Below are 58,477 nucleotides of genomic sequence, written 5' to 3' on the forward strand. Positions count from 1 at the left end.
TTGGGCTTAAAAGAATCTCTAGTATAAACCACAAAAAATACCTTCAATGAATTGCATAGATGCACATAACATTATTTTAGAAGACTTTACAAAATTGGAAGCAGAATTAGATAATAGAGAAGTTCCAACTCCAACTAAAACCCCAAAATCGCACATCTTTAAGTGTGGAGCCCTCATTTGTCGGTATTGTAAGGGCAAACCAATGCATACAAGCTAGCTATATCTACCAAACTTCAACCAACTCCTTTCACATACTCAAGTGAATATCATCATAATATAATAAGATAAATCAACCATACAATTGTATTTTATATTACGTTTATCTATAATTGAATTATTCTCTTAAACAAACTCAGATGAAAATTGTTCAGAAATATCATATTATCGATAGAACCTTTAAATTAATAATTTTAGTTTGAACTCGCGACATCTAATTTATTCAACAGAGAAAATTATACAGGTGATTTGAAAATAGATTATTCATCCACATTTTATTATTCTCTATGCATTTCCATTATGTCTAGATAACGTTACAATATAGTAATATTCATAGAACCAAATTAAAATAAAATAACATAAAACAAACGAACAAAAAAAAAGTGGGCAAAGTTAACGCCAAGCAGAAGCAACGGTGAGTGTTCTTCCCATCCAACCAAAGCAAATCCCACCGTTCTCTTCTTTCACAGTGAGTGCCGTGTTAACTCGGTGGTTACTACCTCCAGCGAGACGCGATTTTATTGACTCAGCAACGTTTTGACTCATTGGTATCAACATAAACCCCGCCATACTCATACGCGCCCGCCATTTTCCGAATACCTCGAACCGTTCAACACGGTCTCTTCCTTCACAAGCCACCGAGTTGCTTATCTTCCGACTCAGTCCTTCTTCGATCCTCACTCGATCCGGGTTATCCTTCCCTATAACAGTTTCAACCGAGTCATACAAAGCAGAATAGTAAGACCAGGACTCAGCTACTCGAGCCAAAAACGGCGCCGTATTACAGTTCATTTCTTGCTCCACAACAGTTACCACGCGCGGGGAGAGTTTCTTCACGCGCCGCAGAAGCTCGTCGCGGGGATTCTCAGTTGAAACGCTTTCGTCTGGAATCCGATTCAGCTTAAACGCGAAATTCACAACGAGAATTTCCTCCGAGTCACAACCTAACAACTCGCGACTTAGCTCAGTTACCTGCCTCTGAGAAACCGAAACAAGACGAAACTCGAAACCGATTCTAAACATCTCCGCTTGACGAGTCAGCATCTCTCCGACGGCCTTAACCATCTCATCACCGCCGTTGTCCACCACCGCGATTAACTTAACCATAAAACCTGGCGCCAGAGTGATGTCACGCGCCTTGAGCGCGTGCAGGAGGTTCACATACTGTTTTCCCTGTCCAATTTCGAAATCCACCACACAGAAGCCTCTTCCGTTTTCTTCAAATGCAGATTCCAAAATCGCTAGATTCGCAGCCATGTAACTCACCTTGAAACAAACCGAATTTTCCAGAAACAACTGAATCGACTCTGCATGTTCTCTCCCGAAAAGCTCAACCACATGGGAATGATTTTCAACCGGATTGATCCTCGATTTCAGAGCGGAAGCCATGCAATTGGTTAGCCGTTGATCCGAATTTCCATTGGGATTCGAATTGAAACCTAAGCGCAGTGTTAAGATCTCTAAAGCGATTTCGTTTTTACCTTCCGAAATTGCAGATGCGGCTTCGATTAGGGTTTGTTTGGAACAAACAGATGCATGCGAAGAAGCTGCTGTGGAAGTTGATGACGTGGTGGATGTGGTTGGAGAGGATGAAGAAGGTTTCTGGGCTGGAATAGGCCCACACAGGAGCCCATCGGGGCCACCGGGCCCACTTAGTAGGTTCTGGTAAGTCTCTGTCCATTCACTTGTTGTAATAACCGAAGCATCGCCTTCTTCACATTCATCATCATCTTCAAGAAGCTGTTTTTCTAATTCTTGAAGAATCTTTTGATCCTCGTTGAGCTTTTTCTCCGGTTCGGGGGTGGTTTGAACCCGGTTTACCACTTGGCTTAAATTGGAGTTTCGGTAGTGGAAATTCGGGTTAATTGGTTGTGGTTGATGTTGTGGTTGTGGTTGTGGTTGAGGGCGAAGTTGGTGAAGTAACGGAACACCTAAACGCGGCGTTTGGAAGTTATTATTGAAAGATGAAGGGCTTTGTAATTCAGGGACAGAGAAAGACAAAGGGTTATTGTTATGAAACTGGAAACCGGTTCTTGGTTTAACGGAGCGAAGTAAAAGATTTGAAAGAACATGGTTGTGATTGTTGTTGTTCATGTTAAGGTTGTTGTTGTTGTTGAGGTTAAGGTTGTGATTGTAGGTTTGGTTTTGTTGGGTTTGGAATTCAGCTAAGGTGCGTTTTCCGACGATGCGATGTTGAGGGATCTGTGAGGAAGGATCTAGAAAAATTGGAGGAAGTGGTTGTTGTTGATGGTGTTGTTGTTGGAGATGGTGTTGGGTTCGGTAAAGAGAGGGATGATTGAGGTTGTTGATGGAGAGAGAAGGGGTTGTTGTGATAAGGTTGTGGATGGTGTTTATTGGTCGGCCGGGGTAATACTCCGACGATCCACCACCACCGGGATTGAAACCTGATGATGACATTCTTTTTTTCTTTTCTCTCCGGTGATGAAGAAAATAAGGAAAAAGAAACAGTGTTAAAAGGTTGTGTTTTCGGAGAAACACATGAGACACATTAGAGAATGAGGAGAGAAGGTGATGGTGGGTCTTTATGGTTGAATTGATTCGGGTGAATATAAGGAGAGGAAAGCTATGGTTTTTTCTTTCTCATTTATTATTTTGGATTTTTTTTCTTTTCAAATATATGCTATTCTTTATTGTAATTAATATAAATTAAAATGCATTGAATCAAAAGTTAGATCAAATTTTTTTTTTTTACCGAAGATGAAATGTTTTTACCTTTTTCTTAATTCTTTGTTTTTTGTTTTAGTTTTTATAAAATATGTTTATGTTTAAATTGAGATCTATAATATACATTTTAATATTTCAAAGAAATATAAATAAATAAATAGTGTTGGATTAAAATTTTGATATTTATAAATATAATTTATAACATTTAAGATATTGGTAAAATAATCAAAAGATGTAAGTTTGAATAAAAAATTTGAAAATAACTTGAAAAATATTTTTTTAACAAATATTATTATTATTTATGTATTTATTTTTAATTAATGAATTATTATCATTATTATATTCAAATTTAATATACTTTAATATATTTAATATATGAGACTTTTGTTCCTGGATCATAAATTATATATTTTGAATACGAAAATATCTATATTGAAATTGAAATCACAGTTCTCCTGAAATCAATGGATTAACTCTTTAAAATGGATCAAGTCTCAGTCATGAGAACTGACCAATCTTAAATTTTAAAAAAAAGTCATTCTGAAATATTTCTTCTCCATTGCAAATCAATCCGCCCCATGTAGATTTACTTCTGAAATCAATGGACTAATGTTTCAATCATGCTGACCAATTAAAATCAGAAACATTCCTTCTGCATTACACATATATCTGAAATGAATGACCAAAGTCACTGTCATGAAGAGTGGCCAATTAGAAGATAAGTCAATCATAAACCTTCCTTCTAAATTGCAAATCAATCCACGCCACATGTTGATTTACTTCTGAAATCAGTGACCTAATTCACGAGGATTGAAAAACCCTATAATTTAGAAGATAAATCAATCAGGAACATTCCTTCTGCATTGCAAATCACACCGCTACATGTTGATTTACTTCTGAAATCAATGGACCAAGTCTCAGTCATGAGGATTGACCAATCCTATAGAAGATAAGTCAATCAGAAACAATCTGCATTGCAAATCAAACCGCCAACATGTTGATTTAATTCTGAAATCAATGGACCAGGTGTCAGTCATGAGTATTGACCAATCCTATAAAAAGATAAGTCAATCAGAGACATTCCTTCTGTATTATCCATCAACCCACCAATCAAAAACATACTTTTGCATTTCAAATCACCCCCCATAGATTGATCTACTGATCAAGTCTGACTTATGAGAACTGACCAATCCTAAAAAAATTCAATCAGAAATTATATTCTTCATTCCAATTCAACCCGACACTGGTTGTCTCCTTCTAAAATTATTGACATAATAAAAAAATTCTTTTTAATAAATATTAAAATAAATTATTTAATTCATCTATACAATATTTTTTTAATTTATATTTATTTATTAATTTTTATTCCACTTAGTTATTCTATTAATTATAAATAAAAAATCAAATTAACAAAATTTTATTTTATCATTAAAGTTCATTAATTAATTAAATTATTAAAACTAGGCGCAACTCAAATATAACATTATAAGATAAAATTATGCTTTTTCACATTAAAAAATGTGAACTTATTTTTATAAATATTTGTGATGATGACACTATGACACATGCAAAGTTTTATTTTCAAGATTAAATTTGTGGCACAAATTTATTTTATAAGTTTTTTTCTTATGGATTAGAATATTATCCCATCTTTTTCTTTTTATTTTATTTTACTTAAGCAATTTTATTGTTAATAAAAATTGTTCTTTTTACTGCTACTGTACAAAGAAAATATTTTACTTATCTTTTTACATTGATATGTGTGTTTATGTGTTAGTAAACCAGTTTAAAATTTTGTATTGTTTTAATTTTCATTAATGTTGTCGTTGTCGTTAGTATTAATATTTGTGGGTTTTGAAATGTGAGTGTGGAATGTTTCGATTCAGAGTTTGTACGCATTAAGATCACACCGTCGGTTCATTTAAGATTCTCGGTTTCGACCAGATTCAGCTCCATCGGACGGTCTGTATCGAACCGCATCAAAGCCGAAACTGACTCTTCCTCTGTCGTGTTATTTAATAACGAACTTCAATTTTCGGCAATCCAACGAGTGAACCATGCAATCACGCTACCTCCAAGCGCGTGTAATCACGCATAAAGTGCGTGTTTGGTTCCGTTTTCAATGTTCTTGTGAAACTTCTCAAAAACAAATGTAAATTGGAAGAAAAAAGGATAATGTACTTGATAAGATGGAGATTGCGTTAATTTATCAGTTTTGGATTTTTTCTATTTTTTATTTTTTAAAGATGGAGTATTGCTATGGTTTGGGTTTTATATAATTGACTTTTTTTTAAAATGACTAGATCTTAATGCTAAATTAATTAACTGCAATGTAATTAAATTTATATTTACCATATATAAAATTTATTTAATTTTTTTTAAATATAAGTATTTTAATTTATTATTAAAATTGGGCATTCTGCAAATACAATCATAAAAAAAGTTGAACATCTCACAGTACAAACAAAACTACTATGTGATTTTTTTAACTATGAGTAAATATACTTGTCAAAAAAAAAACTATGAGTAAATATAATTTATCTATTATCAATATTGCCATAAAAAAGTATGTATTATTATTTATTTATGTATCAAAAGGTTAAAAAAATTAGAATAAATTTTTTAAGTGTATCTTTGGATCTATTTACGCGTATTAAGGCTATTTCACTATGAAAAAAAGTCTCAAAATGTAATTTTTAAGTCAGACGCGCGTCAGACAATCTCTATCACAAAAATAAAATGTCTTAAATTGTTTTAGACGGTGTATTGATTATTAAAATAGTCAATTGTATAACATTTATAAATTTTGCATAAATTAAAAACAAATATTTTTTATTGAAAATTAAATTTTATTTAAAAATATTTTTATTAATTGTAATTAATATAATAATCAATTGAATTAAAATATAATAAATAAGTGTTTTTTTGTTGGTCAAGTGTTAACATTATTATTAAATTAAATATGTTAAAATATTAAATAAGACAACTAAAATGTAATAAACAAAAATATATTAATAAAATAGTTAATAAATGTTATATTGATTTTAAAGAGATAAATCATTTAAAACAAAATAAATATTTTAAACAGATACTTATTATGAAAAGGAAGAAATATTAAAGATAAAAAAAATATTTACAAAATTTTAAATAAAAAATAATAGTTTTATAGATATTAAAATTAAAAACATTATATTTTTGCTAGAGCTAACATTATATTTAAGTCTATGGACGACACTGTTCATGTACGTACGTGCATTAACCAACTTCATTACTGCATTAACCAACTTCATTACTGCATTAACCAAGTTTAATAACTGCTAAAAATTATTTTTAATACTTTGATGTTGCATTAACCAACTTCATTAATGCATTAACCAAGTTTTTACACCTCTTTAACCAAATGTGGTGATTGTTAAAAATTATTTTTAATAACTAGATGTTGCATTAACCAACTTCATTAACCAACTTCATTAATGTATTAACCAAGTTTTTACACTATATTAACCAAATTTGAGTAATGTTATTCTTACACCCATGAACAGTACTTTACCGTAGTCATCAAATTTGGTTAATGCAATGTAAAAACTTGGTTAATGCGGTAATGAAGTTGGTTAATGTAATATCTAGGTATTAAAAATAATTTTCAGCCGTCATCAACTTGGTTAATGCAGTGTAAAAACTTGGTTAATGTAGTAATGAAGTTGGTTAATGCACGTTCGTACATGAACAATGTCGTCCTTAATTTTAAAAATAAAAATAAAAATTATTATTTTATTTTTAAAAAGTACTGTTCACCGTATAAATACGGTGAACAGTATTTGATGTAAGTATTGGGTGTAAGAAAATATTAGTATTATATATGTATCAAAGGTTAAAATACTATTAGAACAAATTTTTGAAGTGCATGTTTGAATTTATTCATGAATTTCAAGACTATGTCACTGTAAATAAAAAGTCTCTATTTCTAAGCCAAAATGCGCATCAGATAAATTTCTACCTTAAAAACAAAATGCATTAAATTATTTTAGACGGTGCATTGATTGCTAAAATAATCAATTATTACTATTAATAAATTTTGCATATATTAAAAGAAAATATTTTTTAATGAAAATTAAATTTTATCAGCAAAATATTTTTATTAATTACAATTAATATAATAATCAATTGAATTAAAATATAATAAGTGTTTTTTTATTGATTAAGTGTTCAACAATATTATTTAATTAAATATATTGAAATATTAAATAAGACAACAAAAATGTAATATATAAAAATATATTAATAAAAAAAATTAAATGCTATATTGATTTTTAAAGAGATAAATCATTTAAAACAAAATAAATATCGTAAACAGATACTTAATATAAAACCGAAGAAATATTAAAGATGAAAAAAAGAGAAAAGGGGGTATGCACATACAGTAAATTTTAAAATACTGAAATAATTTGACATTTTAAAATATTCTGATTAAATATCTGTGTAATACTTCTTTACATTGACAACACTACCGTTAAACTCAATTTTATAATTAAAAATAATAGTTTTAGATATTAAAATTAAAACGTTATATTTTTGCTAGAGCTAACGTTATATTTAAATCCTATAAAATAGAAAAGCGTTGACAAAACACGTGTGAAGTATCATCTAATTTAATCTGACATATTCATTGAATCTATAAAATTGATGTAAACCACACAAAATGTACAAATCAAAATTGTTCAACTATACATAACTCGATGACCATATTTACTCTTTTGGTACTTAAATAAAGTTGCCTCAATTCATTTTGAACTAAACTAGTTAGTATAATATATTATTGACATGTGGTGAGACTAATTTATTCTTTCAAAACTTGTTTTAAATAAAGATTGATCTCATTTATAAATATATTTAAATCATACATTATTTGACATAGAATTCTTAATAATAGTACATTATGAGTTTTTTAATGACAAAATAATACAAATAGGTAGAAAATCAATAGAGTAAACAAGGTTATGAGATAGCACAAGATGTACTAAACTGACCACCAAATAAGCAAGAAAAGCGATACAAAAATTAAGGTCAAATAAGCACCAAAAAACGCAAAGCCCATGAGAACACCATATGAAAATAATTCAAGCACCTAAAAACCTCGACCTAAAGGGTGCAGGCTAGATCTCTGTCCACTAGATTCACCATTAACATATTAGAATCTACTAAAACAAGTACCAAAAATCATGAATCAAAACCAACTCTAGAACAAGACAAAGCACTTGATCCTCTATTGGTTAATATAAATGATAGAGTTTTGAAGCTACTTAGAAAAATTACACGAGCTCACCTGTAATTTATCTAAAAATTATTTTTATGCAAAAAAAAAAAACTATTCCTCCATCTATTTCACATTTGTTGAAACACAAAAAAGTGTCATAAGTACGAATTATCCAAATAGATCAGAGAACAACATGTCAAATCATATCAAAATCACCCATAAATTTAGTTCTACCATATAAAGAGAGAAAAATCTAAAGATGAGCCTACGATCACAAGGAAAAAAGAAGGTTCAATGAAACACAAGAAAGAAGGATTTTAATTGGATTTCTATAATTTAATCTTTTTGAACTCCCAAACTTCAAACAATACTCATGCCCAAAGTAAACAACAATAATAAAAGATACACGTATTTTTATCCTGATTCATCATTAATTAAGTTAGTCCAGTCCACCCTCCAGAGTGGTTTTGCCTGATCAATAAGGAATTATTCCAATAATCAATTCCATGATTACAACCACAAAGATAATCCATCTAAGTCTTCTCAAGGATCCTGACTAAACACTTAGTCCCTCAAGAAAATCAACCTCAATAACATTTGTTATTGACATGCCAAAGATTTTGACCAAACTGAAGGTTAAGGAAACACAAGAAAAAGAGATTTGAATTTGGTTTCTAGAATGAGAATCTTTTGCTACCCAAAATAACAAGAAGAGCACTTGGAATGAAAATAATGAACACCAATATTTTTATCCTGATTCGCTGTTAACAAAGTTACCTCCAGTCCACCCAACAAGGTGATTTCTCCTTCTCACAATGACTTAATACAGTATAACCAAACTGATTACAACCACAAAGACCTATTATCAATGTCTTCTTGAGAAATTTTGACTATACCCTAGTCTCTCAAGGAAATACAACTCAAAGTTTAAGATACAAAGTGTGTCACAAAAATGCTTCTAAGAAAACAAATTACACAAATGAATTACAAAGTGTACACACACAATATTTTCTATGAAAGTGTGTGAAAAAAGTTTCTAATGTGTATGCTTTTCTTTTTCTCATAGTTTTCACAGTATTGCAGTGTTCAAGTTAAATTTCTCTCTATTTTTCATTCTTCCAAGTATTATTTATGTAGGCAATGAAAAGATGCATTGGAGGATAAAGATGGAATTTCATAAATGTAGTTGTATCCTTGCATAACATTTTATGATAATGGGAGACAAAATGGTACAATGGTACAATCCTTTTCCCATAAATCAGGAATATTGATCTTGTACTGTGTACTATTTTCTCACGTAAAATCTTTTGATCTTATCCTCTAATATTTAGAAGCTTCAGAAAGAGAGTTAATGAAGCATGCATAAAATGATCAAATTATGTATGAGAGAGTCTTCAAAACTTGGTCTTCAGAGTCTTGTTCCAGATTCTAGTAACGCGGTTCTTCATAGTTATTGAGCGCAAGACTTCAGAGCATGATAACATCAGAGGCTTCTCTTGTCAGAGTCATAAACCAAAGTTTTCTGGATGGGTGATGATCAGAAGTGTTAAGTAGAATGATCTAGAGCTTGATTATCTTTCTAGGAAGCACCTTGTATATCTCCTTTAAGTCAGAGTAAGTCAAGTTCAGAGTCTGATGATGTCACGAGTCACTTTCTTAGAGTTGGAACTTGTTTGCTAGGAGCTGCACACTTAACAAACCATTAGGGTACAAAATTATTCTTTATGAAACTATGTATTGTTATCATCAAAACTAAAGGTCAGATGCATAATCAAATCTTGTTCTTACACAAATTTGGTCCCTTAAGGAAATTAACCTAAAAATCACATGTTATTTACATCTCAAGTATTATGACCCCGGTTGACCCCTTAAGGAAATTAACCTCAATAAGACATGTTATTTACATCTCAAGGATTCTGACCCAGACTGGTCCCTTAAGGAAATAACCAACCAGTTAATATTACAAGGTTTGTGTGTATACGAGATTTATTCTTCATAAAGTGAATTACATAGAGTTTTAAGCATAACCAATAACACTTTAAGAGATATGAAATAAAATCTTTGAGTGTTCCTCTTTGTTATCATTAAAGATATTCATAGCACTTGATCTTCTTTCTTGCCGAGAATCCTTTTCTATCTTCGTTATCACTATATTGATTTTCATCTTTAGTTTCATATGTATCTTCATTGTTTGGCTTCATTGATCTTCTTCATTTCTTATTATCTTTTGCATGTAAGTGTTTTCTTAATGTTCAGATGCGCATATGCATTTTCAGTATCCTTTTTCTCACTAACTCATTGTTGCACAAAGTTACTCCTTTTCATGTGTGACTCTTCTACTAAGCAACTTCGCTCTCAATTTTTATCTTACTCTCTCTTGTGTATGTATATTTCCTACATGTTATCACTCTCTTATTCAATCTTCTAATTTATCTTTAAATAGATAAAGAAAAGGGTTAAATACCTTTTACCCCCTGAAATACTGGCGTGTTTGTGCTTACCCCCCTTTAAGAAAAAAATTGGCGCAGAACTCAACAAATAAAGATTCTAGCGCCAAAGACCCTGATCTATTTTTTTAGCTAATATTCTTAGAATCTGGACTACGTGGAAATTATATGTTTGCTGACTGTGTAGTTTATTGACACATAGTATTTGATTATAAAAGCCATTGTTGATATATGATTTTATTTTTCTCACTTCACCCCCTTGAAAAGCTAGGATTTTGTTGTAGTCAAAATAGCAACCTAGAGATGACGAAGAGAGATTCCACCATGATGAAGAAGAAATTGAAGAAATCAAAGCCTTCGAAACAATCCAAGAAATCTAAGCAAGCGAACGAAGCTACTGAAGCAAGTCAATCGAAGCATTTAGTTCAACCAGAAATGCATGCAGACGAAGTTGAGGCGTCTGAAGCTCAATAGGTTTGTTATTTTTTACCGTATGTGTCGAACTCAGTAACGGTTGATGAAGAGTAGGTTATAGTTGTTTTCCTTTTTAATTTCAGAATAAGAAACAATGTAGTGTTCCACCATGGAGGGGAATTTGTGAGCTTGAATGATGGGGTTATGATTTACAGGGGAGGTGTCACAAATTTAGTCACTAATATCCACATTTCTAAGTTTACAATGGTTAGCGTTCATAGGATGTTGACTGGGTGGGGCTACAAGGAAGGGACATTGAGAAGTTGTGTGAGCAACTTCATCATCCCAAATAAACAAGTCACAGCAATTCCCCATCTACAAAAACGATCAAATTAATGGCATAATAGATGTTTCCCATAAATAGATGTAATTTTGGAAATTCTTACCCCAGCATTTCCAAAACTTCCTATTTCTGTTTTTTACAGTATTCGCGACCCACGTCTTCATTGGACGGCGACAACCACACTTGGAAACGCTTGAAATCTCGTACAAATTGCTACTTCCACCACTATTACTTGGACCCATGTGTCGCAGAAGCAATAGAAGAAGAACCAAACCTGACAATATGATGCAAGAATTAAGGGCTGACAGAAAAGGAAGTTTTGGGATGAGGGAATTGTCGCTTGAACGAGGAAGAAGAATATTATGTCACCCTAAATGTTAAGGGATTGAAAAAGAGTCATATAACTATAACCCTGGATTTTCTAGGGAGTGAAATGAGAAATCTCAAATCCTATGTGTCAATATACTACACAGTCAGCAAACATATAATTTCTATGCATGCCAGATTCTAAGAATATTAGATAAAAAATGGATCAGGGTCTCTGGCGCTGGAGTCTTTATTTGTTGAGGTCTGCGCCAATTTTTTTTCTTAAGGGGGTAAACACAAACACGCTGGTATGGCAGGGGGTAAAATGTATTTAACTCTAAAAAAATAGATCCACAGGAGAAAAGGAGATTGAGTATCCATACAGTAGACTGTTGTTGGAGAAGTTAGCTAGAACAAGAGTTGAGTGGCGGTAACAACAATATGATGAAACGTGTGAATAGTAACAATACAGTGTACAATCCTTATTTCATATTTGTAGGGTAGTGGATAGGATGTTGTACTGTAGTTACGTGATGATGTACTCTAATAAGATTTTCACACATACTCCCTTTACATCTAACTTCATGATTCAAAGGCTTCTAAAGAATTAGATAAAGCTTGATCAGATTTCATAATTATTGTCTTCTTCATCACACTTAACTACTTAATTCAGAGGCTTCTGATAGGTTATGATGAAGCTTGATCAGAGTTAGTCTTTGATCTTTGAGATATTAGAGTCGTAGAGAGTTAGAGTCCCTTACAAATGTCTTATAGATTCTGAATTTGATTTGTTGCTTCTTTGAAATCTTCTTTTAGACGTTATTACTTTGAAATAGAGGCTTCTGATAAATATTAATAAAGCTTGTTCAGAGTTTAAAGTCATTCTCTTGCATCAAATACTGCTTCCTTTTGATGACGCCAATCTTTGGACTGTGCCAGTCTTCAGATTCTGTTGATCTCCATATTCAACATGTGCTTAACTTTAGCGTTTGGTGCATTTCAAATTAACTTTTTCAGAGTCAGAATTGCTTTCTTTTAGATCAGCATATTGAACAATCATTAGAGAACAAACTTGTTCTTCATACAAAAGAATTTGTTATCATCAAAACTTCAAGGATTAGTTGACGAACCAAACTTATTCCAACAATCTCCCTCTTATTGATGATGACAATACCATGTATTTTTATCAACAATTTTCCTTAGATAAACGTACAATAGTTAAAAATGTCATAGTTAGGTTTGTAAGCTCCCCAAGAGAATAATATCAAAAACTTTGATAGTCCATAAAATTTTAATCAATAACAATGTGCCTTGTTTAATCAATCTGAAAGATGCACAATAGTTTAAAACAACAGAGTTAGGATTGTAAGCTTCCTTTAAGTTTAATCATATTAAAATTTTCAATCTCATTAGAGTGAGGGTTGCAAGCTCGCTATAAGAACAAGAAAATATTAATCAATGTTAAGTGTGCCAATAATCAGAGTCTTTGCAAAATTAAGATTATATCAGAGTGTCATGCACACATAACATCTTCAGAGCAAATAAGTATATAACAATCAAATTAGCTTAAATATCAGAGTTCCCATAAGATATTTCAAATGTTGGGATTCTACTAGTGAAACAGATATATCAAAATCATTACTCTCTTTCTCCCCCTTTGTTATCAATCAAAAAGAATATAAAATAAGCCCAAGGAATGAAAGAAAAGGATAAAATAGAAGATATTTCATTGATGAAAAGAGACAACAAAATACAAAAGGGAGATTAAGACATAAGAAAATCTTCAAGACTTAATTAAGGTAAAACTAAGGACAAGGGTCCAACCACAAAGTTCTCCATAAATGGTAATTTGCTTTGGCCTTCATAGCTTTTGGTAACTCTCCTTCTTGATCAACCTCAGTTATAACTACTCCTTGATGAATGAACAGTTTTGAAAGAACCCGTCCATAAGGAATGAATGAACTATTTCCTTCTTGATAGGACATGAGTGTTGTTTTCAAGTGGTCAAACATAACTTGAGACATATTGATTTTCACCAAGAGTTGAGGAGAAGCAGAAGATACTTGTCATCCAAGTTAAAATTTCTTGATCCTTGTTCCTTGGTAAGAATTTTGATGTCAAAAATTGATGCCAAACCGATGTCGGGGAATTAAGGGTAGAGACTTTTGTAGTGTCAGAAAACTCATCAATGACTAGGCATAGTGGAAGATAGTTTTCCTAAAACACAAGATCTGGGGTAATACCCACATCCTCACTTAACTACATTTCAATAATAGTTATTGTAATAATGATGGGGATCCCAAAAACTTCAGAGAGAATGCATGACTCATGATTTAGTTTTTTTATTGACGCATTTATCCAGAATTTTTTGACAAGATTAGGGTAAGTGGAACAAAAGAACATATCAAAGTAACCATTCCAGCCTTGAAAAAAGATTATCTTTTGAAGATTAAAATCATGAGCCGTCATTTCTTCAAAATCAATAAGCCTTTCATTGGCAACAACCAATTGGCTCTCGGTGCAATGGTTAGTTCTTGAAGCCATCTCAGGTTTAGGGCTTTCGCAAAAGAAAGAAAGAAAAAAGAGGCGAAAGGAGGTATTTAGAAAACAAGAATTTAGAGAGAGAGAGAGAGAGAGAGGGAGGGAAGAATAAATAGAGAATTAGGATTTAAGAAGATTTATCTATTTCTAAGAATTGATATACCCAAGGTGATGGCATTGTGTGTTGTCAGATAAAATTAGGACAATTGTCTAACCAACCACACAACAATCATACTTTGAGTATCACAATAAATATAATAGAATAAAAGAGAATAAAAACATAGAGGATTAAAAAAACTTAAAATAACAATGTTAACAACAAGGTTTTAAGGTGAAAGCTTAGAAGCAATGTTGGTAAACAAGTTCTAAATAGCAAGGTTTGTTTCTTTCTGACGAGTTATCCAAGCCTTTACTTCAGCATTTTCTTTCTTCAATTCTTCCATAGTCTTCTTAACATCTAGAGAAGCATCTTCAGCAGCAAGAAACACCGAGGTAGAAACCCGGAGGATGTTCTAGTTCCAAGATGCAGAGTTAAATTTAGTTTCGGAGAAGCTTCGACTTCAGTTAGAACTTTTGATACAATCAATCATGGAGAAGGAGCAGGTTCGGGTGAAGGGAGCGCCTGAGGCTTGTGTTGTGTATTTAGCTTAGCAATAAACTTTTTAAATTCCAAAGTAGTCTTCGGAGCCTCAAAGAATTTAACTAAGAATTTCTTCAAAACTTCCTCATATGAAATGTCTTTGAGGAATTTGTAGAAGTGAACAAACCAATCTCTAAATTAATCCCATAATACATCACTTTCAACAGGAATCACTACAACAAATAACGCTTTTTATGATGAAGCTTTCACCTATATCAGAAAAAACCAAGGTATTATGCCAAGGCGTGACATGTTTTATTTTTGTCTAAAAATAAAAACAACATATTCTGAGGGGATTACTTGATTTATTTTATTTTTATATTTAAAATAAAAATACATTTCCCCTCGGGCCTTTTTAAAAACCGAGGGAATATGTTATTACAACAACAAATCTCTACCCTACATTCTTAAAGGAACAACACTCAAGATATTGCCAAGACATCAATCTATAACAAACTATCTACATCCACCACTATATATGTTTCTTGTGAAAGCATATTTCTTAATAACATTTGCTCAAGATGTTGAAATTGGGGAACTTATAAAATCTTGGAAAAGTTCTCAATGAAATGGATTGTAAGTGCAGAAAATCATTCTTGCTTCAGGTTAAATAAAGAAAGGATATCAACCTTTGAATAACTTATTAAAAGTTGGATGCATTCAAACTATTGAACTTGAAAATAATGCATACAAAAGGTATGCAATAGGATATGGATTAGAGCAAAGATGTGTTATTTTCCAAGAATAATAGCTACTATGATAACATTGCATTTGTTGATCTAATTTCTCTGTTTATATGGTTGGCTTAAATTTCAATAAAACAAATTTAAACAACATGTTAGTTAGAATGTATCAACATTGCAGAAAATATATGGTGTATAAGATGTTCTATCTACTGGGTCTGGTTTAACATGTCGAACAAGATGTTCTTTGCAGGATCATTCGACATCGTGAATAAGTGTTTTGTTGGGCTTTTGGATTCTGTTTAAGTGGTTACATATGCAGAATATTTGGAGAATATTATATAATCCTATATAACACTTAATATTGGGATAAAAGATTTGATCTGTTTTGAAGATTTTCATGGTTACTAAATATGGAGAATATTTAGGAAGATTTGATTGAATACCTATTTTTATGGAGGATAACTCGCAGATCTCTAAGCAGTCTCCCTACTGCATTTTTGAAGCCCAAGTCCAGACCAGATGTGTGCTATAAATAGAAAGCTAAAAACCTTTTGAAAAGCAGAGTTTACAGGATTAGGTTAGGGTTTGGCCTTTCAATGTGAGCCTTTCTAATATCATGTTGATAGAAGGGTAAGACTGTTTATTGAGTTGAAATTTCTATCATGCATTCATAAGTTGTGAAGTATTGGATGTATGTGTGTCATTTAGGTATCCTTGATACAATTATCTAAGTGTGTGTTGTTTGTGTTTCAAGCTATTATTCTTGATCAAATCTTTTAAGCAAGATCAAGTATTTGTTGATTAAGTGAGTCTTAATCGTGTATTGTTTGTAATTGACAATTATGGTCAAGATCCGTCAATATCGGTAACATGTGTCATTATTTGTGAGACATCACTGCGGTGATTGGAAGTGAGATAGGTTCTCTTATCTAGGAAGTTCTTAGTTAGAAGTTGCACTGGGTAGGGAATAAGTGAGAAGTTGTAAACTAGGGAGTTTAGCTTTGAATTGATACTACTTATAGTGGATTACCTTCCTGGCTTGGTAGCCCTTATATTAGGTGTTGTTGTACACTGAACTGGGTTAACAATTTTGTGTGTTCAATTACATTCCAGCATTATTTTAATTCATGAATATCTGTCTGTTGAATACTGTGTCAGATAAGATGTCCCAACAAATCATAGGACATCTTAAGTCTGAAGGCCAGAATTTCAGTTGTCATAATGTAATATAATATTATGTGTAAATAGTGTAATGCTAAGAAAAACTTATACAACTTTTACCTCAGTTTTTGTTAGAAACCAAGGGAATAATTTGGGCGTGATAATTGAGAATATTGATCATTGTCCTTAAACAAATATGTGCAGACCATTTCATGAGTATCAGCGCTGAAGTCACTTCCATTAGTGATCTGCGTGAAACCTAAGAGACATCTATTATAAAAGCATGTAAGGAAAGTGAATGAAAAAAATTAACTCAAGAAAGCAGATACTACGGGTGTGGTTCACAAATGGTTTGTGTTGATATGGATAAACAATACAAGAAGTATGAAGCTCATGTGGAAACTTCATCCGCCTTGTATTTTTTCTTCTTAAAAACACAAAGTAGATAAACTTCATATCATTCCACGAATCATTTCAATAAAAGGTACGTTCGTGAAACATTTTATGAGTTGTTATGTTGTTGTATGTTATTGTTGCTTTGTTGATAAATATTGTGAATGTTGTTGTATGTTGTTGTTGTTGTTGGTAAATGTTTCTCAAAAGATCTAGTTGAGCTTCTTATATTGTATGTATATTTCTTATTTGACTAACCCTTCATTGGACATGTATCAATTTAAATTAATTTAGCAAATAATAATCTGAAAATTAAGTCATATTTGAAAACCTACTTAGATCAATCAATGTTTTTGATTTGCATAAATCTCGTAATTCATCTATTGCTCTTTAACACGTAAAAATTGGTTCAATGACTATTTGTAGCCATATTGGTTTTCCTGACCTTTTTATCACATTTACATGTGTAATTTCAAGCTTCTCAAGCATAGTTGGTTTTGATGAAGACAATATGGACATCAAGCTTTCATAAAGGATGTGCAAAAAGTATTTCAAGTTTTAAGCAAAAACACATCATTTCAAAGTCTTGAAGTAATTGTGAAGATTCAAGAATCGAGCTAAAGCGTCAAAGGTATAAACAATACTCACTTTGACATATAATTGTTCACAAATATATTTCCATGCATATCATAATCATCTACAAGTTTCATATTTTAAAGAGTTCATTTAAAACCTTTTTCATATGTAAAATTCAAAATAAAGGTTTTAGGAATCGGGTTGTCCCTATGGGGGAACCGGTTCCCAGCATTCTCAGTTTCATCATCTCTGTGTTTTACTACTAGGAACCGGGTTGTCCCTAGGTGGGAACCGGTTCCTCAGTTCAAATTTCAAATATTTCTGCTGTAACGTTCAGTAGGAACCGGGTTGTCCCAGGCAGGAACCGGTTCCTACTGAACCAGTGTGTTTTTCCATTGCATGATTTCATTCAAATGAATTTGTTTTCTTATCACTTAATCATTACATTGCTTCATGGAAAAATAACCATTCAAAGAGGTGTTTAACACATTATAAATACTACATATTTCATAATCATTAATCACCTTCTTCATTAACAATTCATAAACTATATATTCTTCATCTTTCAATATTTCCAAGTGTTCATCAAATACTCTTTTTCAAGTGAAACTTTCTATACACATTTTCATTGAAAATTCATTCAAAGTTTCATGCATACATTGTGAACACTTATATTCATTTTGAGAATTGTTTATTTGAAGAAGAAGATCAATCCAAGATTGATATTGCTCTACAAACTTCATACAAAAACTCTTGTAAAACTTCAAAGAATCTTGTTTCCTTACTATCCAGGATTGTTGGAAGTAAGTGGTGTGTTTGAAGAGGATTGTTCTTCATCCACATTAGTGTTGATTGATCTTAAAGGTTTTAAGAACCTTTGATCTCCCTATAGGTTAGATAGTAGGCATAGGCTTGTAAAATCATTCTAACTATAGTGAAATCTTTTTCGTGTTTGAAAGGGGACTGGAGTTAGGGGTGGCAAAACGGGCCGGGCCCGCCGGGCCGCCCGCGCACCCGCCAAAATTGGGCGGGTTGGGTTGGGATTTTAGGCGCGCCGCCCGGCAAAGCCTGCCCCGCCAAAACCCGCCGCCCGGCAAAGCCTGCCCCGCCAAAACCTGCCGCCCGCCATACCCGCCCCGCAAAAGCCCGCCACTCGCCAAAACCCGCTCCTCCTCCAAAACTCACTCTTTTTTTAGTTAATTCTAGTAATTGCAATTCTTGATGGTTTATTTTATACATTTATTTATAAATATATGTAATATTTTTTAGAGTAAATTTGTTAAAAAATTACTTTTATAAAAAATTGTTTTAAAAAATAAGTGAAAAGTTTAATTAAAAGGTAAAAAAAAACATATTAATCTATTAAAAAATATAAATAAAAATAGGCGGGTATGCCCGCCGCCCGCCAACCCGCCATCTTGGCGGGGCGGGCATGATTTTGATGCCCATTTTACTTGGCGGGCATGCCCGCCCCGCTTGTTTTTTTGCGGGCATAAGGCGGGGCGGGCGGCGGGCGGGGCGGGCGGCCCGTTTTGCCACCCCTAACTGGAGTACTCTCGGATTGTGAGGGGAACCAGTATATATCGTTGTGTTCTTTATCTTTCCGCTTTTACCGCTTTCATTACCATTACCAAGAAAAAGATAAAAACCATCAAAAGCCTTCAAACACTTAACCAAAAATTAGTAAAGACATTCTCATAAAACCGATTAATTTTTGAAAACCTAATTCACCCCCCCCCCCCTCTTAGGCATATCTGATACTTACAACATGCAATCCAATGTGGCCCGAAGTCAAAAGACTGCTTCACACAATGAGGTTGCAGACCCATGATCGTCCCGACATTATATCAAGAGTTTTCAAAATTAAGTTGGATGAGTTGTTGTTTGATTTGACTAAGAAGCATGTCTTAGGGAGAGTGGTTGCATGTCAGTCATATTATTAATTTCATGTCGTCAAGCTATGTTTTATGTTTATGACTTCTATTTAAAATCTCATATAATCATAAGCTCTCATTACTATAATTTTATGCAGATATATACACTGTTGAGTTTCAAACGAGAGGTTTACCACATGCTCATATTTTGCTATTCATGCATCCGCAAAGCAAGTATCCCACTCTCGAGGACATAAACAACATCATTTCAGCAGAGATACCATCAAAAGAAGATGATGTGGAATTGTATAATCTAGTGAAGAGACATATGATTCACGGTCCGTGTTGTTTGGCAAACATGCTGTCACTTTGCATGAAAAACACAAAATGCTCTAAATTCTTTCCAATAAAATGGCAGCCTCGGACTATAGTTGATCAAGATGGATATCCTGTGTACCGAAGCAGGGATACTGGAACCACTGTTACGATAAAAAACGTTGTTATTGATAACAGATTTGTTGTTCCTCACAATCCATATCTGTTGAAGAAATTTCAAGCTCACATTAATATGGAATGGTGTAATCAAGGTACTTCGGTTAAGTACTTATTTAAATATATAAACAAGGGGTATGACAGGATTACCGCTGCTATCGTAGAAGGAGACAACGACAGTCCTTTGACCGCTAAAAATGGCGATGAAATCAAGCAGTATATTGATTGTAGATATGTCTCACCAAGCGAAGCATGTTGGAGAATATTTTCTTTTCCCATTCATGGAAGGTCTCCTGCAGTAGAAAGATTATATTTTCATCTTGAGGGTGATAATTCGATATATTATACCGATTACGAACTGATAGATGAGGTCCTTGAAAAACCAAGTGTGAAGGAATCAATGTTTACCGCTTGGATGGAAGCAAACAAAACATATCTAGAGGCCAGAAATCTGACCTACTCAAATTTCCTTACTAAGTTTGTTAATGATAAAAGATACCGACGATGGAGACCGCGTAACAGAGGGTACACCATTGGAAGACTAATCTGGGTTCCTCCAAGTACATGTGAGTTGTATTACCTGAGAATGATGCTGATTGTTGCAAAAGGGCCAACATGTTACGAGGATATAAAAAAGGTCGGGGGAATTGTTCGAGACAGTTTTAGAGATGCATGTTTTGAAATGGGGTTTCTTAATGATGACAAGGAATATGTTGCAGCCATTAACAAGGCCAAAGATTGGGGTTCGGGACATTTTTTGAGAAATTTATTTGTAACTATGCTACTGTCCGGTACAATTAACAGACCGCGTCACGTTTGGCAAAAAACTTGGAAGACGCTGTCCGACGGTATTCTGCACCGACAAAGACAGTTAAATCATATAAGAGGTACATTGTTGTGATATATTTATAGTTAAATTATTTGTTGTGTGTATAACAAGCTTTTATGCGTATCTCAATTTGAGGTCCTCACAAATAAGGAATCTTCTAAAATATGTTCCTTCTGATCTGTACATCAATTTTATATTGCAAGATTTTAATGTAACATGCAATAACTTACTGTGCTGCTGTAATGCATGTATTGTTAATTGATACCCTTTTCAATTAACTTCCATGCCACCACGTATCAAGTTTTATTTGGTGTTTTTTTATAGATATGCAGTTAACAGAAGCTGAGTTGAAAAACTTGACACTCATTGAGATTGAGAATATGTTGCAATCCAATCGAAGAAGTTTGCACGAGTTCAAAGACATGCCTTATCCGGATGCTTATGTCACACGGCACGTTGGGAACAAACTGATTTACGAAGAACATGATTACAATACTGAAAATGAACGAGAAAACTTCAACAATCTCTTTTGTGCCCTTACAGGTGATATTTTATATTTGTACTATTTGATGGCATAAGTTGACAGTCCCACAGGTAGACATTTTTTGAAATATCACAATTTACATTATGCATGATAGATGAACAACGCTCAATCTTTAAAAAAATCATGCAAGCTGTCGGAAAACAAAGAGGATGGGTCTTTTTTTTTACATGGTTATGGAGGGACCGGTAAAACTTTCACGTGGAGGACACTATCAAGTTCACTTCGTTCGAAGAAAAAAATTGTGCTTGCTGTTGCTTCAAGCGGTATAGCTTCATTGTTATTACCAGGTGGACGAACTGCTCATTCCAAGTTCAAAATTCATGTGCCAACACTTGACAACTCCACTTGCAATATTGACAAAAACACTGAACATTCTCAATTATTCGAGGCAACGGACGTGATAATATGGGATGAAGCACCTATGGCTCATAAAAATTATTTTGAGGAATTGGATAAAACACTTAAAGACGTCATGACCAAGAAGGGTCTTGGGAATAAAATCTTCGGCGGCAAAGTTGTTGTTTTTGGAGGAGACTTCAGACAGATTTTTCCAGTTGTTCCGAGAGCAGGGCGTTATGATATTGTTCATGCATCCATATGCTCCTCTTATATCTGGGACAATTGTCAGGTTCTAACACTGACAAAAAACATGAGACTTCAGCAGGGAAGCGATAATACAAGTTATAAGGAATTAGCGGAGTTCTCAAAATGGATTTTAAATGTCGGTGATGGTAAGATATCCGAACCAAATGATAGATTGGCGGACATAGAGATTCCTCAAGATTTATTGATTACCAATTATGAAGATCCTGTCAAAGTTATTGTTGAAAATACATATCCCAATTTGGTTAATGTATTCCAAGATGTTGCATATCTACAAGGAAAAGCAATTCTTGCCTCAACCATTGAAGTTGTGGATAAGATCAATCATTATGTATTGGACCTTATACCAGGTAAAAATTATTTATTCTTTTTTTGGTGCATGGGAAAAAGAATATGCAGCCTATGATTTTGAATTTACTAATGTTCGTATCTTTCTGTTGATTTTTTTTAGGAAAAAAGAAAGAGTATCTTAGTTACGATTCAATTGATAGAACTGATACGAGTTATACCGAAGCTTATGAAGTGCTAACTCCAGAATTTCTTAGCAAATTAAGAACATCAGGTTTACCAGATCATAGAATCAAATTGAAAGTTGGTACTCCCATTATGCTTATGAGAAATTTGGACCAATCAGATGGGTTGTGCAATAGAACAAGATTGATTGTCACAAGATTGGCCAATCATGTCATTGAGGCAAAAATTATTTCTGGCAAGAACATAGGTAACCTTTTTTACATTCCTCGAATGTCTATGTCACCTTCAGAGTCACCATGGCCATTTAAGTTGATTAGGAGACAATTTCCAATTATTGTCTCTTACGCAATGACAATTAATAAGTCTCAAGGTCAGTCTCTTGATAGTGTTGGTTTGTATTTGCCTTCTCCCGTGTTTAGTCATGGACAACTTTATGTTGCAATCTCAAGAGTTACTACAAAAAATGGTCTTAAAATCTTAATACACGACAAAGAGAATGTTCCGTGCTCCACTACCACAAATGTTGTATACAAGGAGGTTTTACAATCACTTTGTTAGATGGTAAGCTTATTCTTCTTTTCTATCTTTGTAACTGTATATGAAACACACGATATTTATATGCCTTAAATTTTATTCTTACAAGAAGATAGCATCTGATATTTATACCAGCAAATATGTTTATTTTTTTATTTGAAGACATAAAAAATTGAATGTATTAATAGCTTTTTCATTGTTTTACCGTTGTGTATCATGTGTTTAACATTTATTAATATTAATATTTACTAAAACTTGAAAAACACTTTGACTAAATATATGTCGTTAATTTATATAAGGGAACATTACAAGTGATAGACTGATTCATGTAATATGATCCCGACCAGACCCGTGCGATAGCACGGGTTTCCTACTAGTTATTCAAAGCAACTGTTCATTCTCTTTTAGTTTATATTGCAAAACATCAAATTTGTTGAGAAGTTCAGCTTTAGTCATCATCAATGTTATCAAAACTAGATGTTGACCCGCGCGTTGCGCGGAAAGACTTTAAAATGTTTTTTTATCTTAAACTTTTTAAAATTATAATTTATTAAAACTACCATGTTTATAATTTTAAGAATCTTAAAGCATGTTCTTCTATATTTTTTTATTTATTTTATCTTTTGCATATAATATTTAGAATTTGTTCGAGTTTAAGATTATACAATTTAAATTAAAGATGTTGTCACCAATATGGCTACCTAATTTCCTCTTTAATGAAAATAAATATTTTTAATTGTTGATTAAAAAGGTTGGATATAATACTTATTAATTAAATTTTTTATTGATTTGATTTTACCTATAATATATTGTATAAGATACCGAGAAAACAAATTCGAGTTATTAGTGAACTAAGATGGATAATTTTGTAGGTCTAGTTTTAGAGCAACATTATAATATATTATTAAAGTTGTTAATATGATATAATTCATTGGACATAAGAATTTAGGTCATATTCAATATATTATACTTCAAATTTAAAGAAACTATAATGATATATTTTATTTATTTTTGGTAAAAAGCAGTGACATATATAATTGCAATAAAATGACTACTACAATCAAATTTAAAAAACTAAAATTTATAATAGACTAAGTAAATAGTCAAATAAAATAAATAGGACAAATATGAAGAAAGTAACTTCAATATCTTAATATCTTAAATCAGTTTTATATCCTTATAGATATGAAAGATTGTGAAGTTCGTACATACGATCTCTTGCACATTAATTAGTTACAATAGAGTTTTCAAAGTGTTAAAAATAAGCATATTATATACACGATAAAGTTATCTTGTGTTCAGTTTTTTAACATTGAGGAGGTGGAGATTATCAACTCATTTGATTCTCATAAACAATAATTTCAATAGAAACAAATATTGAGTAGACTTATTATTTAAGTGTCAATATTAAGGAGAAAATCCTTACATAATGTGAAGTTGAAATTATTAAATAAAAATATTACCAAACACAATAATCATAAAACTACTAATATAATACTAATAATAATAAATAAATAAATATTAAATTGATAAAATGGAGAAAATATTAAATTAATAAAATGGAGAAATAGACACCTTGTATCTAAAGTTGTATGGATAGAACAAAGCTCTTACAAAAAAATAATAATGAACTACAAATAAATGATGAGAATGTTTGGACATACTCTACATCCTCGCAGGTAGGAAATCAAGTGTTAGAAATGAAAGGAAATTAGGAGAATAAAAAATCTTAGAGGTCATGGAGTAATGTCTATGGTTTTCATTCTCTCCATGTATGTGAGAAATTATATTTAAGTTACAATTTAATTATTTGTTTTTGAGATACTTAAGGAGCTTAGCCAAATATTTCCGACGAAAATAATTACACTCTACCTAGATTTACCTCCGATCTCTTGCATTTGCTTATTTCAGAGAAAATATAATTTTCATTGTTTCTTCTTGTTATACCCTATCCTATCTACCTTAAACCTGCAAAAACATACAATATTTAACATGAAAATAAAATAATTTAGTATGAGATTTAATAATAAGATAAACTAATCTACAAATTATTTTTGAAATAATTTGCACAACTCATTAAAATACACAAATCTATAAAACATAGCAATGAAAGAAGTACTTCGGATTGAAGTTGTTATCGATAATAGACATAGTGAAAAATTCTAAAAAATAGTAATTAAGTGAAATGGGTATAGAAATGAATAAATAACGAATGCGGGATTAAGGTTGTTTATAAAGGTGTGGAGGAATGCGAAGGGACAAAAGTAATTCAAAGGTTTATTTATAAATTTTCACCAATTAATAAAAATAGTAATTAATGAATTTATTAATTAAAATTTTATATTAATGTAATAAATGAGTGAATCATCAATTTACTAATTAAAATTTTTTTGTTGAAATAATACTCACCGTTTTAACAAAATTTATTTAGTAATAAAAAAAATTAATTTGGAGTTAGTGAGGAAAAGTTGAAAAAATGGTAACTATAAAACAGATCACACGCTTGATTTCTAATATGAGAGAATCAAATAATAATGATTAAATTTTATTTTAATGAAATTCATAATTGTAGCATTTATTATAATCCACCGTTTTTGTTTTATTTAGTTTATACTCCACTGTTTAAAAAAATATATGCTCGATAATATACATAAAATTAATAACAAATTATTTGATTTTTTATTGGAACAATATGTAGTGATTGGTTGTCATTACATTTATTATAGTTAATTCAAAATTTATGGTATTAAGTCCACCGTTTTAAAAAAATATATGCTCAACTATTATGCCTAAAATTAATAACAATAATTTGATTTTTTTTCTTTTAATAATATGTAGTGATTGGTTGTCATTACATTTATTATAATTAATTCAAAAATTATAATATTATTTAATAATTAATTAAATAAGTAAGATTTTTATTTTTTGGTTACAATATTAAAAATTAAAAATTTACTAATAATAGAATTAGATCTTTTTATAAAATTAATAATGAATGAAATAAGTAAGGTTTAGATATAAAAAATATTATTTAATAATGAATGAAATAAGTAAGGTTTAGATATAAAAAATTGGTTTTTAATACTCATAAATTTTTTATAATTTAAATAAAATATTATTAATCATTTATAACAATAGTTTAATTTTTTTAAAATTTAATAAAATATAAACTTATGTTAAATTTATTTTTGTTTTTAAATATAAAATAAATTAAATAATAAGAACTTTTAATTTTTTTGTTACAAATTACTTACATTTTATTTTTTAATTTAAATAAAATATTATTAATCATTTACAACAATAGTTTTATTTTTTTTTAAAATTAAAAAAATATAAACGTATGTTAAATTTATTTTTATTTTTAAATCTAAAATAAACTAAATAATAAGGAATTTTAATTTTTTGTTACAAATTACTTACATTTTATTTTTGAATTTAAATAAAATATTATTAATCATTTATAACAATAGTTTGATTTTTTTTAAAAAATTAATAAAATATAAACTCATAAATATTATATATTACATATTTATAAAATTATTATTAATATTTGTGGCTGAATATTATATTATATTATTATTATGATAATTATATTTATTTATTTTTAATATAAGGTTAAATTAATAAAAGTTAAAATTAAGATTTTTGTTTAAATTTACTATGAGGTGACATGTGGTCAATTTTCTTTTAGAGATACTACCAAGGTGACATGTGGCTAGGGTTGTCATCATGACAACCTTGGATTTATATATAAGATAATAATCATCATTTATTAAAATAATGATGATGATAGTGATGATAATGACTCTGAATTAGTCAACATATTGATATTAATGGTTCGTTTAAGTTGTTTTTCAAGAATTATTTAATTTTTTATATTATCTATTACATCAAATTTAATGGTTGTATATGTTTACTAAGGTGTAGGGAAAAACAAGAAATCGACATATTTAATAATAAAATCAAGTATACTTGCCACAACGGTTATCTTTTGTAACTGTGGTGAAATGTTAATTTTATTCTAAATAAAATTGTTGTTGTTGGGTTTCGAACCCGTGGTGAAATGTTAACTACTTGTCGTTTATTGAGTTTACCTATAAAAATAGTTTTCATTCTAGTATTGGAATGACACCGTTTGATGCATTGCATGGTAGAAGGTGTAGGACACCTTTGTGTTTGTATGAGTTAGGAGAGGGTGATGTGATTGGACCTGAGACTGTCCAACAGACCACAAAGAAGATAAAAGTGATTCATAAAAAGTTGAGAGCTTCTCAGAGTCACCAAAAGAGTTATCATGATAAACAGAGGAAAGCACTTGAGTTTTGAGAGATGGATCATGTGTTTCTGAAGGTTACTCTCGTAACTGGTGCTTGTAGAGCTTTCAAGTCTCGAAAGCTCACTATGCGTGTCATCGATCCTTAGCAGAATTTCTAGAGGATAGAAGAAGTGGCCTATCATATTGCTTTTCCACTGTCACTTGCTAATATTAATGATTTGTTTCATGTTTCTTAGTCGAGGAGGTACATTCTGTATTCGTCTCATGTGATCCAAGTGGATGATGTGCAACTGAGAGAAAACCTGAATGTTGAGGTATCACCAATGTAGATAGAGGATCGAAAAGTGAAGCAGCTGCATGGTAAATAGATTACCTTGGTGAAGGTAGATTGGGGAGGACCAACTGGTGGAAACATAGCGTGGAAGCTTGGAAGCCAGATGAGGGATTCACATCTGAGTCTGCTCACTTGAGGTAATTTTCTAGGGCGGAATTTTTTGAAATGGGGGGAGAGTTGTAACACCCCAATTTAGACTATATCTTTATTTATAATTTTTATGATTTTTTTGCGATTTATTTGATTGATAAATATTAATAATTTAGTAAATTGTTGTGTAATTGTGGGGGTATGTATGCTTGAGGTGGGGGTATATAGAGAGAGTTGGAGTTGATTAGAACTATTTAGAATTTTAAATAATTAAATAATGATAATTTTAGTATATTTATTTAATTAAAATAATAAGGTTGGTAGAATATTGAATTACTAGATTTAATAATAAAATAATAAGAAAAAGTAAACATGTACAAATTTTAAGGGCAATGTATTAATTGCATGAGGATAAGTCGAGGGTAAAAGGGTAAGAGCCTAATTAGAAGAAATTAGGTTGGAATAAAAAGGGGATTTGGAGAACATCAGAGTGACGGTACATATTTTATAGAATTGGAGCAAGAGAGAGAGAGAGAGAGAGAGAGAGAGAGAGAGAGAGAGAGAGAGAGAGAGAGAGAGAGAGAGAGAGAGAGAGAGAGAGAGAGAGAGAGAGAGAGAGAGAGAGAGAGAGAGAGAGAGAGAGAGAGAGAACAAGAGCTTAAGGTTGAGGAAGAAATCTAGGATCAAAGTGCTTTTGCTGGAAAATTTAGGTAAGGGTGGGAATTGGCTTTAATAATAGGGGTGTGATGAAAGGGTGGAATAGGATTGTGTATGTTAATTATTGATGTTGAATTTGAGATTATTGATGTTGTTGTATGCTGATTATATGATGAATTTCGTGTACCTTATGTGTGTGTAATTTTATATTTTGATGACTGAAACCATATTCACCATTGTTGCAATTTCGAAGGTTTGGGGCATGTCTTTAAATTAATGATTGAATGATCCACCCATATTCATCATTGTTGCAATTTCGAAGGTTTGGGGCATGTGATCTGCGAGAGAATCCAAATTATTCACCACCTCTTTAAAGGAATCAATATGAAAATCAAGATTACAAAACACTTCTTTATTCCATACTTTCAAGGAAAATTTAAGAACTTTTAATTTCTAAATAAAACAAATGTTTTTGAACATTGGATCTCAATACTAATCATGCATGAGTGAACTAACTCCGAAAGATTCTCATGAGATAGCCAATGATTATTAAATATAAAAGACTTATGAATCCACACTTGATTGACATATATAAGGATAACAAGACAATAATCAGACACATCCCTTGGAAGGGTCCAAAAAGACATCTCAATTGGTGACTAGGATACAATTAAGCCTACTAGCTGTCCTACCTTTGGGCTGGATCTAAGTGAATTTTCTCACTATAAAAGGTAGGTTCATTAATTCCCTTTGGGATATAAAATTAAAGGATTCTAAGCGATCCACATTCTTAGAGGAGCTTAAAGACACGCATACCCAAATCCTTTCTTTAGAAGAGAAAATAGGTTTGAAATATCCAAAAACACACCAAATGTCTCCACCAATATTAGATTTAAGCAAAAAAAAATCATTCCACATTGTGTTTTTATCTGCCAAAGCAAACTTAGAGTAGACATTAACCATACAAAAAAAATTTAGTAGCATCTACTCCAAATAAACACTTAAGAAACCAAGACCAAAGAAGGAGAACCAAGATCTACCCTTCGAACTACACTAGATCGAAAGAAGACCTCCTCTAGTTCTTACCAAGGGAGAAAAAATACATTTACAAAACAAATTTCCCCAAAAAGAATGAACAAGGGATATAGAGACCTCACTAAGGTTGGTCTCTTAAATTTCCATGAAATCCAAGTATTTAGACAAAATGAGCCTCCCCACCTTTTTTTAATCCTACCACCCAATGAATTGCCATGGTTACAAAAACTACCCCCAAACTAACTAGTGTAGGGGTAAGACAACATGGGTCTGGATCAACAAAAATTCCTTCGACTTTTTCGTCATGTGAATGACCAAATCTTTACCAGAAAATAAGATCGCGGACTGAGGCATAATAAATGTTGACATGTGTAGGGGTTTGTAATTTCATGGGCCCCTGAAGCGACCAATGAGGGGGCATGAAAAAAAGAGTTTGAACCTTCTCACTCCCCCAATGAGTGGTCACAATGCCCTTGAATCACTTTTCCCATCAAAGACCTATTAATACCTCCTTCCTCCCTATACCTGCATAAAAAGCTGCTCCTTATACATACCTTTTAGATGCAATTTATACATTCCATATTGTTTTGTACTAGAACCATAATTGGTGTTAATTGATGACATATGACTCTATAATCGATGATGTTGATATCCGTTACGGTGGTGCGGGGTGGCCCTACAAGGTTAGCACTCCAACAATCAAGTTGGTTATAGAGTCCAAAATGAGTATATTGAGAAACGGATATTAGAAAAGTGTACCTTAGATGTTAGGTGTGATGACTATACACCTTAGATCCTCTTTATTGGGATTATGCATGATTGGACATTCATATTGAGCATTTGGCCGACCCAAAACACATATTTTGATAGAAAAATATTCTGAATATTAGAAATTAGTTTCCCTTCAATCTCATAAATTTCTTCTAAAACTTACCACACAAAGGAACATGGATATGTGCCTCCACCTCCTTGGTTTTCGATGTGCATATCTGTCAAATCATCTTCTTCTTCCTTAAGAAGGATTAGCGTACCACTATCATTAGACAGATAATCTCATTCATTAAACCACCCCTCTGAAGATGAAGGACAAGCCTAATCATCTTCCATATTAATTCAAACTCTAAACCACCTACACTAACACAATCTTCATCATGGTTACTCAAAATCGGAATCAAAATTTCTTCTAAATCACATTCTTTCTCCACAACCCAAATAAAATAAGTATTTGAATATCACCTCTTCATTAACAAGTTCTCCAATTGGTAGCCTTACTTTTATTCTATCCAATTCAAACCGGACTATAGAAAGAGTCTTGGCACTCATTGATATAACCTTACCAAATATATTTCCAAAATTAGAGACAATATTTTCAGACCAAACATGGACAAGGTTGCCTATTAACCTTATCCATATATCCTTTTTAAAATAAGAGAAGGAGGTTGACCATAGATTAAGAGAGGTAAAAAAACACTACTAATAGGAAAACTCACTAGCTCTAAACTTGTCTAACCCTTAATCAACAACCTATGACCTAAGAAGAGTGTAATCACCTCTAAACTTAGAAAAATTAATACGGGATAGACCATACAAAAATAGATTTTCTTTGACATCCTCATGAAAAATATTATCTTGTAGAAGGAGATAATCAAATGGAATAGGAAGAAGCCCCAACCACTCCCACTTGAAAAAAAAAATTGAATGATAAAACACCTCTTACCCTCACTTGTAAATCTATCGACCAAAATATCATAACTACCATTTGGAATTAGATACTTATATGACACATCTTGGTCTATTTTAAAAAACAGAGATACATGTCTTCGAAGTTTAAAACTTCCAAACCAAATTTTATTTATGTTACTCCCTCCGTCCTAAAATATAAGAGATAAAAAAATGAATTTTTCTTGTCCTAAAATATAAGAGAAAAAATCATCTTTCATCTTTTTTAAGGTAAAATTAAATACAAATTGCATTTAATTTACCTTCTCTCTCATCATTTTTATAACCAACAACCAATTAAAATTGTTTTTACATTTTTTTAAACACTTTATTTCAAGAAAATCACAAGTCAAATTGACATATTTTTACTTTTTTTAGTAAGTGTGATTTTTATTTTTTTTCTCTGATATTTTGGGACGGAGGTCTTGATCTTCCCATTTTCAAGATATTTGACAAAGTCAAATTTAAATCCCAACTTATATCTTTTATTATGAACAAAAACCTCATAAAATTTACCAAACTCAAAGAAGTGCCGACACATTTGTGCAATCGAAACATCTTCAAGAAAATTTGTGAAGTAGAATGAGAGGAGATCATTGATCAAAACCATGAAGAAAAGCAGAAAAACCAAAACCAAAGGATAAAGATCTAACCGAAAAAGTTTCAAAGGATTAAGAATATGATACTTGTAAGCAATTCATGAGAGTGCGTTTAGAAATGAAAGTGTTTAATGTTATGTTTAAGGATGAACAAGTGTGTATATGTGTGCCCGCGCACAGGGAGATTGAGATGTTAAACAAAATTGTGTGCATGATATTTGAGCTTCGTTCGAAATAATTGCATGAGCTAATGTACCAGCATAAAAAGAAAAAGATGCATGTTTTAAGAATGTTAGGTGGTTTTATGCATAATGGATGATAGATGCGAGCATATATAGATTTTACAAGAGATAATGTAAAATAGTATAATGTGGATTGTGTTTGATATACATTGAAAATGGATGGAAAATAACCTATCAAAAGGATAGAAAGAAGGACGAGCTCATCTCTATAGAAAAAATTTTCTTAGCATTAAACGAATATTTTACTATCCTAATTAATAACTTGACTATTTCTTTTGAAAGGAAAATTAATATAATTATAAAAAATAATAATAAAAAAACAAAATAATGAATACAATACAATTATAAAATACATTTAGCATTCCTAACAAAAATAAATAAATAAAAGATTCTTTATTTTTTTAATATTAAGGTTTTACTTATTATAACTTTTTACATCATGACTCTTTTGGTACAATTAAGGCATATTTTATGATTCACCTTCTATAAGATATGACAATGATTTTTTTTTTAATTTAAAAAAAAATGAAATTTCATTTACTAAATTATATCTCGAAACTATCTTCCTCCTGCGTATCCAGACTTGCTTACTTGGATTAATATACCAGCCAAGTTTATATCGGTTCCAATCAAAAAACATTAGACTTACATCAAAGTAAAACAGACTTTATTTTTCTTTAATGGAAGAATTTTTTTACATAATTTGTTTGTCTATGCCTTCTTCCGCGTATTATCAGAAAAGATATGATCCTCGTTATCATTATTACTAGCTCCATAATAGTACTTATAGCATGTGGAATTTTTACTGTATTGCTACTTTTCTTTTAAAACATTAAATTGTAATCTTTACATTGTTCTTAGCTTTCCAATATGTGTGTTAATTATTATGGATGATCTCATTCCATCATTTTTTTCTTCTTCAATTAAAACACGCGCAAGATAAGCGATGAAACTAAAAAATAATAATAAAAATAATAAAAGAATGAAAATGTTACAAATAGATAGATAGAAAAATTGTGAAAGAGATAGTTGGAAAGAAGGAGTTGAAGGATAGGAACCAAACTCGCCTGTTAATAAATATTGCAGTTTCTTTTTTCTAATATTTTTTACATTATTTAGTTTAAACTTTAAAAGAAACACATTAATTTGAGAGAGAAATAGTATGAAAGAGCTCATTCTAGAGCATGATGTTTTAATTGTAACTTGAGAGTGTTTAACATTGTGTTTAAGGATGAACAAAAGTGTGTGTAAGGAGATTGAGATATCAAGTTAAAGTGTGTGCGTGAGATTTTGGCTTGGTTCAAAAAATTGCATGAACTAATATCCGAGCATAAAAAGAAAAAGATGCATGTTTGAAGGATGTTGGGTGGTTTAATTCATAATAGATAATAGATGCATGTATAATGTGTAGATTTTACATGAGATCGTAAAACAATATGCATGTGAATTATGCTGCATATAATAATGTTGTGTTTAGCGATTAACAAGTGTGTGTTTGTGTGTGTACAAGGAGATTGAGATGTCAATCTAAAGTGTGTGCATGAGAATTGAGCTTGGTTCAAAAATTTGCTTGAACCAATATCTCAACATAAAAAGAAAAAAAAAATGCATATTTGAAGGATGTTATGTGGTTTAATGCATAATGGATGATAGATGTATGTAGGCAAAATACCTTTTTTCGTTCTTTAACTTTACTTCGGGGTCCAATTTGGTCCCTTAATTTTTAAAAAGATCAATGTAGTCCTCTATGTATTCAAATTGTGTCACGTTAGTCCTTTCCGTTTGCTCTGTTAGTCAAAGTCAAAATACAACACAACTTGGCATCCACCTGGCACTGACGTGGCATACGATGTTCATCAAGTTCACCAAAATTTCAGGAAAAATTCAAAAATATTGTTTTCAGCAAGGTTTGAACCTTGGTCACAAGGGTTTCAAAGCACATAACCTTACCACTTAACCACTTCACGTTTTCTGATATAACTTACACATTAAATATAGTTTTTGTAATCCTAATTTAACTAACCAATATCAAACCCAGAAAACCTTTTGTTATCTAGATTGTTCTTCATCATCTTCCCATAAATCCAAAATCCCAGAAACGCATGAGAAACCAAATCAAATCAAAAGGACATTCCAAATCAAATTTAAGAAAGAAAGGCATGAGAAAGAAATCCAATTTAACAATAATAAAATCAAATCAAAAACAAATTCCATTCCAAAACCCCAAAAACGCATGAGAAATAATCGAATTGAACAGTAATAATAAAATCAAGAATTGAACAACAGAAATCAAATCAAATTAAAGATTGCGATTTTGAAGTTCCTGTTTTGATGTTGTTATTGGTATGTTGTGTTGGAGGTGGTATTTGGGGAGAGTGTCTTTGAGGACTTGTAGGTGAAACAACTGTGGCGGCGAAAGTAAACAGCAGCGGCGACGGCGTGAGAAAATAACAGCGGCAATGGCGTGAGGAAACTGTAGGTGAAAGAAATTGTGAAATTTATTTTCTATTTGATTTTCAGATTTCAGATTTCAGATTTTTAGATTGATTTTCAGATTTTGATTTTCTTAAATCATGACATCGAAAATTTGTATATGTTTTCATGGTTTGGCTATGATGATGATAATGGAGAAGATGGTGTTAAGGAATAATATGGTAATCTATATTTAATTTGTAGATTAAATAATAAAAAGTGGAAGTGATCTAGTGGCACATTAGTAAGTTCAACAACCAAAGTGACATTGGTTTGAGTATGGCTGAAGGCAAAGTTTTTTGTTCTTTATTTTGAAATTTAGGTGACCTTGGTGATGATGTGATGCCACGTCAGATGCCACTCATGTATAAATAAACGCCGTTTGTGAGATTTAGACGGAAAGGATCTAAATGAAGTTGTTTTTAAACATAAGGGATCAATTTGAACGTTTTAAAAATTAAGGGATTAAAATGGACCCCGAGGTAAAGTTAAGGGACGAAAAAGGATATTTTGCCATGTATGTATATGTCGATTTTACAGAAGATAATTTAAAACAATATGCATGTGATTTGTGTTTGATGCAAATCGAAATTATTGTGTTTTAGGGATGAACAAATGTGTGAGCGTGCGCGCGGGGTAGATTGAGATATCTATCTAAAATGTGTGCATAAGAAGGAGGAGGAACGCTATGATGTGTGTAAATGGCTCGGAAGGAAGGGTGGAATCGGTGGAAGGGGTGAAACAGGAGGTCAAAAGCTTTTTTGAGGAGAAATTTATTGAGATTAGTTTAAGGCGCCCTCGGCTGGAAGGATTAGAATTCCCATCCCTATCTGTTACAGCGGTGCAGCAGTTGGAAGCCCCATTTTCAGTGGAGGAAGTAAAGGGTGTAGTGTGGGATTGTGAGGGGGGGAAATGTCCAGGTCCTGATGGTTTAAATTTTAACTTCCTGAGGAAATGTTGGGGCATAATAGAGACGGATGTGTTAGAGTTCATCAACGAGTTTCACAGCAGAGCTAATCTCCCAAAAGCGATATCAGCGTCTTTTATGGCTTTGATACCAAAGATAGAAAATCCTTAGAGGCTAGATGAGTATCGTCCGATTAGTCTGGTGACAAGTTTATACAAAATTCTGGCAAAAGTTCTGGCAAACAGGTTGAAGAAGTGTATAGGGGCTCTTATTTCTTATGTACAGACAGCGTTGGTTCCGGGGAGGCAGATTCAGGATGGGGTGCTGGTTCTCAACGAGATAATGGATTTAGCGACAAGATCAGGTCAAGAATGTTTGATCCTAAAGGTATATTTTGCGAAGGCGTATGACAACGTATCCTGGGATTTCCTAAACTATGTTATGAAGAGGAATGGCTTCGGAGAAAGGTGGATTAAATGGATCAATGCTTGTATTTGTCATAGTTCGATATCCGTATTGGTAAATGGCAGTCCAACGTCGGAGTTTTCAACGGGTAAAGGGCTAAGACAAGGTGACCCTTTGTCACCATTCCTCTTTACTTTGGTGGCTGAAGGGCTGGCTAAAATGATGGATCAGGTTGTGCAACTGGGACATTTTCAAGGCTTTAGAGTAAATAGTGAGACAACGTATCACCTACTACAATTTGCAGACGACACGGTTGTGTTGGGTGAAGGATCATGGAGCAACATTAGAAGTATTAAAGCTGTCTTTAGGGGTTTCGAATTGGTCTCTGGGTTATTTATTAATCTTGGTAAAAGCAGTTTGTATGGGATTCATTTGGAGGAAGAGTTTCTTTTCGAGGCATCGTCTTTTCTTTGCTGCGAAAGGGGAAGCATACCTTTCAATTTTTTAGGCATTCCGGTGGGGGCAAAGCATCGTACAAAAGCAGTTTGGGCGCCGGTGATCAGGAAGTTGAAAACAAGGTTGTGTCTCTGGAAGAGTAGGTTTTTATCAATGGGGGGAGGGTAACACTGATAAATTCGGTGCTGAATTCCATTCCAATATATTATCTATCTTTCTACAAAATTCCAAAGGGTGTGTTAAAGGATATTATTCGCATTCAGAGGGATTTCCTTTGGGGTAATGGGGAGGAGAAATCCGGGATTATTTGGGTCGGTTGGGACGAAATATGTAAGAGTAAAACGGAGGGAGGGTTAGGGATAAGGTGCTTGCTATCAGCCAATGAAGCTTTGTTATGTAAATGGAAATGGAGGTTTCTCAGCGAGGAGGATGTGATATGGCGGAGGTTAATGGTGCACAGATACGGGATGTTGAAGAAATGCGTACTCGGGGGTGTGAGTCAATCAAATAGTAGAAACTCTTCACTGTGGTGGAGGGATGTAATGTCTGTAGGAACTGTTGTGGCTGCCGATTCAAACTAGTTCTTGGAATCTATTTCTTGCAAGTTCAGAAATGGGAAGAAAGCATTGTTCTGGAAGACAAGATGGCTGGGGGGTGAGTCTTTCTGTAGCCTGTTTTCAAAGTTGTTTGAAGTAGCGACGAGATGCTACGGTATACGCGATGGGGGGAGAGGTAAATTCAGAATGGGTGTGGAATATAGGGGTCCAGGGGGAGTTCCTTGAGGTTCAGGCTGAGGAGCAATTGGTTGAGTTAAACAACATACTGTGTTTTATTGCCCCAAATTATGAGAGGAATGATGAATTCATTTGGCTACCTCAAGGGAAAAAACCGTATACGGCTGGTGGTGGTTATGGGGTGATCAGACGGGTGATTGGCCATCAAACGTTAAATGCAGCGGCTTTGGAAGCGGCCAATCAGATTTGGAGAACGCAGGTTCCTTCGAAAGTACAAGTGTTTGGTTGGAAGTGCATTCAGGATAGAATTGCTACAAGGGACCAATTGGAGAAAAGGGGAGTTCAGTCTAATAATATGTCAAATTTATGTTCTCTGTGTAATGGCGATAGTGAATCGATTTTACATCTGTTTATGTTATGCCCTTTTGTAAAATCTGTTTGGCAGCAGGTGTGTTCATGGGCAGACATAGAAACAATCCAGGCAGTTTCGCTTATTGATCATTTGAAGTTGTTCTCTGCTGCAGTCGAAAGAAAGGTCCCGGTGAAGAAGAAGCTCTTGTTGTGGCTGTCGGTCATTTGGGTGATTTGGTGTCGGCGCAACGCAGTGATTTTTAAAAACGAAGAGGCTATTGTAGTAGATGTTTTTGAGCAGATTCGGCTTTCTTCGTGGCATTGGCAGTGTATAGGTGTGAAAATGAAGGGCCCAATTAATTTTTATTTCTGGTGCCAAAATCCTTTACAATCATTGTTAGGATAATATTGTTGTAATTTGGGCGAGTACCCTTTGTACTCGGTTGTTGATTAATAAAATTCCATTGCTTATCAAAAAAAAATGTGTGCATAAGCTTTGAAATTGATTCAAATAATTGCATGAGCCAATATCCCAAAAAAAAATATGCATGTGGTCTAATACATAACGAATGATAGACGCAAAAGAATATTTTATTATGGTAGTTAATAACTTGATTCTTTCATTTGAAAGGTAACTTAATTTAATTATAAAATAGATAAATAAAAATAGAACATGTATTTTTTTTTAAATAACAATCAAAATTTATTAAGAACGCGGAATATAACTTGACTAAGTATTAACTTTGAGAATTTCTTTGGCCACCTCCCAACCTTCTAGCTCACCTCTGGTGAAAAACCCAGAATACCCCTGACTTCGGAAATGAACTTCCGAAATGCAAGGAAAAGGTGTTTTCGGAGATGCATCTCCGAAAGCGCCTTTTTTTAAAAAAAATTTGACTTTTTTCGGAAATGAACTTCCGAAAACAACATTTCGGAAGTTCATTTCCGAAATATTCTGCGTTTTTCAGATTAAGCAAAACAGCCCCCTCCCCCAAATCATTTACCCTAAACTTCTTCAAACTTCATCTCTTCAAAAATTTCTGCAAAAGCAAGTGTGGAAAAGCAAGTGTGCATTCCAAAAGCTTCCCAAACTCAACCTAAGTCATCCTAATCTCTTCAATTGGTAAGTTTTTGAATTTTTTCAATTTTTAGATCTATTAATAAAATCTCTATTAGGGTGTTTAGAAATTGCAAAAACCACATTGGGGTAGGTTGTTACTGATATTTAGGGTGTTTAGAAATTGCAAAAGTAGTTTTGGTTAAGGTTTTTTGGGTCTGCCATTGGAGCCTGTATTGAAGGTCAGCGCAGGGGTGTTTCGGAAGTTCATTTCCGAAAACACCTCCATCTCAGTTTTCGGAAATGAACTTCCGAACTGTACCAGAAGTTCATTTTTTTTTTGTTTTTTCATTTGTCTCGCATATTAATCGATTTCGATTGTTTACAGGAACATGTCAGGCAACCAACCAGCACGCATCAGACAGGGGAGAGAGTCACAGACTACATCGGCTAGACGTGAGCGGGCGGCGGCGCAGCTGGCGTCGACCCAGGGACGGGGGCAAGGCCGGGGACACCGTGTGCGAGTTCCCGTGGACGTGGGAGAGGGTACATCTGCTTCAGGATCTAAGAGTCGGCTGGCTCGGGTATCTTCTTCCCGCCAGCGAGAGGAGGAGGAGGAGGAGGTGCCAGTGCCATACCACGAGCCGGAGGGTGTACCGGATGTTGACCCTCCAGCCGGGGAGGAGGATGAGCAGGAGGATGGCTATCCGGGAGGGCCCTTTGACACTTCCGTGCTGATTCATTACCACGATCACGTCGCTCGGCGGATTTGGGAGGGAGAGGTATTTTTTTTAATTTAACCGTTTATTTGTCACCATTTTTTATAATGTAACTGTTTATTTGTCGCTTATTTAATATATGTCCGCTTATTTAATATATGTCGCTTATTTGTTTTTTTTGTAACAGGAGAGAGAGCCGCTGAAAATGGTCAACCACGCCCGCAAGATTTTCGGTCTGTTTAAACCAGCAGCTGTGTGGTTTAACGACCATGTGCGAGGTTCAGGGCTCTGCGGGCTCTGCATGACGGGGTACACCACGATTAGCACCGGCATGCAGGGGGCATTTGTGGAGCGCTGGCACAAGGAGACGTCCTCTTTCCACTTGCCGGTTGGGGAGATGACGATCACCTTGCACGACGTGCAGTGTCTTCTCCACCTGCCGATTAGGGGGCCGCTGTTGACCCACTCCAAAATCCAGAGGGTGGAGGCCATTGAGTGGATGATGCTCTACTTGGGCATGGAGCACGAGGTTGCTCACTATGAGTGTGTCACGACTTCTGGGCCTCATGTCCGGTTCACTACACTGAGTAGTTATTTTGAGCAGCATCTGGACGCGGCTGCCGAGGCTGAGGGTGAGGGTGACGAGTTGTTCACACACTATCACCGCGGCTGTGCTCTCTGGTGTTGGTACATGCATGTGGTAGGCGCTGCATGCTTTGTGGACAAGAGTGCCAGGTACGTCGACGTGACCTACCTCCGCTACTTCATGGACCTTGATACCGTTCACCAGTGAAACTGGGGGGCAGCTACTCTGGCATACCTCTACTAGAAGCTGAATGAGGCCTCCAACTGGAGGACCAGGCAGTTGGTCGGATCCTGCACACTACTTACGGTACGTTTTATTTTAACACATTATCGTATTTATTTATTTATTTATGTTTCGTATTTATTTTTAATACATTATCGTGTTTGTGTTTCAGAGCTGGATCATCTCCTACTTCTCCCGCATCCACGGCTTCCACATCGATCCTGCGTACGTTGACGCCATGCCCAGGGCCGCCAGATACGCTCTCCAGAGGGGCAACGATGCGGTGGGACCATACCGTTTGTACCTAGACCGCACGATGCACGACGACGTCACCTGGAGGCCGTTCGCCGACTACGCTCAGATTGTCCCCTTTGACGACATTGCTCTATATTCAGGCTAGTTGGCATGCGGGACCGGCATCATGGTCCGGTATCTCCCTGAGCGGTGCATGCGTCAGTTCGGATTCGTGCAGCGGATACCCAGGTCACCCTTTGAGGCTGCTCCCGACACAGTGACCCGAGTGCAGCTCACTGCCATATGGGCGGAGTGGCAGCAACATGTGGTACCGCAGGAGTACCGTCTCACTCGGGTCACACAGGACTGGCACAGTGAGGAGGGGTACGTCACATGGTTCTACCGGGTGTCTCATCCTCTGATGAGACCCGACGTCCCCGATGCTCCTAGGCCAGCACATGAGGAGATCCTGGAGAACCAGCAGGCCGAGGATGACCACGCCATTGATCTCCTGCCGATCTGCCAGCGGATAGCGATGCTTGGGCGGGACGCCTTGGATCGGGGTGTCGTTCTTCAGGGCGGTCCAGATGCAGTCGCCGTGATGGAGACGATCGTCACTGATGCGGGCCGTGCGGCGGGGTACAGGCGACAGAGGAGGGCTCAGGGTGAGAGGGTTAGGCACACCCAGTAGTGGTCGGGTTTATTTATTTTTTGTTTTCGGATTGTATATTGCGCACACTATTACTATTTGGTTCGGCTTGTATATATTATTTGGATTTTATTTATCGCATTAGTATTTTCTGTTTATATGTCGCTTATTTTATTTGGCGTTTGCGTTTAATTAAAATGCGAGACTGTTTAAGAAAAAACATTAAAAAAAAACACAGTTTCTGCATAATTCGGAAGTTCATTTCCGAATTCACCCCCCATGAGGTGTTTTCGGAAGTTCATCTCCGAATTCACCCCCGTGAGGTGTTTTCGGAGATGAACTTCTGAATTGTGGAAATTTTTTTTAAAAAAAAAAGCGCTTCGGAAGTTCATTTCCGAAGCAGGGGTATTTTGGGATTTTTGCTGGGGGTGACCTCCATAGGGAGGTGGCTAAAGAAATTTTCTTAACTTTTTGTTCTATGATAATTCAAAAGTAATTTGGATTGAGTAAATATCCAACCTGGTTTTTTTAAGTAGAAATGTTATCAGATTAATTTATTTTATAAAATTAAAATAATTTTATCAAAAATATTTTAGAATGAAAGCATATTTTAGAATGAAAGAATATTTTAGAATGAAAGCATATTTTAGAATGAGAGATGAGAGGAATAATTATCAACCATTGGCTTCATCAAGAGAGAGAAGTTAATAACCACATTAATGTATTAATATTTTTTCTCTTAAAGAATTTAATGATTGCTATGTATTTCTCTCATATTTTATTATAAAATACTCTCATTGGATATGCTTTAATTGACAAACATTCCTAATTGCTTGATACTATTTATAAATAAGAACGGTATGGATCTTCAAGTACCCTCTTTGTCATTATTTGGTGATAAAAATCTTCACTCAAATTTTCATAAATTATTTTTTTAAGGTGAATTATTGTTATCTAAAGCATGATCATAATACTAATTTGTATATCACATATTGACGATTCTATATTCCTACATCAATAATCCAATAAACAATTATTCTAGGTTAGTTTACTAAATATGTTTTTTAATAGTAAATTATATCCTAAATTGAATAAACATAAGAATTGAATAAACATAGGAATTCAATTGTACAAATAGGACTCGTGAATTATATTTTTGTTTCTCATGGTATTAAAAACCATAGAAAATACAATCATCCGAATTACACATATATTTATAAGGGCCAAATGTCACACCCCTTATGAAAATTGTGTTTTTATTTTAAATAAGGGTTCATGAGTGCTTTTCACAGGTTTCTTGTAGCTCCCAATGCAATACTACATATTTATGTGCTTTTTCTAAGCTTTTCCATTCTTTTACAGAAAGATGCGGGCTGGACTAGCATGCACCTCACGAGGGTGGCGCAATGCAGAAACCCCTTTCCGTACGGTGCTCTAGCTAGACAAAAACATGGTGCTTGAAGTGGACTATTGTGCATGGTCCATAAATTTTGTGTGATGCTTCAAAGTTCACCAGCTTACTAGTTTTGACTCCACAAATGTCATTTGACTACATATTTTTAAAATGAGGGGGACACATATATTTCGTCTAATAAAATACTGAATGTTAGAGATAGTGTTAAAAAAAATGTATTTAATGTTACTTTTGTATAACTCCAAACCTCAAAATCAATTTATTAAGTTAAAAAATCGGAAAAAAACAAAAATATAAGAATTTGTGTGGTTTAAAGGGATTAGAAATAAAAATGACTAAATAAATATATAGTTCCAACAACTTGCTTTCTTATCTTTTAACTCTAAAACTATTTGAAATAATTAAATTTTATTTCACATTATTAAAAAAAACTTTAAAAAATAGTAACTATATACAAATTTTTAATGTGCACTAACTAATTTCTAAGTCATTACCACAACACACTATTATTAATCTCATTTATTCTACCTATAAAGAATATGGATAATATTGAGTAAAATTCAAATGTGAGTGGTTAAAAGGATGAAATGTCTTAAATTTTGTATGAAAATGTATCATTTTCATCTCTTGTGTCCTAGAGCAATAGACTTGTTGTTTCTCGAAAATTATCATGTCTTTCCAAATAGCACTATACCAAATTTGTCTTTTAGCAGCACCCCTACGAAAGCGCTTTTAGGAAAAAGCGCTGGTATAGGCTTCGCTAAAAACAAAATTAAAAAACACGCTAAAAAAGCGCTCTTATAGGGGGGTATGAAAGCGCTTTTAAAAAGCGCTCTGGTAGGGGGGGTATGAGAGCGCTTTTCAAAAGCGCTCTGGTAGGGGGGTACGAAAGCGCTTTTCAAAAGTGCTCTGGTAGGGGGGAGGAACGAAAGCGCTTTTTAGTCAAAAGCGCTGGTATAGACCAGGCTATGAGAGCGCTTTCCAGAAGCGCTTTAGTAGCCTTTATTAATAAAATTAAAACCAAAAACACGCTTCTACTATTTCTCACTTTCTCTCTTTCGTTTTCTCTGCACGCGAAACAGAAACCCTCACCGTCTTCTTCATCATCCTCCATCGCCCCTCCGTCCACCACCTTCGGTCCTCCGTCCACCACCATCGGTGCCGTCCACCACCATCGGTCCTCCGTCCACAACCATCGGTGCCGTCCACCACCGCGAAGTTCTTCTCCGATTCTCACGACATCTTTCAATTTCGGTAATCTTCACAAACTTTGAATTGAGTTTTGATCATTGGATTTGCTTGTCGTTAGTTCTTGCGAATTTGTTTGAATTATCTGTTTATTACTCGAGATGCAATAGATTTGTTATAATGGAAGTGTTCATAATCTTGCTTTTGTGCATACTAACTGTTTGTGGAATGGATTGAACCAAGTATGTATCAATACTGCCTTGCTTTATGAAAATGTATTGGAATTGCTTGCATCTCCCATAACTGAAAACAGAAGCAAATAAATTGAGTTATTTTAAATGAAGTAGAACTAGAATGACAAAATATAAAACTTACAGTGAGTTTAAATGTGGCAGTGAGATAATGGATTCTGGAAGCTGTCCCGTTAGATCATTGTATGAAAATGTATCAATAGATTTTCAATAGTTTTGATCATTGGATTTGCTTGTCGTTAGTGCTCTAATTGTTTCACATGTAGAGATTAAGTAAGTGCTTATTGAGATAGGTGATTTTGTCTTGTTCTATTGCTACCATTTTCTTCTTGTCTTGTTCTATTGCTACCATTACCAAGGTTTTTTTCTCTCATCTTTCACAACTTGCTCAATTTACAAATTCTTGTTACTATATATGAATTTATGAAGAAACATTATTGGTATTTTTACGGTTTAATCAATGAAATTGTTTGTGTAAAAAATGAAAGACATGGTTGGGTATCTCCGAGAATCTTCCATCTATGGATAGTTATTCTTTTTTTGTTGCTTTTCAATTCAACTTGATTAGTTCTAGTGTATAGCTTGTGTGTAGACTTAGGAAATGAATGATATTCCAAAACACATTTTTATTTAATTTTAATTTTAATTATTTGTATAGTAAAATATATGGTATGCATTTTCATGTTTGTCTCTTTTATTTTTTATGATACATGCAAGAACTTATTAAGTACTTTTTTTATTTAATTTTTGTTTTAAGTTAAATTAATAAATAGCTAAACATATTTAAATAATTTTTGTAAATTTGAGTGTTTGTAGTTACTATAGCTAATTGATAATTGATTTCATATCATTTTAAATAATGGAGTTCTATATTGGGGTTTTTTTGATATTGTGTTAGTAGTGGTGTATTTAACTGCATCGTGTGTGTGTTTAATTTTACAGCTACTTTGAAGTCTCTGGTTTCTACTTGTACAACGCCGATTCAAACCTACCCATCTCCCACATCAAGTCTATAACTCAGGTTACTATCCCTTTCTTCTTGCTTATAGTTTGTTATATTCTGCTTATAGTTTATTGTTTATGGTTCTATTTAATATCAATTTAGTGTCTCTCAACCATTTTTTTGGTTTGTGGACTTATATTACCTTGAAATAAGGTAATGTCTTCTTTAAGAAATCGGGTATTCTGATTAGGTATTCTGATTAGGTATTCTATTATGATGATAGCTATTTATTATCTTGGCAGAATTCCTTATAGAAACGAAGAAGCATTTGTTTAGCTTAATTAAGACATGGATAAGACATGGATGAATTCAAACCGGTTGTCGAAACAGTACGAGAAAGGGGTATGGGAATTCGTTGAGTTTGCGGTTGCGCACTCCGAAGACCCGCTTCGAATGCCGTGTCCTTGCTTGGGTTGCTGTTATGGGGGTAAGGTTGACGGGAAACAGTTGGGATCCCATTTACTACGGTTTGGAATTGATAGAAGTTATACATGTTGGACAATGCATGGTGAGAAAAGTAACGGGAATGCTGAGTCGAGGTGTAATAGGAAGTATGCTTCAAACGACGATTGCACAGACACATACGATTGCGATCGAGTCGAAGAGATTGCAGAAGCGCTTGAAGAAGATCTTGCGGATTGTCCCAAAATATTTGAGAGGTTGGTAAGCGATGCAGAGAAACCGTTGTATGATGGTTGTTCAAAATTCACAAGATTGTCTGCGGTGTTAAAGTTGTACAACTTAAAGGCGGACAATGGATGGTCGGATAAAAGTTTCACAGAGTTATTAGCCCTTATGAAAGATATGCTACAAGAGGATAATGTTCTTCCCAATCGAACGTATGAAGCCAAAAAGATGTTGTCCTCTATTGGCATGAGCTATGATAAGATACATGCATGTCCAAACGATTGCGTTTTGTTTCGAAACGAGTATGCAGCGTTGAATGAGTGTCCTAAATGTGGTGCCCCTCGATATAAGAAAAAGTTGTCTCCTGTTAAAGTCTTATGGTATTTTCCTATAATTCCGAGATTTAGACGCATGTATCGTAGTGAGACCGATTCAAGACACCTGACTTGGCATGCAGATGAAAGAATTATTGATGGAAAGTTGCGACATCCGGCAGACTCACCACAATGGATGAAAGTTGATACTGATTATCCTGAATTTGGAAAAGAAGCAAGAAACCTTCGGTTGTCATTGTCTACTGATGGAATGAACCCGCATGGTATTCAAAGTATCTCGCATAGCACATGGCCTGTGATTCTTATGATCTATAACCTACCTCCGTGGCTATGTATGAAGCGTAAGTACATGATGTTATCAATGCTAATTTCTGGGCCTAAACAACCAGGGAATGACATAGACGTATACTTGGCACCGTTAATCGAAGATTTAAAGTTTTTGTGGGACAACGGTGTGGAGGTTTACGATGGATATAGGAAGGAAAGTTTCAACTTGAGGGCGATGTTGTTTGGAACAATTAATGATTTTCCAGCATACGGAAATCTATCCGGGTACAGCAATAAAGGTCAAAAGGCGTGTCCCGTTTGTGAAGATGAAACCGATACGACACGATTGGATCTTTGTCAGAAGAATGTCTTTCTCGGCCATCGTAGATTCTTAAATTCTAATCATCACTACCGTGGGTGGAGAAAAGCATTCAACGGAAAGGCCGAACATGGTACAGCCCCACCTTTTTTGTCAGGTGATCAAATTTTTGAAAAGGTGAAAGATGTGAGCACTCAGTTTGGCAAGCCTTTTGCACATTCACTTGTCAAGGGTGGGTGGAAGAAGAAGTCCATTTTTTTTGAACTTCCATATTGGAAGTCGTTGTATGTAAGACATTTCCTGGATGTTATGCATATTGAAAAAAATGTATTTGACAGCGTCATAGGTACGTTACTCAATATACAAGGAAAGTCTAAGGATGGCCTTAACATAAGGAAGGACATGGTAAACATGGGGATGAGAACTGAATTGGGACCCGTGACGAAAGGAAGACGAACATATCTGCCACCTGCTGTTTACACTCTATCTAGAAAGGAGAAGAAAACATTGTGTAAGTTCCTCAGTGAAGTTAAAGTTCCAGAAGGCTACTCTTCAGATATTAGAAGACTTGTGTCCATGAAAGACCTCAAGTTAAAGAGTTTGAAGACGCATGATTGTCATGTTATAATGGAACATTTTTTACCAATAGGTATACGTTCTATTCTGCCAGAAAAAGTAAGAAGCGCAATAACTAAGTTGTGTTTCTTCTTCAGGTCAATTTGCAGTAAGGTGGTCGATCCCGCGATCTTACCAACATTGCAAAAAGAGATAGTTGTTACTTTATGTGATCTTGAAATTTATTTTCCTCCCTCGTTTTTTGACATAATGGTTCATCTAGTCGTTCATCTTGTGAAAGAGACACAATTGTGCGGACCAGCTTATATGAGATGGATGTACCCTGCTGAACGTTATATGAAAATATTAAAAGGGTACGTGAAAAACAGAAGTCGACCGGAGGGTTGTATTGCCGAACGATACGTTGTTGAAGAAGCGGTTGAGTTTTGTACTGAATATCTGTCAAATGTTCAATCAATTGGACTCCCCAAATCTCATATTGTCGAAAAAAAAGAAGGAAAAAGGCTAATTGGAAATAAAGTTGTGACAGTATCAATGGTCGAACGGGATCAAGCGCACTTGTATGTTCTGCACAATGAGATTGAGGTTGAGCCATATGTTGAAATGCACAAGGTTGTTCTCCGAGATTTAAATCCAAATAGAAATGAGAACTGGATAGTACGAGAGCACAATCGAAGTTTCATTCCGTGGTTTAGGGATCATATTTATTCAAAGTATCGTTTAGATCCTGCTTCAGTAACAGAAAGGTTGAGATGTTTAGCCTATGGTCCAACTGTAATTGTGCTTTCTTATAGCGCATACGCTATTAATGGATACACATTTTATACCAAAGAACAGGATGATAAAAGTACTATGCAAAATAGTGGTGTTACCTTGGTAGCTGAAGCAATGCACATATCAAGTGCGAATGACTTAAATCCGAAGTTTGCAAATTTGTCATATTTTGGGGTTATCGAGCGCATTTTGGTGTTTGATTACGCGAAGTTTCAGATTCCTGTATTTGGTTGCAAGTGGGTTGAAAATAATAGTGGCATACGAATGGATAAGTCAGGATTTTTGCAAGTGGATCTCAATAGGGTAGGGTACAAAGATGAGCCTTTCATTTTAGCCTCTCAAGCTAAACAAGTGTTCTATGTCAATGATCCGACAAGTACGAAATGGTCTATAGTGCTTTTATCTAACAAAATAGTAGATGAAAACATTGAAGATCAAGGTGATATTGGTGTTGGCATTGAATCTTGTACAAGAAACGATCAAAATGAGAATGAATCTTGTACTAGAAATGATCATAATGAGGGTATTTGGATCAATCCAACCGTCCGCGTTGTTAAGAGACGCGTAGAACACAATCCTACCAAGAAAAGAAAGAGATGTTAGTGATAAAGGTAATAGTATACATATTCCGACTAATTTGTTTTATTCAATTTGTACCGATTGTTTTAATCAATAGTATAGTACTTATTCAATTTTGGTGCATATTCTCGTTTTGTACATAACTTTTGAACCATGTATCCGTTTGTCGACTTCTTTACATGTAACTATACTATTTTGACGATTCCGGAGCTGCTCATGCACTTATCTTTACATTTTGGGACTGTTTTTTTATCGGTTTTGCTTCTGCCCGTAATCAAAAGTCGGGCTTAGGGTCTGAATTTCGGAAAACCGACTTTATTTTTGAGTCCGTGGGGACGTTTTACCATAGCCAAAGATTAATAAAAAAGCAAAAAAAAATAAAAAAAAAAAAGCAACATACTAAAGCGCTTTTGTAAAAGCGCTCTTATAGGGGGGCTATCAGAGCGCTTTTTCTGGAAAAAGCGCTCTTAAAGCCCACCCTATAAGAGCGCTTTTCCAAAAGCGCTTTAGTATGTTGCGTTTTTTTTTTATTTTTTACTCTCACAGGGGGGCCTATCACAGCGCTTTTCTGGAAAAAGCGCACTTAAAGGGGGGCCTACCAGAGCGCTTTTTCCTGAAAAGCGCTCTTAAAGGGGGCCCTACAAGAGCGCTTTTTCCAGAAAAGCGCTCTTATAGGTGGGGCCTACCAGAGCGCTTTCAGAAGCGCTTTCGTAGTCTATGCCAGCGCTGGCTTTGGCAGCGCTTTAAAGCGCTGTTAAAGGCCAAAAAAAGCGCTTTTAAAGCCCACGCGTGTTGTAGTGTAGGTGGTATCAAAGCCTCTGTTTCAGCTTGGTGATATATGGAGCAGAAGTTGAATTTTATGTTAGATCATGTTATTTGAAATAAAAACTCACAGTTGTGATGGATATTGTTGGTTCAAGTGTGAGTGGTTAAATCTCAAATCACATATAAATGATTATAATGTCGGATAATATAGGTGACTCGTAAACTTAAATATTTAAAGCTTTGGGTGGAGACGTGACATCTCTCTCTCTCTCTCTCTCTCTCTCTCTCTCTCTCCCTCCCTCCCTCCCTCCCTCCCTCCCTCTCTCTCTCTCTCTCTCTGAGCTATCGTACTCTAGGAATTTTTACAGAGTATTCACCGACACTAATACTACAAAATATCTATCATGAAATATATATTTCACACAAAGGTATATCATTTCAAAAAAAAAATTACATGTCGAAAATCAAGCGAATTTTTTTTGGGGAAACTTCCATGTTGGCAAAAAGTTTTTCGATCAGTGATATAATCACACAGCACACATTACATCAATGTCAATCAACACTCATGTACTCATCAACATCTTGTGCAACTCTGATTGTATAGATATATCCTTGTCAAAATCAATTATTCTATTAATTCAAGTATAGACACCCTCCACAATTGGACAACAAACGAACAAGTCACGAACAATTGATCAATTGTCTCTTCTTCGAAGCATAGTGGATAGACTATATTATGATTGCCACTAATGACTCTTCGCTTTTGCAGTTTCATTCTTGTAGGCAACCTGTTTAGGAATAGCCTCCACCCGCACAGTCGAATCTTACTTGGCACTTTTGTTTCTTTTGATTCACTCCCTGCAACATAATCATCAATTCCTTCTGTTGATCTGCTATTTCAATTGTTTCACTCATTATTGAGAAAATACGGGGGGTCAACACAAGGGAGCATCTTTATATTTGGAGACTTTCCTTTTGAGGAACATGCCTTTGTGAGAGACACACCACATACTTACCCAAAACCTTAAGGTGATAAGGTGTATGGGTTTTACCGCTTGTAAATGCTCAAGTCTCCACATTCCTAACCAATATGAGACTTCTCCACACTACTCACACTTGTAATTCTTTTCCAACACTCCCCCTTAATCCAAAGTGACCCCCTCAAGTGGAAGATCTTTAATCCACATATATACACTTGTATCATCTTGATACTTTTCAACGGGACATCTCATATGGTTATTTCAATACAAGTAAGTCGGTCCCTTCATTCAAACCAACGACTATTTCCTTTTGAACAACACTCTTTTGTGAGAGACACATTACATACTCATTCAAAATCTTAAGGTGATAGGTGTGTGATTCTTCCACTTATATATATACTCAAATCTACGTATTCATATCTAATGTAAAAATTCTCCACATTACTCACACTTATAATTCTTTTTTAACACTAATTTCATCTCATGTAGATGTTCCACTCTCACACATTAGACTCTAAAAATTGTGAAAAGTTCCTATTTAAATTATCTATTTAGTTGACCAATTATACTAAATAATCAAATGCACTTTGTATCAAAACAAGATGTTATGCATATCAAAGATTTAATTCCAAAGAATACAATCCATGTTGATCAAACAAGTACAAATTTGATATAAGCAATTCAAATAAATTAAAAATAAATAAATTTTTAACAATAATTCAAAAATATAAAAAAGATTGTTTTTTTGTTAAAAACCTACTTTTACATTCAAATTAAAGCATTGAAATTAATCGAAACACAATTTTTTTTTAGTAAATAATAAAAGATTACAAATATACTCAAAATAATTAAATTGTAGAAAATATAAAACTAGAGAGATATATATACAATAGATCAACATCTACAATCTCTCAATTAGATTTGACATATTTTAATGTTGAAATATCACAATTATAAATATTATAATTGATATCTCTCCATTTGGGTCCCATGAACACCTTGATGAGAGGGAGGCAAGGCTTTAAATTGAAAAGCACTTTTGAACTGTGAAACAGCAGGATCAAATTGGATAAAAGCCTGAAACACCTTAGATATGAGTCAGTGAGTTACCCATACGCGCGCGCGTGGTGTTGTTTGAATGAGTGTATCTATCACCTGATAGGACAGTTATGAAGCAAATCAAAAAGTGTAGCCTCACACGCTTTATTATAATTCTTAAAAACATTCTTAATTTCTATCTAGTACATTATTAACCTCAAATCAATCCGGTTTTCTTTTTGTGACAATGATTAAGCTCAATCTATCTAAATCACAACACACGGAAAAATTTAGATGTATCACTCATTATTATTCCATTTTTTGGTTTTTAAAAAAATTTATAAATTAATAACTTTATATGGTAATTTTCATACACTAAAGTCTAAAATATGTATTTTAAAAAAATATTGATGAAATTATTTAGTAAAAAATAATAGTATGTTTGAAACACAAGTCTACGACATAACCCTGTCTTTTGAGCATGTCTATTTTAGATATAATTTTGTTTATTTTTTAATATAAAAATTAGTGCATTGAGTTGAGAAGCATGAGTATTGTTTATAAATTACTATAATTTCGATTCTATGAAACTTTTAAAGGTTATGTGAACAGTAGCTAATAATCAAAACTTAGAGAATAAAAGTGATCTGATATAAACTTGATGTTTGATCTTGTGTCATAATAAGGGAATGGGGAAAGTACTCACACATACTCTAACACTCAAGTCAATGACTATAAGAGGCAAAGGAATATATTTTAGATTTAAAAGAGTCTGTACCTAAATTTTACATCTATTTCCCTTTTATCTGTGGGATCTATGGTTTCAAGGGCCTAAGACCTTCCCGTGCTAGATAGTTTTAGTCAATTGTTCTACTTCAATTCAATTAAGTAATTAACAACCACAATTAAGAATTTCAATTGTCCAGGTGTGAAATGGAAAGCCAAAAATACCCACCCCTTACCAATCGAACAACCAAGAAAAGAATGAGGTGCTCATTTTAGTCGATGGAGCAAGGTTTATATTGCCATGTCTTTGAAATTATTGGAATTTTAGGACGTGTAAATTGGCATCTTCGTTCATAGCAACTAATAAAAAAAGCAGAGTGTTTTCTTTGCCAATTTCTTCCTCGTAAGTGTTGACATGTTGAGCTCTCATGGATTTCTTCTAAAACTTCCTTTCCATCTCCCTTTGTTAAAAAATTTAAGAGATGGTTTATAAAGCCTTATCGTTGGAGGCAAACCTCATCGAGTGAATATGAACAATACCTCATCCTAATTTTTGATGTTTTCTTCCTATCTTCTAGCAACGCTCCCTTCGTTAAGTACTTATGATGGGATTCATCTAGCTGCAAGGCGACCCTTCTTCTACTTCTCCCTCGATAGCATTTACCCCATAATTTATGTTAGGGTTTAACAATATTTTGTATATCATAGTTTTGTTGTAGCATCATGCCATGGAACTAGTTAGTTTTAATAATAAAAGGCTCGCCTTTAAATTCTACTCTCTTGGAATATGAAAGATTTCTTTCTTATAGAACATAGTCATGGAGATTTTTACCATCTTTAAGTATTGTTGAATGAATGCTTCTTTCGCTTCGTAGTCGCCTCAAACTTAGGGCATGGCCAACTGGTAGTCGCCTCAAGCTTTGTATCCTGTTTGATTATTAGAGGATGAGAACTCAAACCTTACCATGATCTCCAATCAATGGGTTTGATCATTCTCCAATAAAAGATCGATATTGCTTCATTTTATACTGGAATAATCGTCTATGAACACTATCCATATTGGCATTATGTATAGTCTATCAATCGTGGTTTGTGCAATGAAATCAACCACAACATATGCCTTTAGCGCCTTCCTTGGTTCGTATGAAAAATTGAACTTGTAAAGTTCAACCACTCATAACTACAATGCTTTTAGCTTTGAAAACAATTCTAAACTTTCTCTTGTCCAATTCAGTACAAAGAAAATTAAGTTTATCTATTACTTCACCATTAACATAGTGAGTAGGGATAAACAAACTATTGATTATTGTTTCTCACAATTCAAGATCAAAACTTTGAATGAATATTTTAATTATATTTTTCCACAATTCAAACCTATCACCATTAAACAATGGAGGTGTATTTAGTAAAGTCGTCTTATTAAAAGAAGTGTTAAAAGTCATTTTTCTTCTGAGACGATTAGTCTTTAAATAAGAGTTAGGCTCTGATGCCACTTTTTGGACATGTGACTCCATACACAAGAAAAAGGAGGTGTATTGTGGAAATTTGAAAAACTTTAATTTGAAATAAAATCATTTATAAAATCAGAGTTTAAAAATATTTTATAAAACAAGCGAGTAAATAAGCTGTAGAAAATCAAATAAAAGAAAATGATTAGAAATAAAAGAGATAAAGGAGAAGAAAGAACACCGAAGAATTATACTGGTTCAGCCTAAAATGACGTACTTCTCTCCCCAAGAAATATTCTTTAGAGTATTAAATAAACTTGACAACTTTTAGAAAGATATGCTCACGAACCTCCTTATACAAGGAAATAATTTTTTTTCCGACTAAATTCTACCCAAACAATGAACAAGGCTTAGAGCGGTTAATCTCAAAACTAAACATAGATTTCTCACGGGCTGAACTTAAATCAAAATAGAGATTTGAGTTGGCTATCATCCGAACCAAACTAGGATTTTAAACATGCTAACCACGAATCGATGTGAGATTTTATACTGAATAACCTCAAACCGATTAGGCTATTCCCAGGCTGAACTCAAGAATCAACTTAAAATTTTAATCAGGCTGATTTGGAACCATTAGGGCTTTTAACCAGGTTTATATATATATATATATATATATATATATATATATATATATATATATATATATATATATATATATATATATATATATATATATATATATATATATATATATATATATATAAAGGGTCAGGATCAATTGACACCAGTGTGTCAAACTTAGTAACATGACACATTCAATAATTCTTTACCGCATATCCGTATAACAAGATCCACCGTTAAATTGAAAGTTATTATCATATAGATCATGTTTATAAAATTTAATATCAATAAAAAATTAATTTAATATTAACAAGATGCATAAAAATTAACGTCTTACAAAACTTCAACAAAACCGTTAATTTTAATTATTCTCTTTAAATATCAAATGATTTTTTATTGATATTAATTTTTAAAAAAAATATAAATGTGATGTAACGGAATTCATAATCGTCATTAATTAACATCGTAAAATTACTCTAAGAACATCACCTCTTTTCTCATGTGTTTATAATTGAGCTTTTTAGAATTGTACTAGCTATCTAGAGGAGTAACTATTTTACAAGACTCGTGCAAATTAAAGTAAATCATGTGCAATTTAATCTATGGGTCCAATACTATTAAAACTCAAAACTGATTTAAACAACACTGCAAGTACAAACATCTTTTGTTCCCAAATTAGATTAGATCAATGTTTTTCCCAAACTCATTATTTGAGTTTGAATGTGTATTGAGTAAAAATTTTGTATATATATTTTTTAAATTCCGTGCTCTTATTACAGAAATATACTCGTTCTATTTTTTTACTTGTTATTACAGCACTTCTCTATTTGTTATTCAGTAATTGTGAATTAAAAGCGGCACTGGCACGTGCACCTATAGATGTCCACATGTCGACCACTGAAATCTTACTTGCATGTCGCTAAAAGGTAATCCCAACCGCTAAAAGTGAAACCGGCTATTTCCGGTCAATTGTAGAGATTACCGACACGAGTCATGATAATACTTATTACTATATCCTTATTTGTTGTGCCAAACAGAAGCCAAATAGTAAAGGAATTGAATAAGAGCCGAGAAATAGTTGCGTTCTTTCCTTTTCTCTTTTGTTATTATTGCTCAATGACGTCGATGATCTAAGAGATGACATCAATGCCAAATGAAACGAATTTCATTTGTTTTTCATAGTTACTGCCTTGTTCCTTCTTACACTTCACAAAACTTAAGAAAATTTATTACACCAAAGCCACGTTGCAATGGTTTTTGACTGAAACCTTCATGCAAATAATTTTATGTAAGAAAAATTGTCAACTTTTTAATGCAACTTTAATTGTATATCTGTTCAAGGTTGATCGCATGCTCCAAAAAGACACATGTCAAAAACATGCCTCAGAATACTCACAATTGTGAGACCTATGCTCAGAGACGAAACCAAAAATATTTATTAATAATATTTATGAATAATTTATTTATTTAAAATTTAAAATTATATTTGAATCTTTTCTATTTTTTTTAAAATTAATTAAGTTAATTTTAATGGTAAAACAAAATCAAATTTAATAAATAAAATTATAATAGTAAATAAATAATAGATTTTATAATATCTAAATATAACATATTTTAAGAGCAAGAAAAAATAATATGACAAATTTTAACAGTAAAAAATTTCATAAAAAATTCTTAATGATATGTTAAAAAAAAAATCTAATCAGTTGCACTTTTAGATAGTATTAAAAAATTCTAATAACTAAGAAGAAATATATTTACCAATTGCTACAATAATATTATATTATAATCATATAATTAAAATAGAATAAAATAAATATTAAAAAATGTTTAAAAAATATACTGGAACTTGGAATGAATCATACAAAATACTCAAAGTTACTTTTAATAAATAAGTAATATTTATATTATTTAAGAAAAACTATATAAAAATTAGTGGGGGCACTAGCCCACACATTCTTATGTATAGCTATGTCCCTGCTTATACTTGATCCCTGCCCACATATGATCGGTTACTGTCACATATAATTTGAGTGGCTTAGAATGAGAGGACCGTGAACACTTCTTGGTAATTCTCTGCAAAAGTGTATACAATATCGTCCTAGGGAGACAATTCTCCGCAGAATTAGATGCAATGACTTTTACATTCCATGTAAAGGTAAAGTATCACAACAATTTTTGAAAACCATTTGTCATTTCGGATTATATACTCGATGTTTGTCTAATACATGAAACCATACTAAATAACCCCCTAGCAACCACTATTGCCCTTGAGAAGAAAAGAAAGAATATTTCTGAGACTATTATTATTATGGTTAAACTCGACAAATGGGAAGATGAAACCATACGAGATAATGGGTCTGGCTCTCCTCTAGGGGTCAAAGCGAAAGCCTTAAGGTCGGTTCTAGACTATAATTTTGAGGTTGTAAAACTCGAAGATAATCTGTGAGATCGGTCCGTATAGGAGCTGATTTGCCATCTTTGGTGAAGAAAGGGTTCATTGGGTGCCTTAAAGCTAATGACAACCTCTTTGCAGTTTCTCTCGAAAAGATTCCCGACAAAGACCCTAGTGTGACTTGTCACCAATTGAATATTGACTCTGCATCCCATTACACGGCCCAACAAATAAAACGATAATCCCCTATAAAGGTTGAAGCAACCATGAGTAGGATTTGGGGTCTACTTGCCACCAACTTTATTTATGAAGTATGATACACTGAATAACTGTCCAATGTTGTATTAGTCATGAAATCGTCAGGGAAGGGATGAATGTATCGTGACTACATCATCCTCAATCGAGCATGTCCAAAATATTCATATCAACTCCTAAACATTGACAAGCTTGTGTACAACTCAGTTGATTACAAATTGTTGTCACTCATGGACACGTATTCTAGTTATAACCAGATACTTATGTTTGAGGTGGACAGAGACAAGTTGACCTTCATGATTGAGCAAGATAACTATTGATACAACGTCATTAGTCATATCCTTTGACTTGAAAAAATGCATGAGCAACAGAAGAGGCCTATTGATCCTTCTGCTATAATTCTTCAAACGGAAAGAAGACATGAACACCCTCGCCGAGGTAGACAAAGGGATTTCTTGACAACACGTCAGGTCAAGGGCTCTGGCTAAGAAAGTTACTAGGATCGAGTATTACTGGCCATCCATGGTCCAAGACGCCAAATATTACATGAAGAAATATGAACAATGTCAAAAGAAAATAAATATTCACAAAGCTCCCCCATCTGAGTTACAAGTGTTGACGTCATTGCGTTCATTCTCACGACGGGGCATACATTCTTGGTCCTTTTCCTTTGACCTCAAGACAGTTGAAATTCCTGATTGTGGAAGTTAATTACTTTACAAAGTGATTGGAAATTGATGCCTTATCAAAAGTTATTGTGGCCAATATACTAAATTCGTCAAGAGAAACATTTTGGCCAGGTATGGAATTCCGCAATTTATCGTTACAGACAACAAAACTCAATTTATAGATAAACATTTGAAGAGGTTGCTTGAGGATTTAAAGGTAAAGCAACATTTCAAGTCAATAGAACATCCTCAAACAAATAGTCAAGCACAAGCAACTAATTGAGTTCAGTTGAGGGGACAAAAAGAAGACTTTAAGAAACTAAGAGAAACTTTGTTGATGAACTCCAACATGTTCATTTGAAAACGAGCGAAACACTTTTCTGACTTACTTACGTGACTGAAGGGTCATTCATGTTGATATATGAAAACTTAGATGTAGAACAATACACTCATTGCCAAAAGAAGATAATGTGTAGACCATCAAGGAAGAGGTCAATTTTTTAGAAGAGAATAGAGTCCTTGTCTCCCTCATGATTGAAGTCGTAAAATAAGCAATTGTAAAAATCAGCAGGTAATCCTAGAGATTTATAACTTAATAACCCTGTGTTGAGACAGGTAGATTAGGAGGAACGAATGTTGGGGACGGTAAGCTTGCATCAATAATCTATGTTGAATTGTATGACCTTGTGACCGTCTAATCTAAGAGGATCAATTACGCAGTCTATTTGTGTATGACCTTGTGTTATATTCGTTTTTATGAGTATTTTTCCATGAAAATGGACTAATCCCGATCAATTGTAGAGATTACCGACACGAGTCATGTTAATACTAATATTATTATCCTCATTTGTTTTGCCAAACACAATCCAAATAAAGAAATGAATGAATGTCAAGAAATACTTGTGTCATTTTTTCTATCATTTTCTGTTTGTTATTAGTATTGTTGAATGACGTAGGAGATGACACAAATGTCAAATGAAACAAATGAACTCATCATAAGGTCATATACTTTTGTATTCCTTCTTCCATTTCTATTATTTTGGATGTTGTTTCTGTTGCTGGAAGCACCGCGGCTGGTAAGTTTTTGGATATGCATGATTTTGTGACTCTTAAGAGAATCCGAGTTGCTATCTATCTTCCCAAAAATCCTAGAATTATTGAGGTCATTTGAAAACCTCCCTTAGAAACTGGATTAAAATTAATTGTGATGGTGCCTCAGTTTCTTCATCTGGTAACTCTGCTTGTGGCGGCATAGTGAGAAATAATGATGGTGGCTTTTTGGGAGCTTTTGCCATTTGATTGGGAATTTTCAATTATCTCATTACCGAACTCTCTGGTGCAATGTATGCAATTGAGTTCGTCCATGAGAAAAATTGGCACAATCTTTGGTTGGAATCGGATTCAATGACGGTGGTTAAGGCATTCGAGACTCCTTTTTTTTGGTGTCTTGGCATATTAGAAATACATGGTAAACTGTATAAAAAATAGTCTA

At 33.6% G+C, this 58,477-nt stretch overlaps 3 protein-coding genes across 3 annotated transcripts; 2 read left to right on the forward strand and 1 right to left on the reverse strand.

The window, feature by feature from the left end:
- Nucleotides 1-464: 464 nt before the first annotated feature.
- Nucleotides 465-2,770, reverse strand: LOC131623025 (scarecrow-like protein 8). The gene has a single exon (XM_058894025.1). The coding sequence runs from the start codon at nt 2,632-2,634 to the stop codon at nt 610-612; it is 2,025 nt and encodes a 674-aa protein (XP_058750008.1). The 5' UTR covers nt 2,635-2,770; the 3' UTR covers nt 465-609.
- A 16,703-nt stretch (nt 2,771-19,473) lies between these two features.
- LOC131623071 (uncharacterized) lies at nt 19,474-23,036 on the forward strand. The gene is made up of 5 exons (XM_058894098.1): nt 19,474-19,588; nt 19,695-20,915; nt 21,182-21,400; nt 21,689-22,354; nt 22,456-23,036. Exons 1-5 carry the CDS (start codon nt 19,474-19,476, stop codon nt 23,034-23,036), a joined length of 2,802 nt encoding a protein of 933 aa, XP_058750081.1.
- A 13,888-nt stretch (nt 23,037-36,924) lies between these two features.
- LOC131623073 (uncharacterized) lies at nt 36,925-37,695 on the forward strand. The gene has a single exon (XM_058894099.1). The coding sequence runs from the start codon at nt 36,925-36,927 to the stop codon at nt 37,693-37,695; it is 771 nt and encodes a 256-aa protein (XP_058750082.1).
- Nucleotides 37,696-58,477: the final 20,782 nt, after the last annotated feature.

The sequence above is a fragment of the Vicia villosa genome, unplaced genomic scaffold (genome assembly GCF_029867415.1).
Source record: "Vicia villosa cultivar HV-30 ecotype Madison, WI unplaced genomic scaffold, Vvil1.0 ctg.000048F_1_1, whole genome shotgun sequence".
NCBI lineage: Eukaryota > Viridiplantae > Streptophyta > Magnoliopsida > Fabales > Fabaceae > Vicia > Vicia villosa.

What these genes read in the sequence shown, in the direction of transcription:
- LOC131623071 (XM_058894098.1), top strand. Translation starts at nt 19,474, where the DNA reads ATGAGGTTGCAGACCCATGATCGTCCCGACATTATATCAAGAGTTTTC. An exon ending in CTTAGGGAGAGTGGTTGCAT is followed by an intron (nt 19,589 to 19,694) that starts GTCAGTCATATT and finishes AATTTTATGCAG; the next exon opens with ATATATACACTGTTGAGTTT. An exon ending in TGTATTGGACCTTATACCAG is followed by an intron (nt 22,355 to 22,455) that starts GTAAAAATTATT and finishes GATTTTTTTTAG; the next exon opens with GAAAAAAGAAAGAGTATCTT.
- LOC131623025 (XM_058894025.1), bottom strand. Translation starts at nt 2,634, where the DNA reads ATGTCATCATCAGGTTTCAATCCCGGTGGTGGTGGATCGTCGGAGTAT.
- LOC131623073 (XM_058894099.1), top strand. Translation starts at nt 36,925, where the DNA reads ATGGGGGGAGAGGTAAATTCAGAATGGGTGTGGAATATAGGGGTCCAG.